Source organism: Agelaius tricolor, unplaced genomic scaffold (genome assembly GCF_023055355.1).
Source record: "Agelaius tricolor isolate 1412-34295 unplaced genomic scaffold, bAgeTri1.0.p SCAF_47, whole genome shotgun sequence".
Lineage (NCBI taxonomy): Eukaryota > Metazoa > Chordata > Aves > Passeriformes > Icteridae > Agelaius > Agelaius tricolor.
This window is the reverse complement of record NW_027269307.1, coordinates 1930222-2002310: the sequence shown is the minus strand read 5'-3', so window position 1 is coordinate 2002310 and position 72089 is coordinate 1930222. Positions and strand designations below refer to the sequence as shown.

At 36.6% G+C, this 72089-nt stretch overlaps 1 long non-coding RNA gene across 2 annotated transcripts; it reads left to right on the top strand.

The window, feature by feature from the left end:
- The first annotated feature begins 13957 nt into the window (after positions 1 to 13957).
- Positions 13958 to 48279, top strand: LOC139604229 (uncharacterized). Of its 2 annotated transcripts, none has more exons than XR_011683927.1 (3): positions 13958 to 14892; positions 26587 to 26716; positions 46974 to 48279. It is a non-coding gene; the product is annotated as an uncharacterized lncRNA (long non-coding RNA). The 2 variants fall into 2 exon arrangements; XR_011683928.1 differs by lacking the exon at positions 13958 to 14892 and adding an exon at positions 23544 to 23714.
- The last annotated feature ends 23810 nt before the right edge of the window (positions 48280 to 72089 follow it).

The following is a 72089-nucleotide window of genomic DNA, read 5'->3' as shown; positions in this document are numbered from 1 at the left end:
TTTTTTTGGTTCTCTCCCTGTGGCTGAACTTCAATGGCAGGTTTGGGCAAAAGCATTTGTGCTATTTGCCAATGAGGGGACAGGGAATAAACAAACAACTCTTTTAATTGCAAAAGTATTGCTTCTGACCAGCTCATTTTTTTGTTTGTTTGGGGTTTTTTTTGTCTTTTGTTTAATCTGAACTTCAATATTTCAGAAGTAATTTTCTTTTTCCAGTTGCTAATGGGTAGACACTGAATTGTATTCCTGAGGATTACTGCAGTTTTCTGTACTTCATGCTCCTTTTATACTGCAAATTCTACATTTATCTGTGAGGAAAAGAACTGGGAGGGGAAGGTCTTGTCAGAAAAGCAATGGAGCAAAACTTAGGGTACATGGATTTAGTTTCTAACACAGCTGTGCATGTCTTGAATGGTGAGGCTGCTTAGGGACAGATCTTTCAAAAGCACCTGAAGACTTTCCAAGTATAACTCGCTTGCTTTTTGGAAAACAAAAGCCACATTTTTTTCCTCACAGCATGGTTTCAAGGTCTATTGGGTAACTCCCAAGGATGAGGAGCATGTATTAGATTTTCATAAATCCCAACAAAATTATGTAAAAACAGAGATGATAATGCTTCCTTTATTTCTTCCAACTTGTTACTTTGTGGAAGAAGCTGTGTTTTATTGTGTTTGCTTAGTACAATGAAGCTGGGAGCTGAATGGCAATCTGCTGAATAGTGATGGTGATACAATGGACAAATTTATACTTCCTATGCTGCCCGTTTCACATTCTGAAGGAACAGGGCACAAATGGTAAATTGCTCAAGGGCACCAAATGTCACAGGAGGAATAGACAGCTGAGTACTTTCTGCTGATAACTGCAACTCAGCCAATTAAATAAATATAAGGGACTGTGTTAATTATGGACTTGATTTAAATCATGAGCCTAAAGTTCCAATTAGGAAAACATTTGAAAACATGCTTAAGTCCCAGCATAAGCCATAACTGCATTTCATCTTTTCACTAGAAATTAATCTGGCATTAAAAATTAAATATGAATTAAAGGATAATTTATCTATAAAATTCTTTATCTCTCAAAGTCAATCTTTCAGTAACTTGTGGATATCTGAAAGCAGTTTCTTATCTGTGAAATGTTGCACAATTGTAACTTCAGCAGTCATTGCCAGATCCATTTCTGCATGTATACCCATGTGAAAAAATATTTTAATATTCACATTGCTGAGAAAATACAGTGTTATAAATGAAAAATAAAACCCATATGAGATTGTTCTAAGTTATTTACATATTGTATAATGCAGAGTATGAGTAAGGAAATTACATTTCTAGTAATAAAAAATAACATGGATTAATAATTATTGATTTATTTTTTATCTTCATACCAGGAATTTAAAATGAATTCTGATTAGTCCTGATTTTTCCTGGTAATTAATGGAAATTATACTGTAGGTCCACAGGTATTAGATCTTGCAGTTCCATATGCTTGTCTTCTGAAATAGGTTTGTTCTGCTGCATGTGCATTATTAAATTCTTTATTCAGGGATTTCCAGTCATTTTCAAACATAAGGGGGGCAACAGTTTCTAAGTGTTAACTGAGTGGATTCTGAATTTGAATAATTTCAGTGATTGAAATACTGTGGCACCTTTGGATCAATTGTCAGTGAATTCAGACAAAAGTATTGGGGGGAGGGGGGGGTGGGGACTGTAATGCTAAGAGATAATTATGAAAATTCAAAATAATATATAAACAATTTCCTACATTTACCTCAAAAATGATACTCCAAACAGTTAATAATATTAAGATGATTAAAATAACTATTCAGATATATGTGTGCAAGCAACATCATTTTCTCATCCAATTAATGCAACCAGTAGTGATGTTTCTCATGGTGTTATTTTGCTTAAGGTAAGAGTCCTAGTCTTTCATGTTTAAAAAACCACTGATTTAATATGTAGAATTCTCTTATTTAAAATGTATGACATGCTTTTCCTTCTGCATCAAGCAACTGGGTTCAGGGGAAGAAAGGACATCATGGACAGAAAGTGTTCCTGACACAGTATTATGTGGAAAAAGGCACCCCAGGAGGCACTGCTGGTCCTGCATTTCTCCAGACATCCAATGGATTTGTAAAGGGACTCAAAGGCATCTTTCATCCTTCAGGAGACAGATCTGGGGAGAGGGGACTGGAGTCCAGCTCCTGGTCACTGTGAAGCTTGGGTCCTGGCTAGGGATGTGTGAAGGCTGTCACATCACAGGGTACCATTGAAACTGGCTTTTTATAGCAACCTCTCAGGCATATCTTACACTGGTTTCTAGGCTACTTCTTTGGTCTTGTAATAAATCACATCTGCTTCAGGGGGATCACTGTGAGACCTGTACAAGCACAGGTCAGCAAAATCTGATTTTTGGCAGGTGTGTGATTGGGGGCAGGAGCCCTCCTAGTGGGTTTAGTTGATAGGACTGGGATGGCTATGTTTGTCCCAGGTCAGTTCACTGGCAAAATGATAATCCTTGTGAAGAGACTTCCTTGAAACCACCACTTGCATTTCCCACCCTCGGTGAATCCTCTATTTGTCTCTCTCAGTGTTGCCTTTCCCTGAAAAAGCTGCTTCCTTACAGATAAATTTTCATACTCTCTTCACTCTTCCAAATGACTCATATCTCTCCCAGTCTCTCCTCCTGAACAGAATAATAGGATCCTTCTTGCTGTCATTTATCTCTGTGAACACCCTGAATTATAATAGTCAAGCAAATAAGATTCAAACAAATGCTTTAAATTATGGGGGTTTTGGTCTATTACATTTGCATATGATGAAATTACACGACCTTTATGATAGTCCCAAATGAAGTGTACAAAGTGGAATTGGTAGAAAAGAGGAACTTTTCAAAGATTATTTCCATCACTGGATATAACTAGACCTATTATTTTTCTCCTGAAAATGGCTCCCAGGTTAGCCAAAATTACAAATGTATCCTTTAAGGAACATAATTGGAGAGTGCTTTCAGATTTGGTTGTTTCTGAGGAAGTTTTGCACCTTTAATTCATTCTTTATAATAATGGGATAGTTCCTCACTGTGTCATTATAAATTATGATAGAGATCCAGCTGAGTCCTTGGAATTGAGAGTAAATTTAGTATTAACGTTTCTTGGGAATGTAGGACTTAATGAATAGGAAATTTATAAACGATTGTATTCTACTGAAGCAATCTGCTTGTAAGCTCTTTGTTCTGAATCCCATCCCTTGTGCACTGCCTCAAAAAATCCTTTGGGAGTGATGAGTAATGCACCAGAGTGAACAGAGGCTGGATTTGGAGAGAAGTCAAGATGTTTCTGATCACTTTGGAAAGAGACAATGTCATTATACTAAGTGAACACCAAAGTGAGCTATGGGGTGGAAATTGCAAGATAAAGCCAAGGGGGTTATTTTTAGTCCATCATCCACATGCTTTTAGACCCTATAGGAAGACCGTGCTAGTTTTACAGAATGTTGTATTTAAAATAAATATATTATTAGAGATATTAAAAATCACTGTGACTTTAGGTAATGTTTTCAGTATTCAGATCTATTTGACACATCTGTCTGGAGCCATGGGAAAATTTCAAATTAAAAAGATCCACAAGATAAGCACACACCAGTGTCTGAGGGAGACTAATCATTTGGGTAGACCCTTTTTTTTTGCATCCTCTGACCCAAATAGCTTATTTTTCCCCTTTGATTTAGAACACAGAAGTTATTTGCTATTTGCAGATCAGGTTATTTGGGTCAAAGCACTGGAGTAGGCCTAAAGTATCTGAACAGCTGGGGGCTTTCTTTTTTATTTTTTTTTGCTTCTTTTTCTTTCCCTTTTTTTTTTTTGTTTGTTCTTTTTTTTCTTTTTTTAATTTTTTTTTTTTCTGCATCAGCTTTGTTCTACTTCACTGCTGCTCCACATTTTAGCATCAACAACCAGTGCCAGCTCCCTGATCCCAGAACAGCAAAACTCCATCTGGGTCAGGGTGCAGGTGGAATAAATATGCCTTGCAGGTGTGTGTGGAGAGGACAGATCTTTTCAAACAGAATTAAATATTAGTTTGCAAAGCATATGAGCAGCATGCAATACACATGCTCTTTAATAAGCCACTTGGTGCAGCATTTCTGAACTGAAAATATAATTTAGAACATTATCTTGATTGAGAACTCTGCCATTAGGCAATAACAGATAGAAGGTATTAATCAAAAGTACTGTAGCCAGCAGAGAAATGCAGGAATCCCCTCTTAGTCCAGTTGTCCTTAACATCTGTGGAAGAGCAGGAGCAGCATATTACTATTTTGGAGTGGATAACTAGCTGGGAAATGTTAAAAATACCCATAGAGATAAAAAAGAAAAAGAGAAAAAAAGAGCGGACTGGAGTGCATTTGGGAAGAAAAGATAAAAACTGCTGCTTTGAAAATTATCTGAAACAAGGACAATGTGGGGAAAAGTGATAATGATACAGACTTCAGAAGTGCAAGAGAAGAGATGATTAGATGTCATAGTAATAGACAAAAATCAGTTTGGGTTTATATATACAGAATTAATGAACTGTGAAAGAAAGAAATGATAGTGAGAGAGAACACAGTATGCATACACTCTCCAAGTATACTTGATGAGTCTGATAAATTTCCTTGTAACTCAGCAGGGAGTCACAGAGAGGACATCTCTCAGATGGAGAGAAGGCCTTTGTTCTGGATTTGGTCCTCAGAAGTAGGTGCCTGAAATTTAACTCTGAAAAATCATTGTGGTTTATGCCCAGCAAGGAGCCTCTTGTCTGTCCTGAATGTTTTCTTTTACTGTCTTCAGTTTTGTTTCAGTACCTGAATATGAGTTAGATTTACTGCTCATCCCTCACTATTCATTGGAGGAACTGCATCCAGGAATGTTTGGCAAATGTTATTTTATGTGTTGTTTTAATCTATGAAGAATAGGGGAGAAATTCTTCTTCTCTGAATCTCTGCTAGGTTTTGGGTTTCTGGATTTAATCTGAAGTCAGTACCCTTGTCTACCCATTTCTTAATGAGATTACAAGTGATAACACAGCAAATGTGCATTAATTAGTGCATGAACGATAGAAACTTTTTATAAGGGCATGTAATGACAGGAAAGACAGGAGGAAGATTTAGATTAGAGATTAGAAAGAAATTGTCCTCTATGACTGTGGTGAGGCCTGGCACAGGTTGCCCAGAGAAGTTGTGGATGCCCCATCCCTGGAAGTGTTCAAGAACAGATTGGATGGGGCTCTGGTCAACCTGATCTGTGGGAAGGTGTCCCTGCCCATGGCAGGGGAGTTGGAACTCAATTTTGAAGATTCTTTCTTACCCAAACCTGTGATTCTGTGATTTCTTACAGATCTCCATAGCAGCTGCATCCTGCAGGATAGAAAGGCTGGTTTAACTTTGAATTTGAAGGGCAAGAAATAGGAAGGGGGAAAAAATAAATCAGTCTTTGTAATAAGCCGTAACATTTGCACCAAAGTAAGATGAGGCCTTTAATCATCTCATCTCAACTCATGTACTCCAGTTCCTTATCAGTCCAACTTGTCTTATGGCACATGTGAATGTTCCCCTCCATAATTCACTGTGTTGGGGTAGTAGCAGCAAGGTGAGCAACTCCTTAGCCAGCCTTTGCCTGAGGGAACTCAAAATATTTTTGTGCTTTTGTTCCATCACATTTTTTAAGATCTTTAAACTCCTGGAATAGGGCTAGGGCTCCTTGTTGGCTTGCCTGCAGACTGACCTGTTTAATAAGGAAAACAGCACTTCCATGTGCAGTGTTTTGCTGTCAGACATGGAATAATGCTCCAGTAGGAGCTGCTCCAAAATTTAATACCCTCAGAGAACACATCCAAAGGTTTTTTAGGTGCACTTAGGCTACGGAGGGCCATTGCTGAAGGGTTTGCAGACTTCTGCTTAATAGTAAAAACTGTCATGTATTTAGACAAAAAATAAATTTTTGTTGAGAATGTAAGGAAAATATTGCTTGTATAAAAGCCTAACTAGGAATTTTGACATGCATTTTTTTCACATTTAGATTTGCAAAAACTTTCAGGCGACTAAGTTTTATAATTAAATAAGCAAATGTGCATTTCAGCTACCACTTTGCATTGTAATATTGCTAATTTTACTCAGTTCTGAAAATCTATGGTGCTAAGATCAAAGAAAAATAATGGTAAAATTAATGAAAAAAACCCTATTGCCATCAATAGATTAAAAAATTGCTGAAGAAAAATACCCACAAAATTAAAGGTTTTCTTCAATAATCCTTGCATTGTTACATGAACATCCTAAATGAATCTGTGCTGTACATGATTGTTGCATGATTCAGTGAATGATGAAATTACCTTCAATGGTTCTCTTTTACTGGTAGCTCTTTCACATGCATTTCCATTAGAAAGAACAAAGTGCTCAGTATTAAGATGAGAGTGCTCTTTAGTGGCCTCAATAGCTGGCTCATTCAACAATTCCAACTGTCAATATGCCAGATATTTCTATGTAGTGTTCCCATTTAATGTTTTAATCAAGAAAAACTACTGTAATAGCAGCAAATTGGGCATATAATTAAAACAGAAAAATTTCATATTTTCCCTTTCATGTAACTGTACTAATTCTCTAATAAATTTCATAAAGTTGACTCATATTTCTGCTTTGGCATTCTGACAAAAGAACAGAATTCTTTGCAAGCGTTTGCTTAATTTCCATTTTTCAAAACTAATTTCAATTTTTATTGCTTCACTTTAAATTTATTGATTAAAGTAATATTAAGTCTTGCCAAGCTTTGCCAAAGAAAATGAAAGAATGAAATTATGTATATTTAATTAGCTACAGCTCTTATTAAGGCACAACCTATTCTGTCTCTTTTAAGGGTGATTTCTTATCAAGTAAACTAATTCACTCATAACACATTAGTCAATCCTGTGAGAAAGATGAGGGGTAAGGGGGCTGAAAAAGTCCTTTTATATTTAAAACCTTTAAAGAAAATTCAGAAAGCTGTTTTAGAAAATGAAAGGCTTCTGTCTTCCTCAAATCTCCACAAGATTTATATTTTGATCTGTACTACTCCAGTGTTGGCTTCAAGATTGCTACTTCCAGGTAACAGGTTCTTGGGGAAAGAAAGAATGAAACATGGTACTATATGAAGGAAAAAGAAATAGTAGGGTTGAACTCGAGAAATTCTTGAGTGTTCATTTCAGATTAAGATTTATGTTTTAGGTACGGATTCCATTAAAATGAGGCAGTATTGCTGTTGTTTGTTGGCTTTGAAGAGACTTCAAAATGCTAACTACATAGGTAGTTTTCTTCATTAGTAATAGAGGTTTTGTTTTCATGGTCCAATGTTTTTGTTAAATTGGGAGTGTGCTCAGCACCTTCACAAAGAAGTCCTAAATGATCAAGCCACATTAAAAAATGACATGTGTCACATTACAGCAATAACAGTGAACAATAAATCAGTTAATCAAATGTGTGACAAAAGTAATTTTGGGGTGAAAATTAAAATTGATTTCTATTAGAAAGGAAAAAAAAATAGAATTTACAATTCAGCATCATATTTATGCAGAACTATAAATTTAATAAACCCTTGTTTATAGAAACTTATATTGAAGATGACAGTCTCAGAAAATTGAAATAGCAAGGTTCTTTCTATGATAGCTTTTCTTTAATTCTGTAGAGAAGAATACAAAAATTTAAAATGCTCTCTTTTCCCCAGACCAGGGAAACATGCTCCAGTGGAGCACACAATAAGAGAACTTTCCCCCTCACAAGCAACCTTTATAAAAGAAAAAAAAACCCAGGGATTAAAGCAAAATATATTTGTTAAAACAATTGGAAAAATTGAATAATCTACCAAATCTGAGCATGAGAACACTTTGAAATCCCTTCTTCTGCTACAATTGTAGAGCAGCTGCTGATGTAGTTGGTCTTTCCCTTTTTCTCCAGGATAAGCTCTTACAATTTTTTGTCCAAACTCCACAAAACATACAATTGTTGGGTAGTCAGTCACTTAAACTCCAGCTACATAAACACTGATGTATTTTCTGTTAGATAAATCCCAAAAATCATAAATAAGACCAACCTCTTGTCTTTGAACTTATATTTGATTTCTTCTTGCCCCAGGCTCTTTTGCATTTTTCATCATTTAATATAAAATAATTTAATTATTTTAGTTATTTAATATAAATTAATTTAGTTATTTAATATAAAATAACTCCTAAGTAAAGGGTTCTCTTTTGTTTCCCTCCTTTCTTCCCTTTCTTCTCTCTCTCCTCTTCCTCATTTACGGCTCCTTCATTTCACTGGGTGGGTGGCTGCAGTCAAGATGACACACATGTAAATCAATCTGGGCATAATTTTTAACTATTCCAATATGAAGACTAGTGGCATATTCATCCTAATATCAGACTCTAATGTTGTAACATTTCTATCTTAGCATTGTAAAGGTCTCCAGAGAACTGGTCTGTAATATACAGGAAGGTTAGGCATGACCCATGCTCACAGTTTCTTTGTACCAAAACATGCCAGCAAAAATGTATTTCTTTATTAGGACATCCATTAGGACCTAGGGAATTCTGGTTTGCTCTTATGACTTCTTTTGGGTGTCAAAAAAAAAAATCCCTATCTTCTAAGATTTGACCACAAATATTAACTTAGAGCAATAAATGTCCTGTACAATACATGTAGTGCTGCACAGCTTCCCTGGTCATCCATCATTTGTTAAGCTGTTTTAATTTAAAATATATAATAGTAACCACAGGAGCAAGGAAAACCAGCTTCTGGGTGCAAATGGCTACAATGCTTTAAAATTGTGTGGTTTTCCCATTCAATTAGATTTTGATGTAGCAGCCTGATGGAACAGCCTGTTCTCTGTGTTCTACTGGTGGCAATGTTCTCGTGGCACACGTCATGCAAAATACATATTGCCAGATTGGCTTTATTTAGTACATGTTTAACAAGAGTGTCCCAACCCACTAATTAGAACAAGTAACCCAGAGGTCCATTACAAATTGCTAAAAGGACACATATGATAACCCTAGGGAAGAAATATGATTGCCTTTATTTATTATTAATCATTACTATAGTTAACCAATTAACAAAGAATTTTCTTCTTTCAGGCTTTTAAGGAAAGGCACAGTTCTATGTTAATTATCACCACTCAGTTATGAATACTATAGAATAAAAGAATTAAACATTTTAATGTTACTTTGCTCTAAGCAAACAATAACCCTTAAGATTTGTAACCTCCAACCCCATCAGTCATTTATTTAAATAGCAAACCAATAATTTTCTAAATTATATTACCATTTTTATTCTGCAAGCCCATTCTTCCATGTGAGTGGGTAAATATGCTGTTCCCACAGGTTTTTCCAGCTCAGAGTACATTGATGGGAAGCCCATGGTGGCACTGCTCTGTGGTTGTTTTATTGATCTGGAGTTGATTTGTTGGAGTCCCAATGTAAATTTTTAGCTTTGCTTGAAGAGGCTCAAAAAACCATTTCACGTGCATGTCTAAAATAAATACTCCTGTGCCCAAGGAAAGAGGATGTGTCCTATTTCCTTTGCTTTGTGTAGAGCAGGTTCACTCTCTTGAGAGCAAATATTGTAGCTCTTGTTTCCTTGATTACCATGTCAAGGTTTTCAGTGGAGCAAGGACTGGATTTGTGCCTCTTCATCTTAAGGGAGGTACCCATAGCCCTTGGCTAAGGAATTGCTCTCAACTTTTGTGGTTTTTTGGTGCACTGAATATTTAATTAGTTATTGCAAAGTGGAACAGCTTTCAGGCTGAAATAGGAGGGGGAAAATATTTTCCTCCCTCATGAATATCTTATGGGATATTCTCCTGGAAGGTAAGAATTCAGATCTTCTCAAGCAGAGAAGAGAGTGAACCCAGGTCTCTTGCACTCAAGCTTGGGGCATAGGCTTGGAATTAAATTAACCAGAAAGCTGTCTAGTTGTAAATGGGTCAGCCTGTGTGTGAGTAAAAATAGTCCAGGTAAGTTAAGTCACCTTCCTTCTGCTCCTGTGAATCCTAACTAGGGAGAGGGGTCTGCCTCTGACATGATCCATATTTGAAGCACATTTTTTCCACTCCTTAAGCATACACACTGAATTTTTGTGAATCCTGCTATAATCCCGCTGTTAGAAATCAAATTGTTCTCCTGCGTTGTGTATGAAACCTCCAAGCCAAAGCAAGGATGGGCATTTGATTTGGTAGCTACACAATAGAAAGTCATGTTTTGTCTAAATTTTAAGCATGTGTGAACCCTTACTGGAGCCAAAACCTACATACACCATGGTCCTGGGATAAAGCAAAGTGAACACCTTACATGCCAGGATAGCAGCATCCTCTCCTGATAGGTACACTGAAAGAGAAGTTCAGGAAATGACTGAATTCTGCTAGCAAAGTCTGCTTGACTGCACATAAACACTGTGAGGAATTAAAGATTAGACTTGGTATTAGGTTTAACTTCAATATGAGTTTATTATTTTCTTTTTTTGGGGGGTGAATTATCATTATTTGAAATTGTTTAGCAGCTAAGATTAAAAAAGAGGGTTAATTAGAAAAAGGTCTAAAATGCTTTCACAGCTGAGATTCACAGAACATAGAAATCACAATGTGTTTCTCAATAACTTTGCTCTGTGTTTTAACCTCGATATTACTTTTTGCTTTTGAAAAATTATCAGACCTTTATACATAGCTTGGGTATTCTATCACTTCGCTTTTTTAAATATTTAAGCACTGAGCTGGTTTCTTCTTTTGTGTTCATGTACCAAGCAAGAGGTAAAATAGAAATAATAGCAAGCATTTTGCTAAATAAAACATGATTTCACTTTGAGGTAAATTCTCACATTGTGACTGTGTTGCTACTAAACACACTTTTATCACTCAGTCAGCAAATAGATTTTGGGGACCCATTTATAGTCAGATCTCTGAAAGGAAGATTCAACTGAGAAAACATTCTGGCAGCTCCCAATAACAGCAGTTATTAATGATGTGAAAAAATATTTTTGTAAATTGATGCTGAATGATTTCTTTATGATAACTGAGAATTCCTTCACTCCCACTAAAACTGTTTTCCCTAGTGAATGAATACGCTGTACAATCTCTAGGTTTTCTTGCTTTCCAATCTAAATTTAAGCCATGATACAAAGCTTTCCTTTTGTCAAAGCTTTTTGCATTTTAAAGGGCACCTACAGAATATTTCTACTACAAAAGCATAAGTGGGTGAGAAAGAAGAATGGAGAAGAAGAAGTTGATTTCACTTTGCCTCTTTCACTTATAGTTGCTTGATGAAACCTGCCAAATTTGATTTTGGAGTGTGCACGTACAGCATATATTAAAGGAGCTAGTAAATTTCCAGAAAGGGAAATCAATAGAATATTTCAATGTGAAAAGCTCATTCTTAACTGACAGATTAGTTGAGGTTTCATGGCTTCTATACATTTCAAGAGCAACATTCAAGGCTGCTACTGATCATGGGAAAGAGTTAATCCTAAGAGGAAATGTGTATGTAGAGAAATGTTGACTTCATCATATACTTTCTATCCAGAAGGTCACAAATACCTCATGGCACTACTAGAATAAAAGCCACATCCTAAATTTTAAATCTCAAAAATAAAGTCCTTAAAATTTACGTTAAATAGATCTTATTATTCTCTTCCTTTTGTTCAGATGGAGGTTTAGAAAGATGAACTGATTCAACTGCGGTCAACATTGAAAGTCCACAAAAAAATCCCTGGGGTGAGTGATCCATTTCAAGCCTGGCAAAAGCCTTTTTTAAATTCCCCCCTCTTTTTCAGTCCCATAAAATTTTACGGCTCAAAGATAAGCTATCTTTCTACACTCTTCATGTAATCAATCTGAGTTGTTAATAGCTCACCAGTGAGATGATATGTCCACGTCACCCAACCTTTTGATGGACAGCTTTTTATCAGTAAGTTGCAGAAGCTATATAGTAACAAATTCCAAACTTTCTCTTTTGTAGAACAAAAATGTATTTATACTGCCACAGGCAGAGTTGTACACTAAAAGATTGAGAGGTATACACATTTCCCTAGAACCAAATTTAAACTGATACATTTTCAGAAATGTGATTATTTTTATTCCTATTGGTTTAAATTAGTTAATATTTTACCTCCTACTAAGTTCTCCCTCTCCCCCTGTCTGTCTCCTTCTCTGTCTCTCTCCATCAGAATCTCTTCAGTATCCCTAGGAATCTGGATCAAAAACATTAAGGGTCACTGAATGCAGCAGAATCTGTCTTCTCAGCACTGCAATTCATCAAGAGATTCACTAAATATCATAAACACAAAAGAATCTGGATATAATTATAAAAAAATCCAAAAAAACTAAATTAAAAAAATCTCAAATTTCTTTGCATGTTTACAAAAAGCCCCCTCAACAATCCTGAACAAGCTAAGATTAATGTCAGTGCCTGTAGTGGGGGGTACTGTTATAAGAGTGTTTCACTTCAGCAGTGAACATTATTCTTCAGCTGGGTACAAAAACACTGCCTTATCAAGCCAAAACTTCCAATGAAAGAAAAATATTCCATTGTGAGGATTGATCAGAAATCTTTTCAAGGGCAGAATAAGTTTTGAAGGTCCTCATTCTATGAGCTGCCTGCTACATGAGGTAGTAGCTTATACATCAATTCATCCACAGAAAATATTTAAGTATTTTTGTGAAAAAATTACAGATTTTGATAGTAAGTGAGGGAAATAAACCTTTTTACTGATTCTTTCTGTCTGAACAATAATGAGGAAGAAACTAATTCTTGCTATGTGCCTGCAGAGAGGAGAAACAAACACCTAGCAGGTAAGAAATCTATTCTGATTTGCTGAAACTCATCAAATAAAAAAAGATGTAGGAGTTAACAGGTCTTTTCTGAGCTGACTCTGCCTAAAAATAGTTCATTTGGGGTTTGCATAAACTATATTTCGGGTTTTATATCCCTAACTTTTATTTTTAGCTCAAGTGCCCACGCTTCTGGTGATTTTCTTCAAACAGCTTGAAGAATGTACATCAGCCTCCTATCTGTTGTGTACATTGTGCACAATATTCATGATTTATTTGACCTCTTAGTGGTCTGTTATGGTAAAAATGTTTTTAAAATTCTTAGCATAGATTGTATTTTTATCAAAAAGATTAAAATCTGCTTTCAAAAAACAAACATGCAAGCCTGAATGTTCCTCTCCCTGAAGTTGTGACTTTTAAGGACTGAGTGTTGACTTGCCATAAATCTTCTCTTTCACTGAAATTTGAAGATGTGGGGAAGTTTTCTCATTTCTAGTTATTAGCTATGTGTTGAAAGAGATTCCTTCATGTTCCATAAGGTCTTCTGTAACATTTTTAGTTACTTTAAACATTTGAATTTAACTGTGGACTGCAATAGAAATGTGAGGTGAATTTTGCAGCATCTCTTAAGACAGTTATTTGACCACAATGAGTTTGTAGTTTCAAAGTAAAGAGCTAGAAAAGCAATAACTATTGACTGTTCATTATTTAATTGAATTATAAAATGGGGAGAAATAATAATGAAGTTATAAGAAGGGTTGTGAAATCAAATTGTACTGTAAGACGAAAAGCAGCAGTAATAATTGCTGAACTATTTTCCTTAGTCAAAAACCAGACAAGTTTTAAATGAATGGCAGAAACCCAGTTCCTTCAAGGGAAAAATAGGAATGGGAAAATACTTTTATTTTTGCCTTTAGGGACTATACATGCTGAAGGAAAAGACAAAATGTATCAAACACAGGGTGACTCACAGGGTGAGTACTGAAATTTAGTATATCTTTATTTAATCTGCTCAGCTTTTCCTTAACACAAAAGAAGAGAAGCAGTTCTACCTTTAATACTAAAAATTATACAACCAACCAAAGGTTTCCAGCTTTCTGTAAATTTAGCCTTTTAATATCAATATCATGATAAATAAATCTCAGGGGTTTACTGAAATTTTGTTATTGAGTTTTATATACTCTGTTATATGCTGTATCAGAAATACCTCATGCTGAATGTTAGTCTTAATAGCCATTTCCAAATGTTTTTTTTTTTGCTTTTTTTTGGTTCATCGTGTTTAATAATAAATAAAAGTTTTGATTGAGTTTGCTGCAGTTTATTTTCAGAATGATTTTCAAGCACTCTGTTTATCTGCATGTTGAACTGAAAATGAAAGCAATATTAGTGACAAGCATATTTTGCTTTTTTTCAGATTTCAAACATTTTTTAAGGTCATGTGGGTACTGCTGGCCAAGCATCAGTAGTTTATTTATTGCTTGATTACAAGTGGAATCGTAAATGGAATGAAATAAGATGGATATGGAGGATTACCAACTGCTGTTGGCATACAACCACATGCTTAAAGATGTCTTCATTCATTAACAGACTCCTTTAGCTTGCCAAGGTTGGAAATGAAATGCAAGTCACAGCTTGTACATTTATCACTGTAAGGAAAGCCTCCTGCCAGTGCTGGTTAGGCAAAGTGTACTTGCAGCCATTAGCAGTCCAGTCTGATTACTGGGCTCAATCTGTTACCAATGGCAACCAGTGCCACTGCCAGTGCACTGACAGCATTGTTTCCATCTGTGCCTGCAGGAGAAATTTTAAATCTTAGAGTTTAAAATTCTGAAACAACCTTACGGACACAAATAATTAATTCTTTTTCTTTGTAAGGACTTTTTTTTTCCCAGCTGGTACACCTGCAGCAAGCAAGCTGACCCTCACCTTCTGTAGAAGCCAATTAGCAGTTGGCCAGTAGCACCCCTCAATTATAACTTGTTCTATGAATTGATATCTCAGGTCTGTGCTCTAAAACTACCTGCAGCTCTCCTTCCCAGTACTGCAGTAAGTGCCTGTGCAGCTTCTCCTTCCAAGAGAGAGCTGGTGAGTGTCACCAAAGCTGAAGGGAGAATTGCTTGTGGGAGTTAACACAGGAGGAAAGTGAGATGGGGGTATGTGCTGTGTGAAAAATGCATGTATTTTATGATTGGCTTTTTGCAAATATTAAAATTAATATATATGTGTTGTGTTAGAAAGTTATGTTGTATTAATTCTCTTAAGTAGTGTGTTAAATATAGTTTTAGCTTATAAAAAAATGTTAAAATAGAAATGATGCTATGTAGGAGACTTTTTTTAAAGAAAGGACTCGCAGCGAGATAGCAGCCACAGGACACCTCAATCTTTCAGAGAAAAAGAATTTATGGCCCTTTTATCAGAAGAAACGAACTTCTTCCCACCTCGAAGGCGCTGCTAGGATTCAGAGGAAGAAGTTGACCATGACCAGACAGAATCCTGTGTTTGAATGGAATTTATGCATCATGTATGAAGTGTATGAATATGCAACAGGCTATTGTTTTTAAGGGTTAATCTTCTGTTAATATGTGTCCTTTTTCAGGCTCGTGCTGCCCAGAAAAAGCTACCCTGACATCCGTAACTCTTTATTTCTATTGTCTCATATTGTCCTAATTCAATTTGTCCAAATTGTTATTACTCTAATTGTATTACTACTTTTTATAACCATTTTATAACTATTAAACTTTTAAAATTTTAAAAACAAGCGATTGGCATTTTTCACATGGTGGAAGAGAAGCTATTAGGGAAAAGAAGCAGGATGTAGGGGTTAGTGGTGGAAGATTGCTGGTTGGTCCTGGCAAAAAATATTGGACAATATATATGAAAATAAAGCATTTGTAGACAGCCCTATGTTTATTTTTCCTGCTGCATTATGTCTTGTACAACAAATTTTGATCACATAAATGTCATGCTGTGCATTATATCAGCTTTGCTAACACAAACTCTTTATAAAATTTCTCTCTGTAGTACATAGTAATACTTCTCCTTTGCTGAATAATTGTTTTAAGCCTGAAAATCTACATCCGAAACTGGGTATATCTAAGAATTTTCTTGTGTTTTAAATGTGTCTGATGCAGTAGAACTTTTTCATCTGAGCAACCTTTTTGTAGTTTACCTCAGTGGTCAGGAATAGCAGGTAAGCAAGTAATCAATTATTTCAAGTACAGGCATAATAATGCAAGAAGTTATGAAGAAGTTGGCAGCTCTGTTTCAGCTCTTACCAAACTAAAACATGCCTACCTTTTGAACAGATGTATTTTTAAAAAGCTTTGTTTTTCTTCTTTTTTCCTGAATAAGCCATGGTAAATTTACAACTGGTATTCATCCTCATCAAAGTTTTATTATACCATAGAAGAAACAGCCAGGCCAGACTAAGATATGACTGACTCTCGTCTGCCTCTACTGTAGTTTATTGATCTTCCAACATAACTGGAGAAACAAATTCCTAGATGATATACTGCCAGTTTCTTAAAAGAAAAGCTGCTAGCAGTAGCATGTGTCACATTAAACTGGCCTGGCTGACTTGGAGATGAAAGAGACCAGCTGGGATGGATGGGCTCCCTGGCTAACTCCAGAAGAAGCAAGATGCCAGGCTGGTCCTGAACTGGCATTTCTGCCCTAAGTATCCCACAAGAAATTGAGCACAGGGAGCTCTAGTTGTTACCTTTGTCTCAGGAGCAAGGCCAGTTTAGCAACCCTTTTCCATTCTCTGAAAGGACAACCAGGAAATTAGATATTTTTTTTCTCTCAGAGAATATGTGAGGATGGTCACAAGTGTTACATCTCTGTGACTGGATGACGACCATTTCACAACTGCTTTGCAAGAAAAGAGTGGCAGCACCTCTGCTGTGCAAATTAATATGAGAGCTTACACTGAGAGGCTAAAAAGCCTGTGTTAATATAGGAAAAAGAGTGCTTTCCACAGTACTCTTTAGAAAATAACTCTCAGAAAATAACTTGGAGACAAATGAAGCTGATTTAAAGAAAATGCAAAGAAGATAGAGGGCAAGGCAAAGCTTTCAGGGTGCAAAGTCAGGAGAACGAAACAAAACCAAACCAAAAGAAAGCAATATCAAGAATAACTATTGTGAGGAACAATATATTTGCATAGCTCTGACTATAATGAGATGGTAAGTATTTAGTGAAGTAATTCTACAAAAATAGGAAGGAGTGCATGAATGTGTTTTTTGTTCCTGAGCATCTTTCTAAATCTTTGAGCAATATCTGATAAATTGTGCAGTTTGTTAAAAAGAAAAAGAGAACCAAAACCCCCTGCAAAACTGAACAATTGAATAATAAGGACTTATATCAAACCGTTTTAACCTCAACCTGTTTTAAAGTCTGGCCATATGCTTTTATGAAATTTTCCTAAATAGCTAATAAACTGAAGCAAAGGCCAAAAGCCTTTGATGTTCAGGTTTAAAATATTGAGAACTGGTTTCATTAAAAGGAAAACCATTGAGCCAAAGCTTGAATGACTGTTTCATCGAAATCCATCCATGATTGGTCAGTTTCTGCTGTGTACATCCTGTTTCTGAGATAGTAATTTAGCCCAAGTCCCTTCTCCAAAAATGAAATTCAGTGACTGTCATGGTTTGACACTGGGACAATGCCAGTGCCCCCATGAGTATACTCTCTCCCTGGTTTCTGCTGTGAGATGTGACCAGGAATAAGCAAAGCAGGCTCCCACTTAGGGAAAAAAAAAATTATTAACTAAACTACAAGGGAAAGGAAAAAAAAAAAAAACACACAAGGAAAATGAAAACTTCACAAATACATCTCCTCCTCCTCCTCCTCCCCGAATTCCCAATACAATACATCCCCGAAATCATCGACTCTCGGTCTGGCACCACCCTTCAGAATACTCGATCCTCAGTTCATCAAGAGGAGAAGGAGTCCTTCTTCTGCCAATGGTGACCTCTTCCTTTCATGTCCAGCGCTCTCACCACTGAACATGGACCAGAGCTGCTTCTAGGGTCGACTTTTAAGGATGCTTCATCCCACTCCAAAAAGGCACAGTCTCAACTTTGGGACACCTGTCCCCCCCATATTTTTCACCCCCTGGCACCGAGGGGTACCCACACCGAACCCTCTTGGTCCTGAGGCATTGCCTCCCCCTAGAATGCAGTCCCTGTATCACAAGGAACATGGCTCTGTCCATGGCTACACAAAAAGAGTCCAGCATAAGCTACTCCATCATCTCTTCCACCTGAGTTCTTCTCTATTTCTCTCGTGACCCATTTCCTCTTATCTCATCTCTATCTCTCTTCTCATTCAGCTTCAGGAGGATTAGCATTTGTAAGGTTTCCATCATCCAAGGAAAGGGTTAAAAATCTGAGGCTCTGTCTGTCCAGAACTCCCACGGCTGCCCAGCCGGGCACCTTCTCACACCCCCCCCTTCTCCTTCTCGGCCGGCCAAGCACAGGCACAGGCACAGGCTCTCTCTCTGTCTCTCCTGGGGGTGGGGGGTGGCTGCCCGATGCCTCTCAGTGCTCCTCCACCCTTCCATCCTGCAGGAGCCTTCCCCTCCCTTCTGTCCAGGGCCCGGCCTACCTCACCCAGCCCCATGGCTGCCCCTGGGCCTACCTCACCCGGCCCCATGGCTGCCCCTGCCCCGCCCAGCCCGCAGCCGGGCAGGGGAGCTCTGAACCTTTCACTGACCAGAACCCAAGAGAGCCTCCCAAGAAAGAGCCCTGCTTTAACCCCGTGTTCTCAGAGGCAGACCCAATGTCCCAATGGCCACCTTAGGTGCCAATATTAAAATCTGAACATCCATTGGCCTGACCACAGCATCCCAGAAAACACATTTCCCATCAAACCACCACAGCGTCCTTGACTGGTACTGAGAGAAAAATGGGCAGAAAAAAGTGATCATTATCTATCCAGGGAGAATAGTAGGAGAAACTCACATAAAACAAGGGCTCATTCTCTGGAGGTGAGAGTACAATTAATATATTTCAAGATATTAAAGGCCAGAGGGATGTTGTGAACAAATAAGCATAATTTAATTCTTAATGAATTATCCAAAAAAAAAAAAAGAAAGAAAAAGAAGCCTCCCAAATGACTAGAAGCAAAAATTGAGTTACTACAATCTAATTTTAGCTTAATTCTGTTGCAAGCTTTCCTAATATCTAAAAAATGAAATGAAATTGTGATAATTGTCTGATTTTGAACACTGTAATAATTAAGCTGCAATAAACAGGAAAACAGGTGAAAGAGCTCAGATATATTACAATAGGCCAAGGTTTAGAATATCTACAATTAATGACATGTGGGGAATAACTGAGCAGTCACTCTTTCATTCCTATGGAGATCTGCTAAGACTGAGACAGCAGCAATGTTTGGAGAAGTTAGAAGACAATGGGGAAAACTCTGAATCCTGAGGTGGTTATAGAGCAACAGATTAGACAAAATGCATTTCCCAAGATAAAACAAATCTTAAAATAAGGACACTTAACAGGTCCTTTCTTATTCTGTCCCAGAGTGAACTCCAGGTGCTGAAGTTTTAATGAAAGTACATTGGAGAGAAAGAACACAGAGGCAAGTTTCTGATTTGATTATGGCTGCAGTTTAAAACAAGGACATGAAATCATCCAAGTTAGGAGGAAAAAGACACAGAGGAAAATGTGATGGGAAACACAAATGCTAAGGAGGGGAGGGGAAGGGAGGGGAGGGTTAGAACTAGTAGGTTCCTGGGAAGGAGGCTGCTGGCCTCTGGGGAGCAGAATAATATATCATAGAATCATAAAATGGCTTGGGTTGGAAGGGACATTAAACATCTAATTCCAACCCCTGTCACAGACATGTTTTATGAAAAATCCTTTCCTTAGGATTTTTCCTCCTGAGAAGCTGAGAGGCCTCAGGAACAAAATGTAAACATTGATTATCTGCTGCTGTGGAATGCAACAGGGGAATCTGTGATTGGTCTCATGTGGTTGTTTGTAATTAATGGCCAATCACAGTCCAGCTGTCTTGGACTGTCTCAGTCAGTCACGAGATTTTATTGTCATTCCATTCTTTTCTATCCTGTGCTAGCCTTCTGATGAAATCCTTTCTTCTATTGTTTTAGTATAGTTTTAGTATATCATCTTCTTTGAATATAATATATATCATAAAATAATATATCAGCTTTCTGAAACATGGAGTCAGATCCTCGTCTCTTCCCTTGCACTGTAACCCCTCTGAAAACCACCACAAACCCCCCCCGCCATCTCTTCTAGTTTATGATGTGCTGAATCTTACCTTAAATACTTTTGAAAATTATTTCATATACTCATGTGGCCAGTTAAGCAGACCAGTTGAAATGCAGCCAGACCCATCACAGGAATATTGCTCTCTGTCCCTGTATTGCCTGCTGATATGAAAAGATTTCAAGGTAACACATCTGAAAGTATATGGTATATATTCAGAAAGAAGTATATAATACTATTCGTAAAGATGCTGTCATAAAGATTGGAAAGAAGTTGCCACCTCTCTATGGCAGTTGCAGAAGGATTTCATTCTCTCAGCAATACTCCATATCACGCTCTCATATGAAAGTAGATACAATGACTATGACTCAATTAAACAATGCTCAAAATTCAGTCAGTAGAAAAAATATTTCATATTAATTTCAAACCTTTTTTGTTTTATTTTTCCTCCTCCTTCAATGACAATGAAATAACATTTTCCTTATTATGAAAATAACCCAGATTAAAAAAAACCAAAAACCCCAGTGTTCTAAACTAGCTTAATAGTAACTTTGACACATTTATGGATTGATGCAGAAATCAAATCATTAAAAAGCTAATAAGGAAAAAAAACTCTAACCCCCCCATGCCCCCATCTCTGTCAAATCACAAATACACTCAAAATATAAAGAGGGTTAAAGTAGAAACATAAGCTAGGCTATATTAAAATTAATTTGAAAGCATGAAATAATCACTGTTGAAAATTATGCTATTAAAAAAAAATCAATTAAGATTCATGACTCACTTCAGTTTTGATTTTATCCCTTCTGCTCTACAAAGTTACAAACTGCATATCAAGTGTCCAGTGGGGTTTGGGAGGCAATGAAGAACACTCATTTCAGGACATTTCTTTTGGATTCAGGCAGCACTGACTGAGTGAAAAAGGAATGAAGGTACCTCAATGAATTTCCTGCATACAGCAACAGCATTGCATCTGACCTGTTTTTCTTTTTCATTAGAGAACACTTTTGATTTGGTTTACAATGTTTTGAGAAGGAAATGTTATCGATTGTTTTTTTCAGGAACATAATATTGTGGGATTTTACATTTATGATGCATTTTTAGTAAAATCTTTATTTCGAAAGCAGCCGCAGCATGTTTCTAATTTTCTCATTTTGCTGTATCTTTAAGTGTTAGCTATAGTAGAAAATCCAGAACTGTTGAAGCTCTGCACTGACATTGGCACAAACTGTCCAGCAGTGGAGAAGTGAAACACGCTGCTATTTCCATTTCTCTCATTTTAGCACTTCTAGTATTTCTGTTGCTTTTGAGGCACAGTCTCTCACAATCAGCTGAGCTCATGAGAAACCTCCCATCATGGCACCTTAACCTGATTTATGTCAGCATTAGGCCAGTGCCAATGAGGACACCTCTGCCCCACCTCCCCAAATCTTGAAGAAGAATAAGTTTTCTGTATGGGGCTTGTATTTTTATTGATGAGTATCTACATCTGCATGTAGAAAAGGAAGAAAGGAAGCAAAACAAAGAATGATATAAAGGAAGAAAAAAATCAGTATTTAAGGCAACCTTAGTATCTTGAGTAAAACTCTCTGGGAGCTGTGAGAAAACTCTGAGACAATCATATCAAATGCTAGATGACCTTCCCCTATATACACTCAAGTTACCTTGGAGTTAACCAAGATGATGACATAACCCAGAGAAATTATTTAGGCTCCATTACAGATGACAGAGGAAGATTTGTACTTAGTGACAGGGTTTCATCTTGCCCATATTAGAGCACAGAAAAATGTGGTCAGAGCAGCAATGAAGCAGAGGAGGAGGATGCAATCTTAACAGGAAAGTGAGATGACCAGCCACAGGAAGAATGCACAGAAAATTGTTGCATTATGATAATGGTGTTTTATTGATTTTACAGCATCCTGCAAAGGAATATAGCAATAGCAAGATTTTTAGGAGAAAGCTATAATATGTATTGACCCTCCAACATAAATTTTATCATTGGTTTTGAAAGGTAACCTCACATGAAGTAGTAAACACTGTCTTTGCATAATTCTGAGCGTAATCGAATACAAAATGTGGTGTAAAATTAATTTAGATGCAATGAAATCACTGAAGAAACTCTCTCTTGTGGTACATCACGACAACTCCAGAGGTGCCAGTTGGCTTGTAGAGGCAATTTAGCCTGACTGCTTCAGTTTATCAGTGTTACTGTATAAAAAGCACTGCTTATGGTGGGGATTAGTTGTTGTCTCATCTCACTTCATGTTCTGAATAATAAACGTTTATGCATGTTGCCTTCAGTATGATTTGTCATATAAATGCTATATAATTTAGTTATTAAGATAAGATACTATGTGACAATATTTATATAACAGAATCCTCCCAATCACTCAACTGCTTCTAAATGCTAAGGGCCAATTAGATGATTTTTGCTTCTGAGATCTGGTAATCGTTTGTTGACAGATATTAAATGATTCATATAAACACATTCAACTATTTTCTCCCATGAAATAAATACCATTTTCCTTTTCTTTTTTATCTTTTTTTTTTTTTTTTCATGAATGCATTGGTTAATTAAAGCTCAGTAAGTTTAGAGCTTACCCAACATTTGAATTGCACTACACATCACTTCAAAACTATAAGCACTTAATTTATAGTGCACTTTTTAAATTAATTGCAAGTCCTACCACCAACATCATATTATTCTCCATAAGGAGTTCTTCACTATCCAGCTGCTTTGTTCTTTGTACCACCTCAGCATTCTGGCTTACCAAAAGCCAACTCGTCAGAGGAAACACATTGCAACCCAGTTTCCATGGCAAATGTCTTCTGTTGACAACATCTAGTGCTACACAGTGTAGCACTTCCAGAAAAGGTCCCTAAATTTGCTCCTTTCCCCAGGGCCAGTGACACAGCATTCCCAAAACAGGAGTAGGGCTTGTAGCTCAAGAGTGGCTCTCAGCACTACTCATGAATCCCACAATCTGTTACAAAGGCTTCCCTCCCACATCTACCTATTTGGTCTAAACCTATTTGGTTTTTTGGTCTAAAAAATTGAAGTTGGTGAGTTCCCATTTAATTTATATAAAAGGATAAAAAAAATAATTTTAACAAAACCTCAACTGATTGCATGTTTATGAATTGCATCCGGCATAATGCAAGGCAGAGATTCGACCTTGAAGCATTATACCGAGTTAGGTTTGAGCAGAGTTGGAAATAAATTGGCAGAAAATGTGCATAAATCTGCTACAGTAGTTTCTTTGAAGTCTGTATTTACTACAAGCTCATGGGCTAATTACATTATCATAGTTTTGCATTGGCTTATATGATATGTAAGCCAGCACAGGAATTTATAACTTTTCTGCTAAACCAGTGCAGAGGCATCTTGTCAGGCTAGCTGGGTACACCAGAGAGGCAACTTTTTCCTTTTTTTCACTCTAGAGAACAGTACAGCAACATCACAAAATTTCTCATGAAACAAACCAGCAGGTCTAGTGCCAGATGCTCGTGAGCAGAGTTTGGGGCTGCCACTACCTTCAGTGAAGAGCAGACGTGGTCTGACTGTGAGCCAGCCCTGGAGCCTGCCCCATGTGTCACCAGACCTCCCACCAGCTCCTCAGCTCAGCGTGTGACATATGCTGCCTTTCCACTGGCAATCACAAGGTAACTCCTCAGTTTGGAGTGAGAAAGCCACGAGCCACTGAACTTCTGCAGCTCTTTGGATGTGTCACCTCATGGAGTGCATGTAGTGCCTGATGGTTCATTATGCCTAGAAAGCACCACACAGCATTTTTAATGAGCCAGGACAAAGACTCCCTTCCCTTTCAAAATGAGGCATTTTTGAGAGTCTTCTTTTCATACAATCAAAAGGAATTAAAATACATTACCAAGGAATTGTGGCATCATAAAAGAGAATTATGTGATGGATGTGAACAAGGCTATTCTGGTTGTTTCAAGTTTTGGACGTGGTTTGTTTGTTTGTTTGTTTGTTTGTTTTTAACTAGTGCTGCTTCAAGCATCAAGCAACAATAGAGCACAAGTTAAAATACTAGAAATTCTATCAGGCATAAGAATTTTTATTGTTGATGCCCATTTTTTATAAGGTAGATATTTTTCAAACAGTAGATTCATATACATACACACATGTATGAATAAAGTACATGTACATATGTACATGTATGACTATTGTCCCAATTTAAATAATCTTCTAGATGTTGCTTTTCTCTTCCTCACAGAAGGGACTTACTAAACAAAATGCAATGTATAGTATTCTTGCCTTGCTTCATTTACATAGGCTTTCTTTTAATATCATATATTCTCTTTTCAAACTTAGACATGTTTATTATATTTGGGTATTTCTACATGTACAAGAATCTATCTTTCAATGTCATCATATAGCTTGCTGCTTCCTAATGAGGTATAGTTAACTGCAGGGAAACTTTCCCTTGTTTAAAAAAACAAAAGAAAGAAGGAAAAATAATCAAGAAACCTAGGTCTTTTTCTTGCAATTATAAACATATCACATTTTATTTTTAATTTGCATCAAAACCCACAGAAAAACTGGAGGTGAATTTAGGCCCTCACCAGCTTTTTGCACATTTTGCTGGCACATTTAACTTCCTCCGTTTAGCCCCAGTTATTTGCAATGCCTCCCACACTCCTTGGAGCAGGCATCCTGTTAACTAACTTCTTGTTTAAATGAAGGGCTATGCTGACAATTAAATGTAGGATTGTGCATGCTTCAGTGCCGTGCCTTATTATAATCAACGTGAGTAGAAGCAGAGTGCTGAAATTATGGGTTTTAGTCTGCATCTGCATGGCATTATTATGCTTATCAAGGTGAAAATGTCAACGCTCAAGAATGTAATTGTGTACCTTAAGCTGCAGCAATAGTTAAACTGAACTCCTGCCCCGACTATTAATGCATCAGAGTGCTACACTTAAGAGGCACTATAACTCTTTATGTGGGCAGAGCTTTCAAATCATGAATTTATTTCCTTCCTTTCTGTTTTTTTAAGACTTTCAGACATGAGGTTTTTCTGTTTGGTTACTACTTCAATATAGATTTTCTGGTGCAGTTTTTCCTTTTTAACAAAGTTGAGGAGCAGAAAGCACAGCGTAGGTTTGTGCACAGCTCCGCTGCCCTCCGGGAGGTCAAGTGTGAAATGAGTTGAGAGACACATTGACAGTCCATGCGTGAGCCAAAGCTGCTCCAGCTAGTTATCAGCAATTCAGATCTGTGGGTCTGGTCTGGGCTCTTATTATATCCAATCAAACCAAAGAATCAAATAATTCAGTGAATTATCTATGTTTACTAGATTGTCATTTTGATCTGAACATTGTCTCATACCAATTATGTGTGTTTTAGTTGTTGATTTTAATGTTTAGTCATCCTGAATATTTTGATTTGTTATTAATTTATACTGAAAACCAAATGCAATTGTCTCAATACAATATAGTACTTTGCTGGGTTTCATACACTGCTTATGTCAGTCACTTGTAAGTTATCTATAGGTAGGGGAATATCACTTCTCTTTACACAGACAGAGGGTATATTTTCACAATCACAATGATTCTTTTGAGCTGCTTCCACTGTGCTGAACCCATAGAACTGGCTCAACACATATGCCAAAATACATCCCCATGCCTGCACATTAGTTAGTTTCCAAATTATAATACTGAAAAGTCTGTAAGTTCTCCTTTTCTTTTTTCTTTATTTTTCTTTCTTTCTTTCTTTCTTTCTTTCTTTCTTTCTTTCTTTCTTTCTTTCTTTCTTTCTTTCTTTCTTTCTTTCTTTCTTTCTTTCTTTCCTTCCTTCCTTCCTTCCTTCCTTCCTTCCTTCCTTCCTTCCTTCCTTCCTGCCTTCCTTCCTTCCTTCCTTCCTTCCTGCCTTCCCTTCCTCCCTCCCTGATTTCCCTGTACAACAGATTTAGCAGGAAGACAGAGTAGATATGCTAATATAAAAAACTTTTTTTTAATAACTTCAATCTGTTTCAATTTCAAAAAATAAAAAAAAAGGAAAAATAAGAAATTGCACAGGCTTCAGTATTTTATGAGTCATTATTTTAAACAGATTTATTTGTCCTAAAATGCTATTTTTCCACTCTTTATCTGATTTTTGCCATGAAGAGAAATACAACAGACACTCAAGGATCTGAGGATTACATACATGATGTATTTCATACATGATTAAAGTTTACTCTTTTGGTCCTTTGTGTAAAAGGAAGAAAATAGCCAGAAAATATTTGTATTTAGGAATTATTTGGTAGTTTTCTTAAAGATAAAATTAATCTTAGCAACACAGAGAGAAGATTTCACTTCTTCTGTTGAAACACTTGGTAGCCTAACAGAAAGACCTTGTGCTTCTGAGCAGCTCCAAGGAACTCAGTGCAGAGGTGAAGGAGGGCTGTGGCTGCACTGGAGGCAGAGACTGGGAAGATGAATGCTTCTAGATTTACTCCTATATCATTTGTGCAAGTGAAGAAGTTACTCATACCACTCAAAATAAGTAAGAAAAATTATTTTGCCTTTCCAGCACTGAACCTTAGCATGCTTTCCAGCTGCCAAGCATCAGATTTCTGCTCATCCTTGTATGTGGACCACTGGGATCTGGAGTTACAGAAATTAGAGGTGATGGCATGCTTATGCTGCAGGGATAAGACAAGGTAAAAGGCTAAGAGGGTCAGATTTCTATTAAATGCTAAATAGCATTAAAGTTTTAAAAATATATTCACTGCAGTTTACCAAAAAAAGTGTATTTTCTGCTACTGGACTGGGAATAGAAAAGAACTGGGTTGCTTGGACAGGTAGTGGGTCAGTCTGAGAATCAGAGATTTCTTAATAATAAATAAAAAGTTTCAGATGTTGAGTTTGTTTCTAATCTTGCTTGCATCAATATAAATCTAGAAAAGCTCTTTGAAACCAATGAAGTAAAACTAATACAAATCAGTATTTTAAAATGAGACAGTCAGCAACTTTTTACACATTGCTGTCAGAGCTGTATATCTCCACTGATTTTATTAGAGTGATATATCAAGATCAGACTTTTAAATCATTCTACAATCAAACCTCCTGTTGCAACGACAGGGAAGCCCTTTCTATTGCATACATTGAAATAAGTGTGAGAGGCCATTATCAATTCTGCAGCTGGAAAGCAGAGTCTGTTCTTCTGACATTCTGAGCTCTCTTTGCAGGCCAATGTTCCTCTACAGGTGTGTCCTGGTTTAGGGCAAATTTGGTAGACAATATCCAAAGGAGGCCCCTCCAGAAAGCATACACACATGGCCTCTCCTCCCAACCGGTTCGAGTAGGATTCCTCAGAGAGAAGTAGAAAGAGCCTAGAAGTAGAAAGAACCTGTTTATTTAACAGGCACAGCACCCCCAGCACACAGAATGAACAACACCAGATGACTCCGCTCATTCACCGCTCTGAAAAAGATGCAAATTCAGAAAGTCTCTCTTGGGGATGGTCGCTCTGTTCTTAGTCCCTCCGGCGCTGGGGCAGCTGCTGCCCAGAGTAGGCCCCACTAGGCCACAAGGTGTAAATCTCGGTGTTCCCAGGTCCCAGTCTGGAGCAGGTTCAAGTTGGATCAAAAAGGGAAAGGAGAAACAGTCCAGGAAGAAATTTGGACTGTTTAGCTAAACTAGCTAATGAGCAGAAGCAAGAGCAAAGCAAAAAGCAAAGCAAAAAGCAAAAGCAGCACCATGTACTGCCCTGTCTCTGTGTCTCGCCAGCTGTGGGGGAGCAGCTGATAAGAAAACCCAAACAAAACTTTCACTCTTCAGAGCCAGCCCTTCTTGAAGGCACAGAACGTGATATCCAGCATAAATAGAACACATGAAGGGGGATACAAGCATCATTACATCACCCTAGGACAAGGTGGAATTTTTAACTCGTCTCCAGGAGCAGCAAGCCTTTTGAGAGAGAACCCCAGACAGATTCAGGCTGGAAGGGACCGCTGAACACCACCTAGCCTGCTCCTCTCCGCACTGATGCATGATCACCATGTCCAAGTGCCTTTTGAACATCTCCAAGGACAGGGACTCTGTCTCCCTCCTCTCCCTGCTGGCCCAGCACAGAGTGAAGAAGGGTAATGCCATGTGGCTGAGACAGAGTTTGTGCTGTTTGTGCCTGCCAGCCAAGTGGGAGGGGAGGCAGGGGAATAGGCTGTGACATGACTTTGCTTTGAAGCTCCTATCAAGTGCAAATAAGGCTCATACTAAATAAGTCCCTGCTAGGGAGTTGGATATTTTTATTGCTAGTGTTTAGCTTGCAACCAAAAATCTGTTTTGGTTCAATTCTTTCAGCATTCAGGAAAGCATTGAAATGACAATTTACTTCTGGTTCAAGCAAAACAATGGTTTGCATAATTATCAGTTCAGCTTCATGGTTTGATTACAGAAAGCTTTGATTTTAAAACTTTGAGTTTAACTCTGTCAAAGGATCAAACCTCATAATTTTTTATCTAAACCTGACATTTTCCTCATGCATATAACCCCTTTCTGCCCTTCCTCTTTCTCTCTTGCTAATAAACTGCTGACAAGCCATGTTTGATTGTCTTGTGAAGGCAAGAAGATCAAATACATACCGAATATTAACAAAAAAGAAAGGATATCCTTAGGGGGAGGAAAAAAAATTACAGAATGTATTCACTTGTTCTGCTGGAAAGAGTTGTCCGGCACAGTGAGAAACCAGTTCAGAGTTGTCCTGCCACAGTGAGGGAGCGGGACCCTCGGCACACAAAGGGGATTTTGGGGTTTCAGGAGTGTTCTGCTCAATCCTGTCATCCTGGGCTGGGCTGAGAGAGGCAGGAAGGAAAGGAGGGATGCTGCTCCGAGCCACTGACCTCAAAGCTATTGTGTCTTTCTTCCAAATGGAGGGTAAAAATTCCTGCTCAACACTGAAGAACAAGGCCCTTCTTCCCCAGGTGCACTGTGTCTGTTTCATGCTTGTTTATTTTCCCCTGGTTTTGGTGTTTTTTGTGACCATGTTCACAGGGGTTCTTGGATGAGGGAAGAGACGAGGATCTGACTCCATGTTTCAGAAGGCTTGATTTATTATTTTATGATATATATTACATTAAAACTATACTAAAAGAATAGAAGAAAGGATTTCATCAGAAGGCTAGCTAAGAATAGAATAGGAAAGAATGATAACAAAGGTTTGTGGCTCGGACTCTCTGTCTGAGCCAGCTCACTGTGATTGGCCATTAATTGGAAAAAACCACATGAGACCAATCACAGACCCACCTGTTGCATTCCACAGCAGCAGATAATCAATGTTTACATTTTGTTCCTGAGGCCTCTCAGCTTCTCAGGAGGAAAAATCCTAAGGAAAGGCTTTTTCATAAAAGATGTCTGCGACAATGTTGTTCTCTGGAGTCCTGCCCCTGATCACCACAGAGAACCCCTGTGTGGCCACCTGCCTCTGCCTCTGCTGTACTGGGTGGGCTTAGAGAGCCAGAGAACAAAGGGTGGCTCAAATCTGAGCACCTTTGGCATGTTGAAATGCTACATGAAAACTCACATTGCAGTTTAAGAGCCAATTTAGTAGCTGCAATTTTACCTTGAAATTATGCTTAAATATTACTTTGTGCAGATTCTATAAACATGTTTGCATTTACTGTTTCACACAGCTACATATAGGAAAAAAAATTCTCTACACCTGATCCTTGATCTCCATTTGCAGGTCTGATATTTCTCCTTAGTCTTGTCCATGCCAGTTTAGCTAATAAAAATGTTAATTTACTGCTAGCCTCAGAGTAGGTCCTCTCTTGTCCTCATAATAGAGCCAGAACAGAGGTAGCACTAAACAGAAAAAAACCACAAAGGACATATTAAATAAAAGAACTAGAAAGAGACAGAAAAAAGTGAAACTTTTCTTGAGCAAAAGAATGAGCAAAAGAGGTCAACACCTTGAATTATTTACAGAGGGCCAGTAACTCAGGTTCTTTCTGCCCAGTATACAAGCAGTCTGTTTATTCTGATAAAGAAACAGCTTTTTATGTATATCAAACAACATATTCAGAAAACTTACAAAGAAAACTCTATAGCCTCAAAGACAAATGCTTATCTGGAACATGGAGGAAAAGAAACTCTAGAAGTTAATGTTTGTGCCTCTCTATCTGCACCAGCACCTCTTGAATTAAAGCATTCTTATTTTCATAATGAGTTAAGATACACATATATTAAAATAATATGTACACATACATGCACACACACACACACATATTGAATCTCATATTTTCAAGCTGAATACTGCAGCAATTTATTTTAATATGAATGAAACTGTGACTCATGCTTGACTTGAGATTAATTTGAAAAAAAATTTCCAGTACCATCAAAGGACTGTGGCTTCCTAGCTGTTGTCTTGACCTACTTGACAGGTAAATCAGGTACAGCTTTGTTCCTCCAAGGTTATCCATTCCAGGGATGGGTTTTCTGTTTGGTATGCAGGCTTGCAAAACCACCCTTTGAAGATGTGGAGTTGTCTTGCTCTCTCTAGATGTTAAGCTTCCTTTAAACTGTGATGAAGGATAGGGAAAAGAGTTCTAATCACCAAAGAAATCCTTTAAAGCATTGATGTTTTCAGCTGTCAGATCACCTTGTAACAGCAGCAATGGAGAATTAAAACTCAAGTCCAGTTGTGTGTGAAACCTTGGCTCTGCACAGAGGCCTCAATGTGACAATAACAGGAAGCAAACATTGCATTGGAGCTGTTCTTGTGTCAGTCACTGTAAAAAAAAATTGTAGTGCTAATTTACTGAATGTAACAAACTGATCCATTACTGATGGAGCAATGCAAAGTTAGAAAACAAAATATTATATTATGCACATGTTTCTTATTAGAATAGAATAATCCAGCCAGAAACACTCTGAGACATTAAATATTTGCAAGTTTGGATAATCTGCTTGTCTTCATAATTGGCAGAATTGATCTTGCTGAGTGTTCACTTCACAGTTCAGAATTATCCCTCACTCTCTCATATATACAGACCCCTTTGCTTTTCAGATTTGTACAGGCAAGTATCTGGTATAAAATAAAAATTCACTGCAGGTTAATTTAAAGTTTTATAATAAAAGAGGGTGAGGTTTTAGGAGGGGAAAATAAAAACCTCAAATTAATTCTCAATCCTCTTTTCTGGAATTATGCCTATTTGTCACATAGACTCAATAAATATGATAATAGCATTATATTGTTAGCGTCTTAACAGACATTCTATTTTTTAAGCAACACTCTAATGCAGAAATTCCTAAATTTGTTTAGCATACTTGGTATCTGATCCAAGAGGAATTTTAAAATAATTTCACAGGATGCAAACTGAACGGTTTCTGTAATTTCACATCTCATTCAAGTTTGCTTTATGTTATGCTGCCATTTCTACCTCTGAAAAGCAAGTGTTACAACCTGGAGTGGAACAGTGGCCCTTCAGGCTTTCTGTGGGCACTGCAATCCACACAGACACAAGACAGATGTTTTAGTCTGCTCAAATGTCTTATGAGCTATTGTGCTTGTCCATCAAAACACCTGTCAGGTAATGGCAGAGGAGTGTGAGTGATGATAGCAAAGACCTTTCAGGTCTGTTGCACATACCATGGGCTGCTTCAGATGTGCTCCAGCCACTCAAGTTTCTTGCATTATGAGGCATCAGTTGAATAAATCAAGATTATTCTCTATGCAACAGTAAAGGAAAAATTTAGGAACCAACAACTACTTCAATTTAGATTATAGTATCTCGGGTTTGGTGTTGTTGAAATGGCTCCTAAGGTAATAAAGAGTCTTTTTTCCCAGCCCTGTGACCAAAGAAGAAGTTAAGATTCCTCAGCTCTGATTTTCAAAGTTGTTTATTTTCTCTTACTTATTACATTCTTTTTCTGACCTGCTGAGGTCTGTCTGGCAGGGTGGTTTGTGACACACTGACCGCCCTTGGGCTGGTGTTAGCTTTTTGTACTAAGAACTACATGTACTTTATTTACAATAATTTTCCAATACCTATCACCTATGCTAGACAGTCTGTCTCTACTCTAAACCAATCCAGAAGTGCCACCATCACAGCAGAAGATGGAGGACAAGAAGATGAAGATGGAGAAGATGAAGAAGGAGAAGGAGGAGGAGGAGGAAGAGGAGGAGGAGGAGGAGGAGGAAGGACAGGACAGGACAGGACAGGACAGGACAGGACAGGACAGGACACACTTAGATTCCTCCATCCTTAGATTCCTCCATCTTGCCTCTTGAACCCCCATTCTAAAACCCCAAAATTCTACTTTTTTACACTGTGACAAATTCACTATCATTCTACTCAAACCCTTGTGGCTTGTAAATCCTCACACCAAGTTGGTAATTGTTTCCATGGGTTAAAATCGAAGGCACAGGTGTCTTTGACTCCGTGCCAAGGTCTCTGAGCCCCTTGCCAGGGTCTTGAGCCATCCAGGGCAGCCAGAGGAATATCCTGGGTTCCGATAATAATACTGCTGACATTTCAGCATTTTTGATCTCTACTCTCTGGGCAATAATTTTGCCTTGATTTGTCTTACTTCCCCATAGAGCTGGTGTCAGAGCAGAGGGACTTGTGTTGCAGTGCACTGAAAAGTTTTCTAGTAAGCTTCCGTTGGTGATGCACGGGCATGGTTCTAGTCAACACATACCATTATTCCAGAGCCAGGAAACTTGGGAGCACATCATCTATTTTACTGATGGAGTGCAAAGTCACATAGTAACCACAAAAGTCAAATAAAACATCTACTCCAGATGATTTATAATGGAGGAAGTTGTCCTGTGGTAGCTTTATGATGCTTGTATCCTCAATTGTCTCTTCTGTTTATGCTGGATATTTAACCAAATACCATGTGAGGACAAGCACTTAATCAATTTTAGTGAAAGCCTTACAAATATTTTTAAAATACTACATGATGAAATAATACTTTTCATTTTTTGGAGGAACTTCTAAACAATATATTTTACTAAGCTTGGCACTAAAAACTGTTTATAGTCCAAACTTCATGAAGCCAGGTGCAAGGAGCAGCTTGCTTACACATCAACATCAACTTCAAATAATCCATTTGACCACTCAGTGAATTAAAACAGGAATAATTCCTAAGTCAACCACAGGCAATGGCAAGTTTTTTAGGAAGTGATGTTCCTCAGCTAAGCTGTGTGAGGGTGGTTAATTCCTTCACTGCCCTGCAGCAAGGGGATGTGTATATAGCTGCACAACAAAAATCCTGCTTTGGTTGCTCAGTTCTGTCACTTTCTCAGCACTTCTGGCTATATTAAGCAGATTAATTAAGTTAATTGGGACATTTGATATGTGAATATAAATGATGCCATGGCAATACTGCAATTTTATGGCTCTGTAACAAGTTTAAACATGCTGAGGTTTAACGCTCATCTTAAACTGAAATAAAGGTGGGTATCTGCTTAGAAGGGTATCTATCTCCTTCTCTCCCCTGTCCTCAGGTACACTGGTCCATCCCTAATATTTGCCAAAATCAACAGCCAAGTTACTTCATCTTAGACTTGATCAGGAGCATGCTCAGACTGATTTATTATTTCCATGCAGACTTGAAAACCAGGCCCAGGATCCACCTCCCCACATAATTCCACTAGCACAGCTCTGGGTACAGAGAAGCAAGAAAAAGCCAGTGTAAGGAATAAAACCAGCCCTGTTTTGCATCAGTCAGAGTTTCCATGATCATCCTACTGCAGCCCAGGACACCAAATCTTACAGCTACTGTCTGTAAGATTATCTACTTTTCACTGGAGAAGAAACATAACTTTTACAGTGCAAAAAGCTTAGAATTACATTTCAAAGTATAATTAGCAAAGAAATTAAGAACAGCAGCAACTGTTTAGTTGTTCTGTACTCACCACTCAGTAATTACCAGTTTAAAAAAAAAAATAGTTCTTTAGTGTGAACTGACAGCAAAAGTACAGGAGAACTAACATACAAAGTTGTCCTTGGCCTTATTGATTTCCCTGGCAAAATATATAGTGTGGGCTTAAGTGATCATGAAGGGGAGCTGCAAGAAGCCCAGACATAAAAGAGAACAAGCATTACATGGAAAACTACTGGAAGTTATTTTGTCCATTGTACCATGTCTGAGACTCATCACAGGAGAGCTTCTTTGCAGGTGTAAAATACTCACATGCTACAGAAAATAGAGAAAACAACACTGAGAGAAGGACAAACAAAAGGAGGAATATCTGAGAATATGAGAGGAAGTAAAAAATAAAGAATAAAGGAAGTACAGGAAGTGAAATGGCAAAGTGAGAAGCAGGGAGAAAATAAATGATGGGTTGCAACTCTGTAATGGAATAAAGATGGAAAGAAAAAGGAATCTTTGAACCCTGCAATTAAAACCAATGCATAAACTTACTTTTTATTTGAGATTGAAATGATTGCTTAGGCCTAGTTTTTTATTAAATGTTGCTGTGAAACCAAATTTCCTTTGTACTTTTTTTCACTTCTTTTTTGGTTTTTAAAAAAAATCATTTGGGATTTTTAAATTAGCATTTAAATATTATTTAAATGCTTATCATGTATATCTAAAGCAACCAATAGAGATAATAACTAAGAGCTTCTTAAATTTTCTGACATTTAAAAGTGCACATAATGCAGAGGCTTTATGGAATGCTGATAAATTTCCTTGACCTACTGCTGAAATTTGAATAAACATATCATTATGGGCTTTAAAATAGGGTTTTTATGTATAGTGGCACATTGGGACCTGATGTGGTAGGCCTTAAGTAGCCCATTAGAAAATCTTTCAGCTTGCAGACAATTCCAGCTATTGTGGGGTCACTGAGGGTTAGCAATTTATTCCTGAAATGAATGGGAGCTTTGTCATTGATTTAACAGAACTGGTAAAGACATTTTGCTTTTTCATTTTTAATAGGTCTTCTGGAAAGCACACTGTATGAACAGAAGTCTCAACCCTATTGGAAATCTAGCTCTGGGACAGTAAATCCAACATTTACATGGATTTCTGCCCCCAGAAGCACTGGGAACACAGTGTGATACATGGCCTAAGTTTATCTACATTTTTTGCCTCAGACAAACAAACTGGGTGAATTCAGTGAAAGAAAGAAAATCAGAGAACATCAAATTATCAAATTCTTCTAGGAATGGGTACTAGCAGAAAGCATTTCAATTTCCAACAAGGAATCAAAACACCTCAGTCACTTCAAACAGCCAAAAAGTGTGATGGCATCCTCTTCCAATATATCCAAGTGTAGGTATACACAAGCAGCACCCAATAAATAACTTTGAGCCATATAGGGGAAGTAAGTAGGGATCTGATGTTTTAGGAATCATAAAAAGAAATTGGTTAGTTTTGGTAAATGAGTTCATTTTAATTTATAACTCTATATTGGTGACAAGTATAATTTTATTAGATCTTGCTTCTCTAACATCTTACAGCCCCCTGAAATTGAAAAAAAAAAAGAAATAGTAGGTAAGAATATGTTTGCACTAAACCACTGAAATTATAGTCCACTTTGTAGTTTAATAGCTATCTTGTTGTTAACTTTTAAATTTTTATGATTCTGACAGATTTTATCTATAATAGCATAACATAGCATATAATTAATATAATATAAAATGCAAAATTGCTGCATACTATAACATAAATGCTATTCTTGGAGAATAGATTTCAAATCTGAAGTAATGATTAGATGTTCTTTGCAGACCCATGGCAAAGGGATGTCTCCTTACTAGAGAATATGAGAGGTGATCTGCAGGGTTAGCTGGCAATGTGGCAGAACAGGGACACAGCAGCAATGTTTACTCAGAAAGGGCTATTACACACTTAAAAGGTCATGAATGGGACTGATATGGAATAACAAACGTGTTTACTTCCTCATTTACCTCATTGCCATTTCAGAAAAAAAGCCTTAGCAGATAAATACAGCCAAATTTCTTACAGAAGTCAAAAAGTATTCATTAAAATGTGAAGAAACAATGGAGAATAGGAATGGACTGGAACAAGTGACACCAGAGTGGTTTACTGAAACAGGAACTTTGACAGAAAAGACAGATAAAAATCTGACTGAATCATGAATTTAAGCTCACTGACAGCCTCCGGGTAGGTTTTGCTTGACCCTAGTGTAAGATAAATAGGGACTGTCCCTACAGCCTCATCTTCCTAAGTGAAGCACTTTCCTACAGAGACATGTTTACAGTCAGATTTTTGTCCCCAGAGTTGAAGGGTGCCAGATTCTGTCATTTGCCTTTTTCTCTCTACAATTAATATATTAAAGATATTATATTAATGATATTGGATTATATAAATAATAACATATAGATGATACGATATATATTATTTTTACGTATATTTGCAATACATATATTTCAGATTGCAATCTGCCTTGTTAAGCCCACAATTCTCCATATCATCCCTTAGCTGTGGTTAAAACAAATTATTAATTTGACATTTTCTGGGAAAATACTCTAATTTGTCAGAATAAGGGACTCTGAATTCATAAAGTAAACAAGTCCAGGAAACTACCAAGAAATCCATAATTCCACGGATTTTTAATGTTGATTTGCACAATGTACTTTTGATTTTAAAAAAATAATGGTATATTTACTTATTTTTATCTTTTAATTTAAGAGCCTGGAAGAGAAAGTTGACCCTTTCTTCTGGACACTGTAACAACTGAGAGCATTCAACTCCTGTGCAGTAATTTACTTGGTCATAAATAATAACCTGACCATTGTTTTGGACATGATGAGAAAATATGTGTTAATAAAGAAACTGTCAGAAGCCACATATATTTATTAAAAGACCTTTGTTGGAACTGTGAACAAATTTGAGAAGTACTGTGTGTGTACCAGAAGTGTTTTATTCAAGAGGGTCATCAAAGGCTCTTATTGAAACCCATTTCTGTCTTAAAGACACTCTATATATTAAAAGGTAAAGACTGAAACAGAAATAAGCTTTGAAATTTTCTGTGGTACCATATCCATGAACTGAAATTCTGTAAAATATTTTGGAATTTCTGATATTTATATATCAGAAATATAAAAGAGATGCATGACAGTGCAGTTACCTAACAAAAGGGAGTTATTGTGCGCTAGTACTTCATCATTGTTAAAGAGAAATTGTAAAATATTATAAAAAAAGTGGTTTTTGAAAAGTTTACATCATTTGCTATTGGATAATTTCACGGTGCAGCTTATTTAAAGAATGGGAAATCTTGTAAAAGAAAGTCAACTTTTTTTCCCAGTTTGAAGAAGCTGATGGTAGGTGTTTATATGGCAGGATTAATCACAGATGATTTGCTCAGAATGCAAAATTAAATAAATAGTTTTCCTTGGACAATTTTTCATACTACTTATCTTTGCTTTATATTTGAAACCTGAAATTTTGCCAAGTATAATTTTTGTTTCTCAATTGTCTTTTGGGATGTTTTTAATATTATTGTCTAATTTAGAATAGGAAACTTCACCCTTTTTTCAGCATCTATGGAACATTTTTAAAAGTCAGTACAGTATCTGCTTCTCTGTGCATGCAAACAGAAATAACTACCTAGGGAACATAATCATGGCAAAAGGTCATGTTTGCCCTTTATTTGAAATACTTTTAGACTATCAAGTGGTTTTGAAGTCACTCAATCAATACCAGAAGTCAAGGAAAGCAGTTTGTTTTATCAACATGAAGATATTTTGAGTTTTCTGAGATGGAATGGTGTTTCCTTCTGCATTTTAATTGAGATTTCATAAAATCCCTGTTTTAGTGTAACTGGCAAGGGTGTTTAAGCTGCACTACACCACAACATCCACCTGAGACACAAATGTTTTAAAAATCTGAAAGACCCACATGAGGCCCTTTCTCATCCTCTTTCCCCTTCTGTCTTCAAAAGGCAAATCTTCATGAAAGCTGAGACTATAAACACCTCCATATACATGTAAAAACAGTAAGGGCGTGCTGAGAGATATAAATTTAACCCATATATACTATGGATCAGTTTTACTTTTCATGCTGTTTGTTCTATTGACACAAGAAGAACTTTAAAAGTTGGATGTGGATACACATTGCAGGCACATTTCCTATAAACAAATGGTTTTGTATAAAACCAGAGGTGATTAAAAGAAAGAAGTCTGAGTTTCAGAGGCTTTGGAATATATATTTTCAAATTTTTTATTGTACAGTCCATCTGAGTTATTTTAATTTAAAAGACTTAAAACATCTGTTGCTATCTGCAACCTATTGTCTAGTAAAAAAATCCCATAAACGGTGTTTTTCTATGTCAGTTTTCATACTGAAAACTCCGCTATAAATCAGATCCCCAAATCTGCATCTTTGAATTAGAAAAAAAACCCAAAACAATTCAAAACCAACATATTTTTGAAGAACTGATGAAAATCATGCCATACAAAACTGTATGAACATGAACAATTTGATAATAAAAAAGTATTAAAATAGCACTGCTTTTGGTAAATTCCACATATCTGTTTTCAATCTAAGAACTGGAAATGATCAATTAAATAATGAAATAGAAAATTAATATGTCTTGAAACTGTAAAAGGAACATGAGACCAGAGGGACAAGAGTTAATACAAGCTACCAGAGTTTGTGAACCATGGTTAGCTGAGTGAATCATGAGTGCAAACTGCAAAATTATAGCTAATATGAGAGGATGGCCAACAAGAATATGGAGAATTGGGTCCATGTCTAAGGTGCTGCACTTTGTTTGAGACCAGATTTCTGGAAAAACCATGCTACACATTGAATTTTGATGCACTCTAAAAAATCAATTACTTTAATTACTCAAGGAAACCTAATAATTATTAAACCCTAGTTCTTCCATTATGCCTTTTCCTTTTTTTTTTTAGGAAAAAAAAAGGAATTACAATATCTGACATGTTATGCTAAGAAATATATGTATTTAAATGAAAAAAACCTTCATGATAAAAAAAATGTAAATGTTCAGCCTGGGCGAGCATTCTCTTAAACAGTCATTATCTCAAAATTAATATAAAGACTGGAAAACTAAAATAGCTTATTAATGGACTGAGACTCCTTAAACTTTTCATAATGTGAGTCAGGTGCATAGAATATTTTGAAAAACCTCACTAAGTAACTATCTGCATCTTTAGGCACTTAAGTGTCTTTCCCTACTGTACTCTTGTCAATTGATTTCAATTAGGGTGCTAGAATTTAGAAATATTGTGATTTCTTCACAGATATAAGAACAGTCCGAGGCACAAATTCTGTCAACAAGGTCCACAGGGGCAGGGCTACACCCTCTACCTGGTGGACACTGCCAGGGATGCTGCACACAGAGCATTCTGCTGGACAGGGTGCTGGGCCATCTTGCCTAGACTCTGCTTTTGACAAGAAAGTCGGGACCAGATGACTTTTGAGAGCTCCTTCCAATCCAATGATTCTATGAAGTGATTGTTTCAAATGCACTTGAAGATACATGGGAATTTAGTGGGTAAAATCTGACTTTTAGTGAGAGAGCCTACTGCAGGTCGCAAAGTTTGTGTTTCATTTCTATGCAGCTTTTTAAACTAGGGGGGGCCCAATTTCACATAAGGGGATGTCACTGTCATATTTTCTGGAAAAACCCCTTCGCCAGGATTTCTGTCCTGGGAAGCTGAGAAGCCTCGGGGAAGGGGGAGAACAGTGCTATCTCATTTGCTTATCCTGTGTTTTGCTGCTTTGGAATGTGGTTGGAGATTGTTTATCCAACATGTGAATTGTTTTTATTTAATGACCAATCACCATCCAGCTGTGTCAGACTCTGGAGAGTCATGGGTTTTTTCATTAGTATTTGGTTAAGCCTTCTGTAAGTATCCTTTCTCTATTCTTTAGTAGAGTTTTTGTATAGTATAGTATAATGTAATATAATAATAAATTAGCCCTCTAAGAACATGGAGTCAGATTCATCATTTCCTTCCTGCCACGGGGAACCATGAAAACACCACAGGGGAAGCTGAGAGTACCCTTACCATTGCTTTTGTTTTGAAAGTATAAAGGGATATGAAGCAAAGGGCAAAGCTGAATGTGTTACAGGTGATAGGAGCTACTGCATTAGCTGGGAACAAAGCACTGAAAGGATGGGAAGCAAACCATGGTTTTCCCCCTTATAATGGTGTATCACCATCTATGTGCCATGAAGGTAAATGGTATCATTATTTGGGCTCAGCACAGATTTTGGGGCTCAGTGGATTCCAATACCTAGGCAACAGCTTCATTCCAACAATACTGTGAACATTATTGACAGGAACAGGCTCTTTTTCTGCACTTTATGAGGAAAATTCACTGTATCTCCATTTTTTTTCTTTTTCTATTTTTCCATCTTTCCTGAAAAAAAAATCCCTAATTCTTAACTCCCATCTAAAGTTTCATCCTTAAGGATTTCGTACTTGTAAACAAAACGACTAAAATCTGACAGTTGGAAATGTCATGTCTGCTGTCAACCATTCATGAATAATTGACACCAAGATTACCCAGGGAAAGCTGCAATTATCCTGACTCATTAACATATGAACTAAGCCTGGTTTTGTTCTGCAGTTGTAGGATTTTCCTTCAACTCCTTGATGCAGAAGGTAAAAAAACCCCAGCGGGAGTTTGCTCTACAAAGAATAAGTCTGAATGAATAAACAAAACCTCAGAACTATGAAGACATATTAGAATTTCAAGCAGTGTTTTGTTTAATCTTGTATGTACCATTTTGCTACTCTGCTGTTTTACAGGGGATATCACTGTGACAGATTTGTGTGCTTGCCTACAGCTTGGAGAACAGCTTTTTGCAAATAGAGGTGTCAATGGGAAGATCTTCTTAGCCATGTTCATATTTTCATATCCATCCAGCGGAAGGTGTCTAATCAGAAAGCTGAAATGGTTGGTGTTAAATCAGAATTTAAGCAAGCTGAGTTGCCTGGATGATAACAGCATTAACAGAGAGGGTTTTTTTTGTTTGTTTTTGTTTTTGTTTCTTAATGGAATTCCTTTTTTTTGAAAAAAAAAAAAAGATCTTAACTTGATTTTAATACTAAGTTTAGCAAATCAGCATTAACCCCTGAAACAAGCAGGCTAAGAATGTAGTCAGGAATTTCACAAGCCAGGAAAAACATGTAAAGAAATAAACTCCAAATATTTACAAAGATAATGGAAATTACTAATGGCTGCTCCCATGTATGTTAAATGCTTTCTCACAACCTGTACAATAGGACAGACACAAATTTTTTCTAGGTAAGATAGCCCTGAGGTCAAGGATAGGATCTCAATTAAAAATTCTTTCTTGAAAAAAAAAAAGCCCTTTGAACTGCAAGTTGAAACCATGAATCTCTTTCCCACAAGCAATTACCATTTTGGATGCCACTCACTGCTGGTCCTATTGCCTTAAGAAGCAGAGCATATATTGGAGGCCATCATATCAATCTACAGAGTTGAATTATAACTTCTTTGATATAATGAGCTCTCTTTGACAGTCACACACAGTCAAAGTCACTGTTCAGAAAGGATAACCAAGCTATTGCCTCTCAAGTGTAATACACTTCATTAAAATGCAAGTCATTTCTTAAAATGCACATTCACTGAACTCCAACCCTTCATAAATCTTGTAACATTTCATTTCACAGCTCTGAAATCTTTAAATCTGGGGCTCTGGTAACGTCCTGCATAACCTTAAAACACGTATAAATTTCCCACTTTAGTATTTTTCTTCTCTTTTGTACGAAAATTGCAAGAGAAAATGACAAACAGTTTGGAATCTCTTGCCTATATGATCTTTGCAGCACACCTGTCAAAAACAATTATTAGACACTGGGTCTTCTCATGTTCTTGAAGACTTTTTGACATCCACCCAAATTTTCTATCCTTTAATTCTATATCTTTGTTCTGGGTGATAATGTCTTGGAAAAAAAATAATTCTTTTTTTTCTAGGTTTATAGGTAATTTCTTTTATGTGGTCCTTATATGATCTTCATTCCCCCTTAGTAAATCCAAAACTATCCATCTCAATGCAAACAGAGAAAATAAACAAAAGGTGTAAAGGAGTGTAAAATGCATATAAAGATTAGGGGAATTATGAAGAAACAGAGGCCAGTTCCTGAAGTTTCCTCTCCATTTCTGCAAACCCAGTATTTGAAACTTACTGCCAAAAAAATTACAAATAACAATGACAGATGTGTCCAAGGCCAGCCTGGCTGGGGCTCTGAGCACCCTGGTCTGGTGGAAACAGCAGGGAAGTTGGAACGAGATGGTCTTTAAGGTCCCTTCCAACACAAACCATTCTATGATTTTGTGATATCTACATCATCTTTTCCAATAATTTTATATTTTTATCCAAATCCTTTTTAATCTTTGTATACTTATGTGGTATTCTTACTTCTTGCTCTGCATAGAGTTCCTCTAGTGTCACATACAGTAGCCTATTCACTGTCTTTTCAAAATACAGTGTGAATCTGATAACAGATGACTGCTCAGATTTTCTTCTTTGAGAGGGTTCAGCATTAAACAATATAATACATATTGCTGTAATGTTAAAATTTTATATACTGTATTGCATTCAGAACCTACAATTCTCAAGGAGCAGGGCAAGCTTATTAAAAAAAAACAACTAAAAAACACATTCACATTTATACTCACTGACACATAATCCTGCAGTGATCTAAAGCAATAATCACTTTATATAGCTGAATACAATCATGCACCATTTTTGCCATAATCAACAGAATAAAATCAATCGCATATAAATATTTGCAAAAATCACCTGTGTAAGTTATAAACAAAAATAAAATGTTTTCAAGCAGTTTTATGTGTAATTGTGTATAATCCCTTTGATCTCTCAGCATTTTTCTTGTACTCAATCAGAACCAAAAAATCCTCAGCAGACATTTCTCAGAAATATCCAAATTTGCCTTTTATTGTGATTGATTATTACTCATGTTAGGAATACCTACACCCACAAACCCAGCCTCAGTGGGCAGGTTTCAGCACAGAAGCAACCTTGAGGGTGGCTTTCCAACCTCTGGCATTTAAATGCCTCTCTGTGGAGACTCAGAACAAGATGAGAACTCTAAGTGAAGATTAAAGTAGAGCACAAGCCTGGCACACAGAGACATCCCTTATTCATGAGCACTTACATATGTGATGCTGTAAGTCGGCAGAGTAAGTGCCTTTCACCACACCAGCCCTATGATTCTCTTATTTCTTAAGAGCCAGACGCTGAATTACCACTTTTTAAAGTGGTAATTTGCATATAGTCTAATTGTCCTCTTGAAGTAGTGAACCTTTAATGGGGTAACATTGACTAACGTTGCCCATTTTAAGGGACTGTTTTTCCAACATGGAGGCAGCAATTTACACAAACAGCAGTCTGTTTTAGACATCTTTTCTGAAAATTCCTTTCCATAGGATTTTTCTCCTAAGAAGCTGAGAGGCCTCAGGAACAAAATGTAAACATTGATTATCTGCTGCTGTGGAATGCAACAGGTGGATCTGTGATTGGCCCATGTTGGTTGTTTGTAATTAATGGCCAATCACAGTCAGCTGGCTCAGACAGAGAGCTGAGCCACAAACCTTTGTTATCATTCTTTCCTATTCTATTCTTAGCTAGCCTTCTGATGAAATCCTTTCTTCTATTCTTTTAGTATAGTTTTAATGTAATATATATCATAAAATAATAAATCAAGCCCTCTGAAATATGGAGTCAGATCCTCATCTCTTCCCTCATCCTAAGACCCCTGTGAGCACCATCACAGGAGTCACTGGCTTTTATTTTACACAAGAGCACACAAAGAGTAAAGAAACAGAAAGCAGAGTGTAAAGTCCTACTTGGAGGCTGCAGTAAAGCTGACAGTATAGTAGAAAAGACTAATCAGTACATAAGAGATTCAAGGTTGCCAGCAATTAATTCTAACAGGAACTGAGCATATTAAGGGGTCTCGGTCAAATCCTAAGAGTTTTGAAAAAATTTAAGTTAATCTTTGCCTTCCACTGAGAGTTGGCCAGGGTCCAGACCATCATTGTATGGGGAGAATATAAAATCCCCTTGCACTATTTTCTGTAACTTATTAAGCATATGCTAGACACCTATGGGAAAAAAAAAAAAAAGGAAAAAACCTACTGAACACAATTTGTTGATCACAGAAGGAGTACCTGTTCTTCTTGTCACCCCATTTTTTTAGCTGGTTTAGCTCCTCCTTGTCTTAGTAATTTTCTTAGGTACTGGCAAACTCAAGATGTCAAACATCACTTTAATTTTGTCATGCTAGCATATTTGCAGCTATGTTCCTGTCACATTTGAATTCCAGCTTTCAATCAGAAACACTTCTGATCACTTCCCAGCAGCATAATTTTACAGGCTCAGTAAAAAAATCTAATTCCACTCCAAAATGATAGTACACAGCATTTCTAAGAGAATTATTATTTTTACTGGTTTCAGTGGCAAATAGATACTCACATATCTTGTGTTCAAGAAGATTACGTTATGAAGGCAAATTAATTCAAGTGATGGCTAGCAATATTTCAGTTTTAACTTGTGAACAGAACTTGAGCAGCTCTATCAGTGTCCTTCTTTTTAGGACACTGAAAGAGTGTCCTAGGTCAGAGCTCCACAGACTCTCTCACTGCTCACAGGACAGCTAGAAATGATTGCTGATCATTACAGAATCACAGAAAATTTTGAGTAAGAAAGTACCTTAAAGAACATCCAGTTCCAACCCTACTGCTGTGGGCAGGGACACATTTCACTAGACCAACTTGATCAAAGCCCCAGCCAACCTGGCCTAGAACACTTCCCAGGACGAGATATTCCTTAGTTTAATATATAATAAAAATGTTTTTTCCTCAATGTCTTTAGCTTAAAATAATATAAAAATGTCTCAACATTTTTAAGGTTGAGTGATCCCCTGACTGTAAAAGAAAAGAAAGCAATGATCTCCAGTGTACCCAAACATGCTGCTTCCCATTTGTTGCTCCTTTCCCTGTTCCTTTCCATTTGTTCTCCAAATCCATCACTGGCTTTTATTCCCACAGGCTGGCTGTGGAACTGTCTGTCAGAAACCTTTATGGCCATCAAGCACTGCTCTTGGAATCACTTCACTTTCCTCAACAAGAACTTCATGCTTGCTCCTCAAAACCCAAACAGACCTTTAACATCATATAAAAGAAATGAAAAGGAGTTTTGTGGATAAATAAAAAGTACATTTCATTCCAAGCACTATTACTCCTTCCTAATTCCTTCAAGAACACACATGGAATAATCATTTATATGAGAAAGAGCTTTTGGGGTTTTTTTGTTAGGGTCTTTGGCTTTGTTGGTTTTTGGGGTTTTCTTTTCATGAAATACCTTTCTGGGTATAAAGAAGAGGATGAGTTTTCCTTTTGTTTTTCTCTATAAAGTGTCAATTGCTTGTAAATTTTAGTGTCTCCATACTGTCAGAAGCAACAAGTGTTGAGTGCCCTTTTTCCTAGATCTCATATCTTTAATTTACACAATCTTACCTTTTAGACTCTTTCTTTTAATAAATTCTTCCCCTTCCACTATTCTGCAGGCTCTGTTCGGTTCACTTGCATCATTCCAGTTCTCCAAAGGGGAGCACAGTGAAATCACAGATGCTGGACAGGACCTGGGATACCCTGGGCTGGGAGGAGCCTTGGGGGTGGTCTCCAGTCCCACCTGCTGCATAAAGCAGTGTACCAAGATTGGATAAGACTCTGTCCACCCAGGTTCTCTAAACCTCTGAGCACCCCTGGGTAGCACTGGGGAGGCCCTGTGAGTCTGCCAGCACCTGGCTTAAATTTCTGGTAACTCGTTTCTAATCACAGCTTTGGATTTTTCTCCTTATAATCAACAGTAACTGCACTATCAAGGTCCATTTTGGGAACTGAAAACTAGATAATCAGCTTCCTTTGGCATTGCTTTCTAATAATTTTCTCAACTACCAGACCAACATTTTCTTTCAGTTTCTTCTAATAACAATAGAGGGTGCTTGCTGTTAATCCTGGTATCTTTTGGGATCTGCAGTTTCTGTATGACTTTATTTTTCTTATTTAAATGGAGGTTACAGATTTTATATTTTCTATGTGCTCATTCATCGAAACGTAAGTTAAAAAAAACAAAATGCATTTATTTTTTCCATATATTGTCTATTTTCCAGATCTGCAGTTATCTGCAGAACTGTGGATGAAAAGATTTATCAAGTAAGCATACAGCAAAAAGTCTAAGAGGAATGTTTGATATATCAAAAGATAAAATCAGTTTTCTCCTTCTTGCTCCGACTGCAAAATGGAATACACATTAATGTGTTACAATCTAATTTATATTCTTTTTAAATTATAATCAGGTTCCAAGGTTAGTTTTTCATAGTATAGATTTGAAAAAAAGAAAATAATTCACGACTCCAATTTCCCTTTATCTTATTATATTGATAGTGGAGAGATGGGGCTACTCAAGCATTACAAAGTCATTTTATGTTATTTTGCTGAGGTTATTGTTGTTTTATTATTAAATGATTTCTTCTACTGGGTTTTCTTAAATATGATGATTCATATTCTTAATACATTAAAGGATCACTGTATAGAAATATCTGACCAGTGCCACAGGACTGAATTATGCGTGAATAGATGAGGACACTCCTTAAGTACACAGAAGAGATTCAATCCACAGCATAAGTATAAAGAAAATTTAAAAAAATAATAATCTTAAGGATATTAGAGGTCTTATTTTCCTAAGCTATAGTGATTCTAGGTCATACTAAAATTGCAAAATAGTAACAACAAAAAAAAAAGCCTTGTTATATACCTAGATGGAAACATCAATATTTTAGAAATATCTAAAATGTAAAATATATAGGGTTTTGCAATATTGGCAAAAAACAAGACCAAAATCTGATTGAGGCCTCTTTACAGGTTGCAAAAGAAATATCTGTCCTAATAGTTTTCCATTTCTCTCCTTTTTTTCAGTTAAAGGACCTTTCATTTTTTTAAACCAGCGGGCAAGTCACTTCTCATCAGGTGGAAATGCATTTGAAGATAATGTTTTGGGACATGTATTATCAACAATTATCAAATATGGAGAGCTTTATTAGTACTATTATTAAGAGAACAGGACTTGGGTGGAGATGGTAAAGAGGGCATAACCAGCATTTGTGGGAAATAAAAGTATTATTGCCTCCCACTGAAATGCAGACAGAGCTGGATCACTGAGAGAAGGGAAGACTGAAAGTTACACCAGACTAAGCCATCAGGCACAAACCTGGCAGTTCATGGAATAATCATGGAATCATAGAATCACAGAAAAATTTGGGTCGGAAGGGAACTTGAAAAATACCCATTTAGTTACAGATTCCCTGCCATGGACAGGGACACCTTCCACTAGAACAGTTTGCTCAGAGCTCCATCCAACCTGGCTTTAAACACTTTCAGGGATGGGGCACCACATTTTCTATGGGCAAGAACCTCACAATTCTTGCAGTACAGGTCAGTAATTCCCAGGGTTGGTCCTTCTTTCCTCCCTTCTCTAGTATGGGTACAATGTTTTCCCTTTTCCAGTCACCTGAGACTTCACCTAACTGCCATGACTTCAGCTGCATTCGTGAATTCCCTCAGGACCCTGGAATGCATCCTCCCAGGATCTATGTTCTTCCCTTTTACTGTATTGAACACACGAATCAAGAGGATGGAAGAAGAAATTGATAGGCACCAGTGTTCTGTGTAAATAATTTTTAAAGTATATGTGAACATCGTGGGGTCTTTACCAATGAGTATTGCAATACTGAGTAGGTAATTAGCTATTTGAGGGTAAATCTTCTCATCATAACTCCTTTTAAAGTTAATATTTTTAAGCATTTTTAATGCAAATTTGTATATAGTAAGTTTTAAACTGCATAGTGGTTGGTCAGAAAGGAGATACAGAATTATTTCATTTCCTTTGAGACAAATTTGTTTGTTAAGGGTCCTTTTCCTCTACATGAGGTTGTGTGATTGTAACAAGAAGGATCTACAAAAATAAGAAGAACCAGTGTTTTATAACTTGCAGCAGAGGACTTGTGGTTCATCATTTCTGAAAACCTGGAGTTGATAATAAGCCAATTTTACTTCTGAAATCAAAAGGGTAAATAAATGATGTGTGTAGAAAACCATGTGGAAAAGTCTGATACTGCAAATGTCTAATCACATGGTTTCAGCAGGAGGTTAGGAATATAAATAGGAGTTAAGAACCCCTGCTGAACCTGGAGCATGGTTAGCTTTATATACTCGAGTAATATTTAAATCAATGGGAATTCAATATAATATTAAGTAATCTTATATTTAAAGGAATAAAGCTGAGAATATTCTTCTCGGTTATGTGCAGTTACTTACACATCATTCAATATCCTTTTATTTTCATATAATTTAAATTCATATTTCAGTTTTCCTTATGGTTTGATGAACTGCATAAATTTTTGGTTTATTGATATTTTGTGAATAATGAGGTCCACTGGTACATTCTTGTAACTGATGAAATATCTGCAAGCTCCATATTTATTCAACAAAATATATCTTTTGGATTCTGAGTTGCTAAATGTAAGAAATTTGATCCTAATGATATTTGAAAATAATGAGATCACTTAGTAGTATCAATTAATTGTAGTAAGTAGAAGTATTTGTTTGACATGTCACACTATTAGTTTTTAAGTTGTATAAATCCATCTTATTTTACCAATTCACTTATAATGTTATGGTCATAATATATATAAATAGTTCCCATATCAAAATGCATAATTTTATTAATCTATATTTATTGCTAATTTTAAAATTAATAAAACATTGTTTCTGTGTTTGACTAATTTATATTCACAACTATTAATATTATATTATATTTTTACATATACTAATTACAGTAATATATAAACAGATGCAGAAAACCTCTGACCTGTTATGAGAATGGAGAAAAGCCTCACTTTTTTCATCTTAGTCAGACTAAGTAAGGGTGTCCATAGTTCTGAATCCTGAATGGGAAATAAAGGCTTCAGGTAAATTCAGGTTTCAAAGCCTGAAGCCAGTTACCTTTACACCAGTATAATCTCTGGGTGATATTTTTGGTGATTAATCTCTTTTAGCTAAGAAATGTAACAAGCATGTTTTATATATGAAAAGCAGTGCTGCTGCTTTTCATATATAATGTGAGTGATACTTTAATTTGGGAAGTTTGGATAGGAAAAAAGTGCCTCCAGGTTTAAGGCTGCAGCAGACCTCTATCTTGAAGAGCCCAACAGACTGAATCACTGATATTGAGAGCATCTTCAAACCACCACTGAAACAGAAAAAAAAGTCTGATCTGTTTGCTATTGATAAGTGACATTTTTCATATATATTTGTGTGCGTGTGTGTTATTTTCTGTACAAAGCTTTGACACATGGCAAGCCAGGCAGTTTCACAAACACTGCATCTGTGGACAAAGGAAACAATAAAGGAAATTAGATTGCACAGTTGTAGCATGGCATATTAAAGTCTCTTTTAACTTACAGCCTTCAATTTTACACTTGTAAAAAAAATAATTTCATTTTACACTTGTAAAATGTTCTCATACAGAAAGATGCAATGAATACGCAGATTGTGACTATTGTACTTCAGATGTGAGGTTTCTTGCAGCAGAATGTTTCTTTAGTAGTCTATAAAACTTTTAAAATATTCAGTCTGGGCAGACAGTGTTGTCTAAAGTTACCCTTTTTTATCCAACATCCTCTTAGTCAATCAAAAATTAACTGTTTTCTGTCTCTTTGAAGTTTTCAAAATCTTGCACCAAATCTTATGATACAGAAACATTCAAGGCAGGTGACACACTGCTTTTCCAAGGAAGAAAATTTATAGGTTATAACTACTTTTGCCTCTAAAATGTCATAGATAAGTGAGAAATGACATTTTAGTCTATTCTAAATCATTCAGGATTTAAGGCACCAGAGGCTGCTATTGATGCTTGATCTTGTCCTAGGTATAAAGTGGACAATCTGTAACAGCTGTGGCATTACAATAATAAATATATCTGGATTTTCACTCAAACATAAAGCACGTAATAACTTCTCTAAGAGTTAATTAAGAGTATCATTATGACCCACTAACCTTTGGTATACCTGATAGCATTAAAACAATCATGTTATCAATGCTGCATCAGAGACTTCATTTTGTAGCCTTTAGGTAGAAAATAATAGCAGGTCAGTGTGGTTTTACTATTGATTTTAAACCCTACATATCAAGGAGGTGCTACCCATACAAGTTCTATAGATTTAGGAGTCTCAGAATGGTTAAAACAATGATCTGATTTTTATTTAGTGCAATAATACTGATTCTTTGTGTGTCTTAGGTAGTGCTGTCCTTTCATTTGCAGCACAGATTTAATTCTGATCTGACAGTTTTAATCTCTCATTGAAGAAGTTCAGCACTATATCATCCATGTGTAACTGCAAATGTCGCAACCATGTAAGGGCCATATTGATTTTATTTTGACCTTTTTAGAGAAATTTGGGACAGACTAAGAAAAAAGATATTAATTCTAATACATAATTATTTTCAGGTAATAACAAAACTACTGAACTGTAGTAAAGAGGTTCAAATATATTTAAAAAACTCTTAGCCACCAGAACTAAAAAAGTAATATATGGAAAAGAACTGATTTAACAGAAGTCAGCCCAGAAGCCCATTAATAATTCCTGCCTCCAAATGTGTCTATAAACACTAAAATCAGTAAAATGCCACTGTAAAAACCGTAACAGAGAAGATAAGCAAGAAGAATATCAAAAGAAAATTCACAAAATGGGAATATTTTTTTCAAAAGTGTTTGTTAGTTAGTTTTCAATATTACTACTTTCAGTGGTGAATCATAACATCAAAAGCAGCAAAAAAACATCTATGACAGAAAAATTAATACTATTTCAGGCCAATTGAATATATCAACTTACTTATCCAATTAAAAACTACAAATAACATTTCTCAAAATCATCAACTTTCATAACTTTGAGTCAGATTACCAGAGCACCACTTTTCACCTGATCTCATTTTTCTCTTGCAATTATTGTTAGTCTTAGAGAGATTTTTTTCCTTCATTTTTAGGTTTAGGATATTGTATTTTTGAAGCAAGGTAGAGCTACATGGTATGGAATCTTGCCAGCTTCTGATTAACAATAAAAATGTTAAGAGTATTGGACTGTAATATAATGATAAGATTAAACTGTGAAACAGGTTTGATTATAAAGGACCTCATCTGAAAAAAAGGTAATCCTGATGTGAAATATCATATATTATGGTTGAGAAGAAATAATAAACCAACTTATACATATGCTAAAAGTTAAAATATTCAATTATATTTTAGAAGACTTTCTTATCAGTGAAACACACTTGTTCTACCAAAATAAAAATTGCATAATTGGAAATGAAAAAGTTATAGCTGTGTCCTTCAACTTTTTCCAAGGTGCTTGTTTCTTGTTTTTGTTTTTTGTTTTTTTTTTTTTTTTTTTTTCTGGAAGAACACTTATCTTATTTTGGGGTGGGGGGAAAGTAACCAACTTTTATTTAATTTGGTTATTTTCCTCTTATTTACATCATTCCCTTAAAAATCTCTCATGCAGATCATATTCTAGGATTAGTATTAAATGGTAACCCATGGACCTACATGAACATTTGCTCATTCATTTTGGACATGGAAACAATGCAGCACACAGCTTTTCTTTACCCATGCTCATACTGTACTTTTCAGTTTGATTAGTCAGCCTCTTCTGAAGGTGTGAGCTTTATGCTTTTGGTAAATTGTAGTTTCAGGTATCATGGTTGGTTTATTCAGGCTTTTATAGAGACATTGCTACCTCCTAATTCAGTTTCCAATACAAACACAACATATTAGCTTCTTCAGAATGATCAAATACAGTGGCTGTTTGAATTAGATAAAATCAAAACATTAAATTTGCTGAACGGTACAAATATTTGACTGACAATTCATTTACTCAGATTCAGAAGAGGTTTTGTAAAACCCCTCTCAAACCTAGGACAAACTTTAGGACTTAATCCCACTAATCCTCCAAAGCTGAAAAACATAAAAAATATCAAATTAGTTTTGCAGCATGTCTTGTTGGTCATGCAGGTCAGCAGAATCAGGCTGCAGAAAACAAAATGGTAGGTTAATGAGTCAAACTGAAAGCTGAAATGCATTTTATTGTGTTCCAGGATCTAACCAGGTAATTCCTCTTCAAGGGATTGGAAAGAGCTGAGGATCATGGAGGCTCAGAGGTTTCACAGGCTGGCTGCATTGGTAACCCCACGCTGACACCCCCTGTCTGGTATCAAATTAACAAACCCCTCTCATCAGTACTGTTTAATTCTGTTACATTCAGGAAGTTGTGGGAATCCATAAATCAGAGGATTTTGGGAAAGCTGCAAAAGGCAGGCCTCAGAGACAGTAGAACTGTGATTAGAGCTAAGCAGCAGCCATGAGATTGGTCAGCAGAAAAATTATTTAAAAAGTAGAAAAGCAAGGACAAATAGAACAATGGTCTGTGTATTAACGCTTGTCTAGAATAACTCTCTAAGCTACAGAAAAGTTTATCTAGCAAGATATTAGGAAGGTTGAAGCTTAATAATGGAGCTCTGTGCATTGTGTTTCAGGCTTACAAGCAGGTATTGTATTTGAAATAAGCAAGCATTGTTTAACCAAAGGTACCTGTGCTTATAGTGGTTGGATAGAACTACTGTCAATGTGCTTTTGCTTGGTGTGATTGGGCAAGAAACTGATAAAGTAAGTTGTAACATTAAGTTCTTGGTCTGCTGCCTGGGGTGTGAGCTGGTGGCATCTTCCCATTGTCAAACCATGGAATGGAACTGATGCTGAAAAATCAAACAGCTCAAGGCACGTTCCACAGCAGCCCCGTCCTGTTTGTGATTTGTACAGAGACCCCTGGCCAGCAATCGAATTCTCCTGTTTTTCTGCTCAAGGCAGAAGTTCTTATTCTTTAGGCACCTAAGAACATTCTGATGGACACAGTTATAATTCACCACCACCAGGTTTTCTGACCCAGATGAGCACACACAGACTTATGTCAAAAAAAAGGTCATTGAAGGAAATGTGAAGTTAGGAGCTGGGAGACAAGAGTTCACTGTGTAGTCCTGCAATTCTTTGCACCATGAGAACAAACCACTTGCTGCTGTGAACTTTCAGGCATTACTGCTTCCATCAAAAGTAAGAAGATTACACTCTATCTGATGAATGGTAGGAGATACCATTATAAAAGCCACAATCTTAATGAAAATATCCAATTTTATGCTCTGCTGCTGCCATAATTTCCAGGATTTCAGAAAAATATTTTTGTTTCTACTTTAATTCTATTTAAGAAATTGTGTTGGAGGTTTTCATTTAGATAATGTGCATACTCTCATATTTGAAATTAAAATATTCATAGATTTTCTAGATCTCTAGGGAAAACAATTATATTACATGCTGGTATGCTGTTGATCCTTTATAGATGTTTAAGCAGCACTCGGCATTTATTTTCCATTTTGCTTTCTCTGTCTAATGAGGAATTCTTTAGCAGATTTCACTGTGAAGTTCAGCAGAATACAGAGAATATTGAAAACAGAAAAATGTGGAGAATACGCTTCATGTTGTCTCAAGTTTATTCTTCTAAGCATGCCATTTTACATGAAATAACCCAGATATGACTGCAGCTTTCTTTCTCCATGGACAATTGGCACTGTTCTAGTTCAACAACAGTTGGTATCTATGTAATACTATATTGGGTCTGTTACTGTTAAGAAAGCAGAAGTAAAATAACCTTTAATGTTCCTTTGATGAGGCAGGATGTGTATGACACTCCATCATTTTGCCCACATGTATAAATGAACATGGACAGGTACTATTTGTAAAAACAAAACAAAAAAAAAACCAAAAAAAAACAAAAAAAGAGAAAAGACAACTAAAGGTTCAGCAGAGCTTGATTTTGGAAGAATGCTCTTCATAAACAGTTTGGTGCATAACTTCACAGTTAAATGAAAATATGCTAGTACAGCATCTTTACAGGTTATTGTTACATGGCTTGCAAAAGTCTAAAGCTGTTCCAAATGTCAACATAAATGCTAAGAATACCTTCAGGCTAAGAAAAAGCCCACTGAGTCTAGGCTCATTTCATTACATTTCACTTCATTTCATTTCATTTCATTTCATTTCATTTCATTTCATTTCATCACACTTCACTCAAAGCAACTAAAAATACAAATTTAACTTTCACATGTAAAAAAAATATTTTCCTTTTATCAACTGTCAGCTGAATTCTGTGCTATTTTCCTTACTTGCCAATCTATGTAGCACTAGAGTCTTGGGGAAGAGCTACTGGAAATCTGCCCAGTGGAAAAGGATGTTCAGAGAAGGGCAGTGGAGCTGGTGAAAGGTCTGGAGCACAAGTCTGATGAGGCTGGGCTGGAGGAGCTGGGGCTATTTAGCCTGGAAAAAGAGGGCTCAGGAAGACTCTCTACAACTCCCTTAAAGGAGGGTGCAGCCTGGTGGGATAGGGCTCTTCTCCCAGGCAATAAGTGAGAGAATGGAAGGAAACTACTTGAAGTTAACACAGGGGAAGTTTAGATTGGATGTTAAGAAAAGTTTATTCACCAAAAGAGTTGTCAGGTCTTGGAAAAGGCTGCCCTGGGAACTTGCTAAAGTCACCACCTCTGGGGGTATTTTAAAAGAGTGCAAATGTGGCACTCAGGGATGTGGTTTAGTGGTGACTCAGCAGTGTTGGGTTAATAGTAGGACTCCATGATCTTAGAGATCTTATCCAATCTTAATTATTCTATTGTATGAAGCCCCTCCTTTAAAAAAAATATTTGCCATCAAGTTATTGCATTTTACAAAACAAATCAACTAAACATCACCTTTACAGCCAAAATGCTGTAGTAGGCACTTTTTGTACCACAATTAAATGTATCTTTTCCTCTGTATTGAACTTCAATATTTTTGCTGCAGCCATTTTGCAATTGTGCTAATGTGCTTCTTAAAAGCATATTATGGTACAGTTTTGCTCCACATCCTTGAAGAGGAGTCTTGTAAAGCACAGAAGTTTTGATGCATATGGAAGCTAATAGAGTTATTTCCACCATGTGTATGTGCTGGAAATCAGACTCAATCACCTGGCCAGTGCATTTTAAATTTGGCAATCTTTCCACTCAATTGAGATCAGCAGATTGTTGAACATTCATGGGTCAGAACTTTTTATTAGAAGACCCTGGTATTATGTTCTGGCTTAAAACAATTCATCATTGCTCTTTCCACCTGAAGAACTTTTTACCTTTTGAGAGTTAATTTACTATATAATGTTTCATTTGATAGGCCCTGAACCTTCTGCTCACAAGTTACTTGACATCACATTTTTCCTACTCTATAAGCTTCAAAATCATGGTTGATTTCCTTGTAATGAATAATTAATAAAGTAAACTGTTCTGCTGGATGAATTAGGAAGGAAAGAGAATAGCTAAATAGCCTTTTCCCTTCATAGTTGGGGTACAAAAGTGTTCTTGCTAGAGAAGGGTATGAATAGATGCATAAATGTTCAACTCTTTCACAGACCAGCAGTGGCTCTCTGAAGCACTGCACACTGGAGCCAGGGTAATGTATTTTATTATTATATTATCTTTATGTAAACAACAACAAAAAAAACAAACAAGTTTTGGTGCAGATAAACATTCAAAAACTGCATTACAAGGATTTACGTAAGGAAAAATCCAAACCAAATACCTGACCTGATAAAGTGCAGTATTTCTTCATTAACTTTTCTAAAATCTTTCAGAACTCTCCTGAGTTCTCCTAACATAAATTGAATTGCATACTAAGTGATCATCACAAAAATTAAAAAGCAAAGCAACAAATAAGAGCAAAAAGAGAACATCTGCACTGCAAATGCTAAGCATACAGCTTTTATAATGAATTAATTTACGGTGGCTGCTGACAACAGAAAACATTGTATTTATGCTTCAGCATGTTCCAGAGCACATCTACAGAAATCTCTACTTTCTCTTGAAATCCCTGTCTTCTATTTCTACATCCCAGAAGAAAAACACATATTCATGTTCAGAAATGAATATACAAACTTTCATTTAGCATACAAGTTCTTCAGTTGAATTAAAACAGAAGTAGCAAAAGCAAATTTTACATCTGAGGATGGAAGATGTATATTGTTTAATACATTGGAGTCACATTCCTTACCAGAATGTCAAGGATTGCTACAAAAACAAATATCCAGCACATATCATGCTTCTTAGATTTAGTGAATGCCATCTTGTTCTGACAAATTCCAAAAGAAATTTCTTTACCCTTTTCTCTGGACTAAAAATCAGAGTTTCTCAGAGGAGTAAGAAACTGCACTTCTCTTTAAGCTAATAACAGCTCCTGAAAGAGTCTCTGCCATAATTTAAGAAGCCTAAGGGTTTAATTATACAAATGAATTATTGAAAGGTAATTTTACTCTATTTTGGCCATTCTGTTCAAAGCCTACATATTTATGCTCACTCTCTGAGGTAACTGATTTGGAAAACACAAATGTAAAATATTATGCAACAAATGATGGTGCCCTACTTATGAGAATATTAATATTTTCTTTCTTACATTAAAAAGAAAAAAATAATACAGAATATTAATTTCAAAATCAGTAGGAGAATTTCTCATTAGGAAAAAAACAATCCCTTTAAAAAACTCACTCTTCCCTAACGCTGCATTACCAAAAATTGTAAGCTAATGTTTTAAATTTTCTTTTTATTATTTGCCTCAGAGTTCTGAGCCTTGCAGGGCTTTTCATGATCACCTTTCATAAGCAAGAAAGAGAAGAGATTTTCTCTATATGAATTCTGAAATAAGCACAGGCTTATATAGCTCCATTTTAATTGCAGCTGTAGTGATACTTCTGATTAAAAGTCCCAGACCATGCAGGGGAAAAACTGTGAATGTTTCAATGCAAGGAACATCTTCAAGCAGAAATCTCAGTCACCTGGGAGTGCTTTTTTCACTGAATATGATCCTATTAGTCCAGTGTTTCTTTAGTTTTTCCACATTAGAAACTATCTAGCATGTTCTAAGTAGAATTCTTTCTTTTCATTATTGCAAAAGCATAGTTGCTGTGATAGATAGCAACAGAAAAGTGCATTTGGAAAAATCAATAAGAGCAAAGGTGTGAAGGAGCTTGTTCTTTGTCACTACAGTTTGGTGACTAAGATGAACAAAAAACTTAAAGAACAATGATATACCAAAAGCTGATCAGAAAATCAAAGGCAAGTCTTTCCAAGGAATATCTTCTCTACAAAATTAAGAGTGAATAAACAAAAAACCAAGAAAAATTCCCCTTGACCTTTGGATTAAAAAAAAAAAAAAAAAAGTTATGCTGTTCAATTAATAAAGAGCTACATCCTGTAAGCTGCAATTATAATTCCAAGCAATCTTCCCCCTTTCTTTGTGCCAAAGGTCATTTTTAGATTTGATGTGGATATCTTCTGGTTTTCCCTTTGATGTTTATGGTAGCTTCATGATGATGATACACAAGGGGACTTCAAGCCTCAAGAAGGAGCCTCATGGCCTATAGAGAGTAATGAGAACATTCTTACCTAATTATTCACCTACTTCAACCTGAGGGTTTGTCTGTTCTGATGTTCACTTCCAAAATATTTCTGAATCTATCAGCAATAAAACCCTTCATATTCTCTGGAATACTTCAGGTGGGTGAGACAAATGTGTTTAGCTTTGTATTGTAAACAGGAGGTAATACACTGACAGTATTTTTAGTCCATCTTTACAAATTATAAAATTTAAAAACTGATACTGCTCTCCCCACTGCAATGTCACTCATGATGCAGCTTTGTTTCAAAATAAGAAAAAATCCTTCCAGTATCAGTAGTACAAAAAGTAAACTATCACTTTTTCCAATTCACAGTTGTCTACTTAATTTTAGTCTTCAAAAACAAACAGAAAAGTAAAATGTGACATGTTTTGCTGAGATTTCAACAGCACACATCTAAGTGTCTTTTTTACTCAAAATTATTCCTTACAAAAATACATATGCCAACCATTTAAATTTATTATATGCTGGAGTCAGTACTTTATCATTATGGTTGAAAGGTAAACTTTTGAATTTCTTGTTTGTGACTATTCTAATGTATTACCTTTCATAACATTGGGTTTTATTAAAGCCCACACAAACCTCAAAAGCCTGTAAATACAGAAATGCCAGCTGTATATACTGTATGAAACATGATCAGGGCAGCTCTGTCTGGAACAGAGTAGATAAGTTATGATTTTGAGACCTTACCCTGCCTGTCATATTGTGTTGCTTATGCCCAGGAATGCTGTGCCAGCCTGAGCTTGAAACCAGCTGTTTATCAACTGGTAATGAGGGAACATTGTTTAATTAACCAAACAGAGATTTTTAGATTGTATGCTTGTCGCAGACATCTTTTATGGAAAAATCCTTTCCTTAGGATTTTTCCTCCTGAGAAGCTGAGAGGCCTCAGGAACCAAATGTAAACATTGATTATCTGCTGCTGTGGAATGCAACAGGTGGATCTGTGATTGGCCCATGCTGGATGTTTCTAATTAATGGCCAATCACAGCCCAGCTGCTCGGACAGAGAGTCTGAGCCACAAACCTTTGTTATCATTCTTTGCTATTCTATTCTTAGCTAGCCTTCTGATGAAGTCCTTTCTTCTATTCTTTTAGTATAGTTTTAATGTAATATATATGATAAAATAATAAATCAAGCCTTCTGAAACATGGAGTCAGATCCTCATCTCTTCCCTCAACCTGAGTCCCCTGTGAACACCGTCACATATGCTCACAATAAAACATTAACTAGCCACTGCAACACTCATGATGTTGCCACCAACACATCCAGAGAACAATTCAAAGCAATGGGATGGAATGGAAAAGGAAAAGGAGGTGCTCAGTGGATCAATGTATGCAGGACTAACAAAGCACTGAGATGTGACACTGTGCTCATACTCCCAGCAAAAGCACCTCTATATGCCCACAGGGACCATCATTGTTGTTACTCTGCCTGCACAGATCAACCAATTTTACATCTTAGAGCCATTCTTTAGCCTCTCCTTGCTCTCAGAGAGGATGGCTGAATTGACTTCTGCCCCTAAAGGTCGCTAAATCCCAAAATCATCATGAATCAGAGCTCTTAGACATGGTAGTTCAATATATTAACACAGACTAAAATCAATGCTTGTTTGCATTATTATGCTAAGTTTTGAATAGCAGCACTTTAGGACCAGACCCACTGCTCTTTAGCCAGTTTTGGGACTTGTAAGTGCCACTCAATGGATGTGATGGACAGCTGGAGGTGACAACCTCTTAAATTGTCCTAGCTTGGACACGTAAAACTTGTCAAAGTGAAATCATTAAAAAGAAATATTCTGACCTTCCCTATTTCCTAGTCTGGCTTTCTACACTTCTGCTCCTAGAAAAGAGCAACTTTTATTCGTAGGTGGTGTCTGTAAACTTTTCCTCTCCCTTTTCTCCATATTTTTCTCAGTTAAACTGCAAATAAACAGCCAGTATTTTTTCCTTGTCCATTGTTCAAGCCTTGTCATTTTGCTTAGCTAATCACCTTATCAGTACCTCTCACCTTCTGTGTTAAATTAAATTGCTTCTTGCCTTGTCATAATCTAACAAAATAAAATGTAAGTAAAAAACCTAGAAGTTTTCAGCTGAAATATTTTTAATATGTCAAAGTTAAACAGTATCACTGATTGTGCAAATATTTGGAGTTCAGTATGATTCTGTATTCTGTAACTTGGAAAAGTAGACATGAATTGATAAAAAAGAGCTAAAAATATGTATTTTTTATGAGTGTCCATTAGATTCTTTACAGAAATACTGCAAAATATTATTTTATACATAGAATATCTATTAAATTAATACAAGGCAACAGGACACATAAATAGCTAATTTTCCTGTCATATAGTTGCCCAACAGAATGAGCTAGAGGTAGCCTTTCCTTTGTTTATGGAAAAATATGAGGCTTGGGTTTTTGTGTTTAATAGGTTTAATAAGTGTTTGTGTTTAATAGGTTTAATAGGTTTTTTGTTCCTATTTAAACACAGTTGTGGAGGACACAGTGTAAGGTAGGAAACAGAGCGGGGTTTTGGGTTTTTGGGTTTTCCTGTTTGTTGGTTCCTATTTAAACACAGTTGTGGAGGACACAAAGAGTGTAAGGTAGGAAACAGAGCTGAGCCTGTCCAAGATTGTTCATGCATTCAGGGTTCTCCAGGTTAGAACTACAAAATAATTTACTGCCAGGCTGAGCTGCAGGAATTTAAAGATACTTTTATTTTTGCTTTCTATCTTAGTTTGAAACGTTAGTTGTGCACTTCACACATTTCTCCTGACAGCTTTGTCTAACAAATTCCTCTTGCTGCTCCATCAATCTCTGACATCAGTGATGCCCTTCATCTATTTTATTGCTACTCCATAGTTTTGGTAGGATTTTTTGCACTTAATTTGGGTATGGAGCTTCTGTGCCTGTGCTGCAGCAGGGGTACACCGGGAGAAGAAGCAAACTCCCGGTTCCTGCAGGCTGCAACTTGAAATACATGGAACACAAACAATCCTCCCGTGCAGAATGGCCTTTGATTTCTGACCTGTACAAAGAGTTCCCAACAGCAAAAACCACACAAGCTGCCTGTTCATGTACTTGAGGTTGCCACTGGTACTTTCACCATTTTCCAAATCATATTTTGGCAAAGACTGACTGCAGTGCTATGCAAATCATAGAATGGTAAAGATAAAGTGGTTCCAACCCCCTGCCAATGGACACCTTCCACTAGAGCAGGTTGTTCACAGCACCATTTAACTCATCATCAAAGACTGTCTACACATAGAATTAATTCTGGAGAAAGTGAGTCATATAAATGTAAACATATCTGTGTGAACACAACACAACACAACCAGATTAACGGGGCACAATCCAGGTCGTTTATTCCTCTCTTACCTATAAATCATTTTGCATTTGAAAATATGAAACTACAGCTGTGTTCTTGTGCCTACCTTTCTACACTGAAATCCTTTGGTGGTCTCTCTAATAATTTTTACAGCTCCTCATCCTATTTCAATAAATCACTATCATTTTCTCTACTTCCCAGATACTGCTGAGCATTATCCCTTGGGGTTTTTTGTCCACTCTGCTTCTCCCTGCAATAACCTACATCATTTCATGGTACCTCGAATGTCTTACCTGAAGGGAAGAGGGCATCCTTCCCTTCCTTCCCTCCTGCATGTTGCATTGCTTCCAAAACACAGACATAGCTCAGACATTCTTGGTATAGAGGGAAAAAAAAAAAGGTTTACAAACTTTGTAAGATAAGGCACAGAAAAGAACATATGGCACTGCCTCCTGAGCTGGGCCAAAATGCAAGTGCTGTAGAGCTGCAATTGGGATAAAGGAATTGGAAGTAGGAGTGAAAGGAAGAGGACCATACTTTTAAGACAGAAGAAACACATCTAACCAGACTCTAGCTCACAAGCTACAAAGAACCAGACAGGATGACAGAATACAGCTTCATTTCATGTCAACGTGGCAACAGTGATAAAAATACCAATACTGAGACTAAGGATTCTTTTTGAAGCACAGACCTGGCATCAGAAACTTTTTTGTTTGCTTGAAATCTGTTCAGGCAGTACATAAATCATTCAGACTCCTTTAGCCCTGTTCCATCTCCCCTGACTGCTGGAGAGCAGGAAGTTTCCCAGTGTCACAAGGGCACAGAATACTAAATAATTGCTACCTTGCTTTCATGCTGCAAGTCCAGTCGCACATGTGCAGTTACAGACCAGCTCTGCCTGTCTCATAAGGACTGGGTATAATGACCTCGACTCTATTCTGACTTCAATTTCCACTAGCTGCTTGTTAGTCTCTTACCAGCTGTTGTTCAAAATTGTAACCAGTGCCCTGAATATAGATATCTTCTTCACTCTTCCATTTTCCTGGTTAAGATGAAGCCCCCTGCATCTCCCCACCTTTGCCACCGTCCCCTCATGCACACATTTTTCATAAGCAATGTAGGAATCTGTGATTGCTCACAGGGGAAAGTGAGGCCACTTTTGCGTACTCCAGCATTGCCTTCATTGCCTGGCCACAACCCCTCTTCCTTACAAACAGTACACACATGCACACTAAAAGAAACACAAAGCATTGTAGGTTTTGAGAATTTGATGATATGATAAAAATGAAATGGCAAGCAAAATGAAGATAAGGAAGAGAATTAAGAAAACATTCATAAACACTTCAGGTGTGCACAATGGCATCGTTAAAGCATCTTCAATTTTGTAAAGGTAAAAATCTGTTAAATTCTTTTGTAAAACCAAAATAAACAAAAAACATATCCCTGTTTAGTGAGGATTTCTTTTTTTTTATGTATTTATGACCAGTATATATACTTGTGTGATGGTGTTCACAGGGGTCTCAGGTTGAGGGAAGAGACGAGGATCTGACTCCATGTTTCAGAAGGCTTGATTTATTATTTTATGATATATATTATATTAAAACTATACTAAAAGAATAGAAGAAAGGATTTCCTCAGAAGGCTAGCTAAGAATAGAATAAGAAGGAAAGAATGATAACAGAGGTTTGTGTCTTGGACTCTCTGTCCGAGCCAGTTGGGCTGTGATTGGCCATTAATTAGAAACATCCAGCATGGGCCAATCACAGATGCACCTGTTGCATTCCACAGCAGCAGATAATCATTGTTTACATTTTGTTCCTGAGGCCTCTCAGCTTCTCAGGAGGAAAAATCCTAAGGAAAGGATTTTTCATAAAAGATGTCTGCGACATACTTGAAATGCTTTTCTTAATGTAAGCATAACTTTTAGAGTTGGGGATTTTTTTGTTTTTCTGGTAAGGCTCTTATCAACATCATTTCTCATTTTTACCAAGGTGTGTAATGGTAATTTCCAAAGCATAAACAGGCAGCTAAGCCACAAATGCAAATGAGTGGAAACCATTACCCTTTTTCCCTTAAAAGCCTGAAATGAACAACACAGCATGACACAATGGTGTCTGAACCCACTGCTGACAAAACCAACTGGAATTTGAAAGGAAGAAGGTTTACTAGCCATAGTACCACATGAAAAGATCCACAGTTTGCTGCTTGTTTAGTAGGCAGGCATGATCTTCTAGACAGTATGAAAAAATGTGTTATTTTAGTGAGCATCATGAATATGTACACTTACAAGACTCCACTTGCCTTTCTCCTATAGGTAAATGGGATTTGCTCCCATGGATTAGTACAAGGCTGCCTGAAGAACACTAGATGTAATTACCAGCCTGACCTCATCAGAAACTGCATTTCCTTTCTCCCTCAACTTGTGCCCTCCTAATATCGTTAATTAGATACCTGGCCTCATGCAGCCTCCTTACTGATAAATGTAATGCGGTGCAGCAGCAAAACAGCATAAAGACCACAGCTACCAGCTCTGTGGGCAAAGCTCTGTGGATAAAAATGAAAAAAGGATTCACTGGCTTCAGGAAAGACTAAAAACAGCAGTGCAAACCACGTGTCATGGAAACAAACAAAAAAGCAGTCAGAACCAACCCCAGCGAAATATCTTCATGTCCTCACACAAATAAAAAAAAGAAAAAAAAAGGGGGGAAATACCCTCTTATTTACTACTCTTGACACTAGACAGTGCAACAGGACTACAGCTGGTGGGTATTTAAACACTCTCTCCCCAGATTCCAAATTCTCCCCAGTGAATGTAGTTCAGAATTGAAAGAAACAAGGAATCCTGCACTGAAACAACTCAGAGGCATTACTTAGCCTATGCCAAAGCCAGCACTTGATTTATACATCCAGTTAGAGGCCTTTAGGGTCTATTCATGTGCCAAGACACACTTAAAACCAGCAGGGCAGCTGGTGGTAAGCCTTTCTAGACACTGCAATATTCTGTTCTCTTTAGGTGATGCATCGATCACAAATTTCAGCATGAGCATCATGAAACTGTAACCTAGACAGACCCAGTGAGAGAAGCTATTCCTTTAAATGCCCTCATAATGAGTCACCAACTCCTTGTCACTTTCATTCTTCTATCTCATTGAGTTTATTTCATTTATTTTATGTTTTTAGTGGTGTTTTTTTTTTTTTAATTTCTACTTTTCCCACTGATTCCACTTTAGAAACATAAAATTCTTTCAAGTCAGCCAGATACATCAATGTAATAAACATGGAGCCTCAGATTTCGTTATTCAGACATCAAAGTAAATTTGGTCTCAAGCACAGGATGCCAATGAATTAATTCCAGGGTATTAAAAGCTAAATGTACACACACTGAAACATCTGCGTGCAGAGAACAGACATGAACAGATCTGGTTTAAGGTCAGTTTGTCTTCCTTACAACTTCAAATGTTCTTATGGGCCATCAGGTCTTAGATTCTAACATTAAAATATTTGAGGTTAAACAATATTATCCCTAAAAATGTCTTGTTCTCTTTCTTGTCAGCAGAGGCAGAATGTGCCCTATTCCATATAAATTTGAATCTGTTTTAGAAAATTTGTGATATAAATCATATTTCAGTCCCCAGAAGATACTGTTCCTTTTCTAATCATTCAATACTGAGGTTCACTCAATTTCCCATGTCTAAAGGTAATTTTACTAAGAAAAATGGCAGTGTTCAGAAGTTGAACAGAGCTCTTCAAAGTTTTATCTTACATATTTTTTATCTTACAAAGTTTTATCGTACATATTTTTTAGTTCTCCTGTAATACTCAGTGATTTCAACAGGAACATTACTAACACCTTACCTTAAACATGAGTAGTCATTGTAGCAGCAGGCCCCTGAAAAATAATCTATATTAGCAGTGCTGGGCATTGCAATAATCCAATTTTCAATGTAAATTTCCTGCAGAAAAAGCAATATTCTCTCCATTAAGTCCCAGAAAACAAAGTCTGATTCATTTTAGCCCTGTTTTTAAAGCACTCCTTTAAGTATCTCCCTCAGGCAACAAAGAATTTGCAAAGAGTTTTGGTGAAAGAGTAAAAAGATCTCACTTTTAATGTTTCTTAAATTTTGCTTTTTTTTTTTTTCCCAACTTCACAGCATTTTTAACATACAGAAGAAAACTGATCAAAGTAGAATTCTTGCAGTTTTCTCCCTACCTTGATATATGCTAAATATAATATCCAGGATAGGACAAGATTATGGATTCAAGCAAAGAAGAGCACAGTGCCAGTTGTCTGCAGCTGCCTCAGAATACACAGAGTATATAGGAATTAAATAATGACATTTGTTACTATTTTACCCTAAATATTTCATTTGCAATTCAGTAAAACACTGACACAAGGAGCTGCATTTGTTTTTAAATTTCTAGCATGAAATTATAACTTTTCAAGGTAATTGTAGTAGTCATATTTCACCTAGGTTCACAGAAAAGGCATTGATATGTATTAAAAAAGAGTTATTTCACTTATTAGGGAAAACAGATCAATGAAAAAAATCACATTAATTTCAACACTAGAGAAGTTTAAATAAAGGTTACTAGTTATCTACATCAAGTTTCAGTCACCTACAAATGCCTATTCATATTTTAAGGGTATATATTTGATAGGTGGGGACAAGATTTTTCTACCTGGAACTTAGGTAACAGAAATATACCTAGCTTTGGGTAAATCTTTGTTTCCTGCTCAATAATGTCTGTAAAACTGAAATAAGATTTTTAATGATTGACAAATAATAACAGGGAGACTGTAGCATTTAATTTTCTTCCTTTTGAGTGGTCTAAAAAAGAAAATACCTGTTCAAAATATTTTCATGTAAGATTAATGGGTCCTTTTTCTACAATGCACAAAAGAAATTCATGAAATAATGTCACTCCTGTGAAAAGCGTGAATCCATAACAAGCATACCTTTTGGAATCTTGCTAAAAGAGTCACACAAAAACCCCGGTTACTAAAAATTCACACTCTGAAAGCAGGCCATGATACATGCAGCTATGATATTTAAATGGCTTCAGAGTTGCTTCAATATGTTTAAAGTTAACAAATATGTTGCTCTTTTTCATGAAGACTAATTTTTTCTATTATGTTGACTTTTATTTACATAAATACAAATATTAATAATACACCAACAGCACAATTTTTTTGCTTTTGAAGCCCCAATTGTTCCTAAATTATCTCTAATTTTTTTACAAAATACAAATATAAACAAGTTTTAACTCACACATCAGACCTTTTTTTTTCAGAAGCTTAAGAAAATATAAAAGAATTAAGTAGAAATTCTGTCAAAAAAGTATTTCTATAAGCAATTAATGAAAGCCAGAGCTTTATTATAAGCATCAGCAACGTGACAATCAAAAAACATCTGCACCTATTTTTGAGTTTGTACGGACATGCTAATTGACAGTAGATGGAACAAGTTATAGGCCCATCAAGCCACATAAAGGAGAGTTTCTAAATTCTAAGCTTCCTTTCTATTGGATATAATCTTCACAACAGAGGGATGAAATATTCCCAGTTATATAAAGCAAATTATCTTGGCTCTCCTATCTTGCATGCAAGATACATTTGCCCTTTCAAAATGTTTTTTTGTTTGTTTGTTAATTGCTTTCTGTGAGAAAGAGAAGGAAGAAATTCAACAAATACAATTGTACAGAAACCCCAGAAGTTGCTTCTTCTCGTTATAGAGCAAGAAGTTGAATATGATCATGAAAACTGACTTTTCTTTCTTCTGGTTTTATCTCATTTTTTTCCAATTTTAGCTTTTATCCTTTTATTCTTGTCTGTCCTTGCTTTTATTCATTTGCAAACACCAGGCATTTGCAATGACTAAAGTTACCCATCCAAGTTAAAACACATGCATGTTTTTTCTCCTCTCTTTTTCCTGCTTAAAACGTGGGCAACCTAAAGCAGTTGAGCTAAGAGAAATCTTTTATCTAATCGAAAACTCACAGCCCCTGGTATCCTTTCATGACCAGGATTCATCAGCTCTAATTCATCTGTAGTTCTCAAACCCAGAGGCTGCAGAGTAACAGGAGTTAAGAGAGTTGCTGAAGGAAAAAGCCCTTCTAGGAGTAAGTCTAGCTGTCAATATTGAAGAGATAATCTAATAATCTATGATCCCACAGAGATTCATATTTTCATTCAACTTGGCTAATTTAGCCTACATCTCTAAGGATCTGCAAATGCTGTTGATGGTAGAAATCTGACTGGGAGTAAAGCTGTGACATTAGTTTGCGAGAGATTTAGATCATCTCTTTGTACGTAGTGACAAAAAGCAAGCCCTTTGAGGAAGAGACTTCGAGCTCTTGTAAAATAAGGTCAAAACAGGTCTTTCTTTAGGTCCCTTAGAAAAGAGTCCAACAAAACTTTAAACATAAAGCTTACTTAAAAAATTTATTCAAAGATCAGGAAGCTGAAAAAAGAAATTTATCAATGGAATATTAAAAAGAAACAAAAATTGGTACTGTCTTGATAGTGGCCCTTAAAGTTCCTCTTCAATATACATTCCAAGCAAGGAAGAATACCACTTCCACTTATGAGGTTTTGATGACAGAAGTGTTGCACTTATTTAGGCATCTTTCTTCCTAAACTATTAAATAAACAACTTATTATATTAATTTCTTTCATTTCAGCTTTAGAATAGAATAAACCAAAGTAGACTAGAGTAGAGTAGAGTAGAGTAGAGTAGAGTAGAGTAGAGTAGAGTAGAGTAGAGCATCCAAGTTGGAATGGACTTACAAGGACAATCAAATCCAACAGCCTGGTCAATTCAGGGCTGATCAAGAGTAAAAATATCCATATAACCTTAAAAGATATGGTGTCCCACTAGTCTTCCTTTAGGATATTTTTCAGTGATTTCAGAATTGGATAATACATACAGCAGCTGTGCAAGATGAGGGGATGAGAACATTTCCAGGCTCTGGCTTTCACTGAGCAAACCCAGTCAGAGAACATTAAAAGTTTCTGGATTTCATGCCTAACTTACCTGGGACACAGATAACATTTCTGTAATCAGGGCCCATGTGCACTACTGTTCCTTGGCATTGTCTAGAAGATTCACCTGCTGAGTTTACTGTTCACAGTCAATATTCTGCCAATATTATTTCTTCTAACTTACCCTAGTTACTGAAAAAATGAAATTTCAGTATGCTATGCATTTACCAAACCTCCTTAACTTACTGTTAAGTTAGTATTTATGTGTAGATAGATGTTTATTCCCAAAGTCTGGAGGTTTACATAAAAAATAATGTTGCAATTGGTTTATTGAAAATGTTGATCACTACTTCTTTTTTTCAAAAACATGTTATTAAGGGCATTGTACAAATGCCTCTTAAACACCAGCAGGCTTGGGGCACTGACCACCTCCCTAGGGAGCCTGTTCTCATGTCTGACCACTCTGTCACTAAAGAAATGCTTCCACATGTCAGGTGATAATCTCCCCTGGCACAGCCTGACCTGCTCCCATGTGTCCATCCTATCACCAGATAACAGGAAAGAGCTCAGTACCTCCCTCTCCATGTCCCTCCCTCAGGAAGCCGCAGAGAATAATGAGGTCTCCCTTTGGTCTCCATTAAACCAAGCTGGACAAACCCAAAGTCCTCTGTCTGAAGGTTCCTGCCAGCCCTTGAGGGCTCCATGACAATGACTGCTGTTCCCAGGAGGTCTATCAGGAGATCAGGTGGGAATTCTGTTCCTTCCTCCTTGCTTTTCCCCACTTGCAGCCACCAGACACTCTCTCCAATCATCACTAAACTGAATGGCTGCCTGCAAAACCTTAACACCGCTGTTATTTTATCCGTGCTTGCTCGCCTGGATGCAGACTTGCCAAAAGCTGGCCTGGTCAAAGAGTTTCAGAATAACTGCCTGCTTTCTCACATTGCTTTAAATTTTACAAACCACCAAGGACTATTTGCTGAAATGGATCCATACAGAGTTAAGTGGGATTTCCAGTGGGCAGTAGTTAAAGGAATGGGGAAATGAAAAAAAAAATCACAATTGATCTTTTGCTAATGTTTTTTCCTGGAAGCAACAGACAACATTGCCTTCTGTAAGCAGGAGAGAGGGTTATGCCAAGTGTGAATGCTACAGTTACTCAGAAAGAGAAGAAACAGAGATGCTGATCCCATTTTCAAGTCAGAATCTCAAGGTATGCTTGAAAAAAGGAAGTAGTGATCAACATTTTCAATAAACCAATTGCAACATTATTTTTTATGTAAACCTCCAGACTTTGGGAATAAACATCTATCTACACATGAATACTAACTTAACAGTTAAGGAGGTTTGGTAAATACATAGCATACTGAAATTTCATTTTTTCAGTAACCTGGGTAAGTTAGAAGAAATAATATTTGCAGAATATTGACTGTGAACAGTAAACTCAGCAGGTGAATCTTCTAGACAATGCCAAGGAACAGTAGTGCACATGGGCCCTGATTACAGAAATGTTATCTGTGTCCCAGGTAAGTTAGGCATGAAATCCAGAAACTTTTAATGTTCTCTGACTGGGTTTGCTCAGTGAAAGCCAGAGCCTGGAAATGTTCTCATCCCCTCATCTTGCACAGCTGCTGTATGTATTATCCAATTCTGAAATCACTGAAAAATATCCTAAAGGAAGACTAGTGGGACACCACATCTTTTAAGGTTATATGGATATATTTTATAATCTCAAAGATTAACCTGTGCTTAGACAGCCATTATAGTAGCTATGCATTGCACAGGCAAGAGTTAAACAAGTTACATGCTACAATGAACTCGTGTTCAGGTACATTTGGTGCATAATCAATAAAAATGATTTGTCAGATTAGTTGAGAGATGAGACACGTCATGGAAATAATGAGTAGTGTCCACTGCAGGTGGCAAGGAAGGCCTGGAATATCATATTGACTAGACTGACTATAAATAAATGTTACCCTCTTTGAGGCCACCTCTATTATCCTCAGCTCTTCTCTGACAATCATCTTTAGGCAGTGCTAAGGAAACCTAAGATTAAATACAGGAGGTACTTTTACAAGCAAGGCAGGCTGATAAATCTAAATATTCTTTTTTTGCACCATGGAGACAAACTAACTTTGGGCTGAAAGTCCAGTTCAAAATCTGTGCATTTTATGACCATGGACATGATTCTGTATTCATATCACTGCACTCATTTCAGGCACAAGCTGACATAAACAGACCCCTTCTGAATGCATTTCTGAGAGTGTCATACTCATTTTGAAACTCTGTAAGTCTGCAGGCTGGAAAGAATGAAATCTATTTCTCAGATTTAGCAACAGAAAACAGGAGTGAATAAAAAACAATGTAGGTATGATATGATGAGCATGAACAAATGGTCTCAAGCCATGATTAATATGCTGTTGGGAAACTGTAATTTGGCATTGTCTAATGCCTAGTGACTGAAGCAGAAACATACTGGTCTAAAAGAAATGCAATTTTTACTTGTAATGAAAATATGGGAAAAAAACCCCATAATTTTTAATTAAGAAGTCTCTTACTATGAGTCATTATGACTGTACTTCAGGTCTTTTTGGCTGCTTTTGAACTCCTAATGTTACTAGTTATCTCTTTAGAATGAATTACTCTAAAAGTCTACTTTTTCTCTTTCTTTCTCAATGTAGGTGTGAATGACTGCACTTTGACTTTTGTGCATAACTTGTTTATTATAGCCCTGATTATATTTAATGCTATGGAGAGGTATGGAAATTGTTATGAATTGCTGACAGCAATGGGTGTTGAGAGTCACTTGTCATTTAGAATAGATGCAAAGAACCCTTAAAAGCTCTTTTATGCAACTATGTAGCTGAAGCAAGAACATTGAGAAAAGATGTCATCCTTCCCATCCCCTAACACCACAATTTTGGGAGCTAACCAGGTCCAAGGATGTGAATGGCTTAAATACCGTTTGAATGGAATTATTAAATTATTTTAGAGGACAAAACAGAAATATGAAACATAGTGAACAAGCACTAAGCTGTCTCAACAGGTATAGCAGCATGTCTCCACAAACACTTTAAAAGAAAGTTCTCATTTCTTAGCTGAATGATGGCCAAAGGAGGTAAAAAACAAGGAATATTCTCCAAGTCAGGAATATAAGATCTGGAAAGTATTTTACCCATAAACTATAAGAATTGCTTCAGTGATACCTGAGCCTAAATGTTTTGCTATTAACACCAACACACAAAGACCAAGCTTTGGATAATGTTTCAATAGCTGAGTTACACTTTTTCTCTAATTCATTAACTATTGTCCTTTTTGAGGAAGAGTCACCCTATTTTCCACTGAAAAAACTGTTGAACAATTGATTCTGTAAAATGCCACCTACACATAAAAAATTAGGCGTAGTGTTGTTGCTTACCATGTGTCTGAAAGGAATAATGCTTCACAGACTTGGAGTGAACCAGATGGAATGACAAAGGAAATTGGAAGTCATTAAATTGCAGAGAGGGAAAAAGATGTTGTGGAAGAAAATTAAAGAGCTAAAAGGCACATATGCCACTTAGAGAAAAAAAAAAGAACCAAGGAAAATACTTTTGTATCTTCCTGCAAACTATTAAAGGCATAAAGACTGAAAAATGTTTTGAGATTTCTTTTTTATTTTGTTTGAGGTTCTTTTTCTTTGTTTTCTGAAAGACAATTTTGCCAAAAGATTTTCGAGAGTCAGTATCAGTTCAGATAAAAGTGCCTTAAAAATTCTTCCTGTAAGCCATGTTCTTGTTTCATTATTTTATTCTCACAGAAAGTGTTGCTTATTTTCTCCTGCTTTGAAGAGGAAAAAGACTATCAACTACCACATTTAAAAAACAAAAAAAAACGAAAGTCTTTGAACTAAAATTAGCTATGGTATTTCAAGCTATTATTATTAAGTTGCATTCTTTTTTACCATCAAAGGAAAGAGTCAGTGTAAACCCAGTGTCACTTATTAGTTCTTAAGGTGAGCTGCAAATGTAAAGCTGGCAGAAGTTAGTGTAAAGCTGGCTTGGTACAGGCTTGTCCTGCTCTCACCAATTGTTTAAAACTCAGAAGTCACTTTCTAGGGCTGGGTGGGTACAATGTGCGGGAGGCAACATCTGCTCCAAGACCTGTTCTAGGACACC